This window comes from Fundulus heteroclitus, chromosome 13, assembly GCF_011125445.2.
Source record: "Fundulus heteroclitus isolate FHET01 chromosome 13, MU-UCD_Fhet_4.1, whole genome shotgun sequence".
NCBI classification, from domain to species: Eukaryota; Metazoa; Chordata; class Actinopteri; order Cyprinodontiformes; family Fundulidae; genus Fundulus; species Fundulus heteroclitus.
This window is the reverse complement of record NC_046373.1, coordinates 29212953-29284041: the sequence shown is the minus strand read 5'-3', so window position 1 is coordinate 29284041 and position 71089 is coordinate 29212953. Positions and strand designations below refer to the sequence as shown.

At 42.4% G+C, this 71089-nt stretch overlaps 5 protein-coding genes across 5 annotated transcripts in view; 1 reads left to right on the top strand and 4 right to left on the bottom strand.

The window, feature by feature from the left end:
* LOC110369230 overlaps positions 1 to 6002 on the bottom strand; it is a 7408-nt gene extending 1406 nt beyond the window's left edge. The window contains exons 1-2 of the mRNA XM_021322144.2: positions 5956 to 6002; positions 1 to 20 (exon numbers count right to left, since the gene is read on the bottom strand). The exon at positions 1 to 20 is cut by the window's left edge and continues 282 nt beyond it. The gene's annotated coding sequence lies outside the window, so the exon portion shown is untranslated. The remainder of the gene's footprint in view (positions 21 to 5955) is intronic.
* A 6056-nt stretch (positions 6003 to 12058) lies between these two features.
* Positions 12059 to 13434, bottom strand: LOC105933930. The gene is made up of 3 exons (XM_012873705.3): positions 13325 to 13434; positions 13187 to 13245; positions 12059 to 13105 (listed from the first exon to the last, which is right to left on the bottom strand). Exons 1-3 carry the CDS (start codon positions 13345 to 13347, stop codon positions 12258 to 12260), a joined length of 930 nt encoding a protein of 309 aa, XP_012729159.2. The 5' UTR covers positions 13348 to 13434; the 3' UTR covers positions 12059 to 12257.
* Positions 13435 to 31183: 17749 nt separating this feature from the next.
* On the bottom strand, positions 31184 to 36852 carry tpbga (trophoblast glycoprotein a). The gene is made up of 2 exons (XM_012873693.3): positions 36213 to 36852; positions 31184 to 35758 (listed from the first exon to the last, which is right to left on the bottom strand). The coding sequence occupies exons 1-2, from the start codon at positions 36464 to 36466 to the stop codon at positions 34909 to 34911; spliced, it is 1104 nt and encodes a 367-aa protein (XP_012729147.2). The 5' UTR covers positions 36467 to 36852; the 3' UTR covers positions 31184 to 34908.
* A 4096-nt stretch (positions 36853 to 40948) lies between these two features.
* On the bottom strand, positions 40949 to 50344 carry tmem222b (transmembrane protein 222b). The gene is made up of 6 exons (XM_012873694.3): positions 50175 to 50344; positions 48065 to 48149; positions 47780 to 47811; positions 47595 to 47691; positions 47374 to 47504; positions 40949 to 41949 (listed from the first exon to the last, which is right to left on the bottom strand). The coding sequence occupies exons 1-6, from the start codon at positions 50291 to 50293 to the stop codon at positions 41862 to 41864; spliced, it is 552 nt and encodes a 183-aa protein (XP_012729148.1). The 5' UTR covers positions 50294 to 50344; the 3' UTR covers positions 40949 to 41861.
* Positions 50345 to 64288: 13944 nt separating this feature from the next.
* On the top strand, positions 64289 to 70148 carry paqr7a (progestin and adipoQ receptor family member VII, a). The gene is made up of 2 exons (XM_012873668.3): positions 64289 to 64378; positions 66646 to 70148. The coding sequence occupies exon 2, from the start codon at positions 66682 to 66684 to the stop codon at positions 67738 to 67740; it is 1059 nt and encodes a 352-aa protein (XP_012729122.2). The 5' UTR covers positions 64289 to 64378; positions 66646 to 66681; the 3' UTR covers positions 67741 to 70148.
* The last annotated feature ends 941 nt before the right edge of the window (positions 70149 to 71089 follow it).

Sequence of the window (71089 nt, the reverse complement as noted above, 5' to 3'; positions counted from 1 at the left end):
ATCTAGGTGCAAACATAACTCTGTAGATGATAACAATTGTCACCTGGGGAGTTAATGTGCTTTAATTGTCACCCAGGTAAACCCTGGGGGTTGTTGTGCATGCGTCCATAGATAGACATTTCCTTGTGGTTTTTATTAACTGCTATAAATATAGTTGATTGTAACTTATTCTTCCTACACTATGTTCTGAAAGGCGACCTTTAACACAAGGTTGCACAATATCAGAAGATTTTGTAACTGATATCACTGAACATTGCGATGAAGATAGAAATTCTGATTTACCCACATTTCCATGACTCTTTCCTTTATTACAATTTCTGTGAGCTCCAATATCTCCACCAAAAAAAAAATATCCCTGTTTTCAGAAAGATCTACCCTGAGTAGAAAGCAGCTACTCTGAGTAATTCTACCTCACGCTGTCATACTCAGCGTTACGGTTAGTGGATGGATACTCAGAATAACTTCTGGGGTAAATTCCTGCATACCCTGGCTTCTCAGTTTCAGAAAGCTCGGAAGCCTTTACCCTGAGTCAAATTATGTCAACGAATTACTCCTTGAAACAACCTTGCTCAGTACAGGGGTTGTTTGGGCAAGCTGAGTTTTTCCTCCTCTTTAGTTGAGATCTGCACAAGGAAGTGTCGGTAAATGTCTGTCCTTTTCTGGCGGAGCCTGTTTGCTGGAGCACAAATACTCCACAGAAATGTGATCAGGGCTGATCAGACCACAATTATCATTTCTGGATTAACATATTTTCAAGCGTTACCGTTTTCCGCTGCTGCCATTGATTTTCTCAATATTCTCAGCCAGGCATTGCTTTTCTAACACCAGGGGACGCTCTCAGTTCTGAACAATTTATTTGTGCTGCTCTTCGTTTTATGCCAATGGCAGCTGTTTAATAATGCAGGAGATGCAGAAAATCTTTCAGAGGCAGCTGTTTGTCTCGCTGTCAGGAATGTTACTGTTGCTATAGAGTTATAGAGTTTAAAGGTGTTCCATAGTCAGAGACCCACAAGATTAATAAAAGAATGACACAGAATGAAAGCAATAATTTATTCTGTATCAAACTTTGAGACTTGCAGCTCTAATTTACCCTTCAGATATTTTCCCTCTAACAGGGTACAGCACAATTCTTCATTTAAATAGCGCCGCCTTACTTCAACTTAAAATATAAATTTAGCCTATATGATTAAGATAAGGTTAGGTTAGCACAAATTATACACCTGCAAGAAAATCAGTATAAATTTTTAGAAGGATGGTTGAAGCCAAATTCTGGCAAAAAGATGAATGAAGATATCAGTTATTTCAATAACTCACAACATCCCATCATTAATTAAATGTTGCTTATAGCCACTTATTACTTTAGTTGAGTACGGTTAAACATAAAAAAAAAACCTTACAACTTAACCTTACCTTATTATCAGTCAGGTAACTAAACTCAGTGTCCAATCAACCCTGAGTTGAGTGCGAACACGAAAGAAGCCCTCATCAATGGAACGCAGATAGTGTGATTCACCGTGGCAACAGCAGGAAATAAGAATCCTCGATATGTTTTAGGGAGTAATTTGTTGTCACAGTTTGACTCACAGTAAAGGCTTCTGAGCTTTCTGAAACAGGAAAGCCAGGGTAAACAGCAATTCACCCCAGAAATGACTCTGGGTTGCTTTCTGAAATGGGGCCCTGGTGTAGACATCAAGGACAGTTAGAGACCATCCATCCAGACAAATTTATAATTTTTATGCTGGGCAAAAGGGTTACTAAGGAAATATATCCTGCCGAACAATACAAGCAAGTAGTCCTTTGCGATTAAGATAAAGCAAAACCTGATCTGGCAGTGACAGTTGCAATTTCATATATTGCACAGCTCTACTTTCATGTTTGTAAGGCTATAAGGCCAAGCTCTACTCTACGTTAAAGGTCTTTAAATTATCCAACGCCACACCAAAAGCCTGCCGACACCCAGTTTGCATTTAAGCTGAAGCTTAAAACCTTTCCTTTTTTCCTGACAGCAATATATTTAAATGGATTTGTCTTATTTATTGCTCAATTTTATGTTATTTTCCATGAGTTGAAGATTTTTTATGTTTTACGGATGAAAGTTTTCACACAAATGCAAAACACCTGACACGGTAAGTGCATATAGAGAGCTGGTATATTATAGCTCTGAAAACTAGCAAAAATCAGAACGACCACAAGGGGGCACTGCAGACTTTCTAATATTATCTTTGACTTATCTATTCCTGTAAAACCAGAAAAATCATTGTTTATTTTTGCTTAAAGGCTTGTTTATACTTTAAGCTTTGGTACTGAGTAAAGGCTGGACTTTGAAATAAAGGCTGGACTGAGCATGGATGAAATCCCATCCAGCTGTTTTATATGTGGAGACACTTGCAAACTATTAATTGTGTGTGTGTATATATATATATATATATATATATATATATATATATATATATATATATATATATATATATATATATATATGACTGTTGTAGTCACCCTTTCAAGTGACTGTTCTCACAGCAGAGGGGCCACATTATTAAGCCCCTGGCCAAGCTACAGTCTCTCCCTTTTTGCCTGCTGCTTTAAGCAGCACAGGGGAGCCTCTCATCTTCCTCTGGAGAGAATCTGATTGGAGTTTCGTGAACTGCCACATATGCAGGCAGAATCAAAGCTAAATGCATCATTGCCCTTTTCCAACATTGTAACTTAAACAGCTGACTGCCATGGAAACAGGCTGTTTGTTACCTTTTCTCAGTTGTTGCAGGAAAGCTGAGTCGATATACCGCAGAGCGGACTCCTACGGCTAGGCCAAGCTAAGAGAAAGCTGATCTGAAGTTGCCCTTCAAACTGTGCAGACCCTCCAGGGAACCAGCACACCACACCAGGAAGGCGTGCTGAGGTCCCCTCTGCTTGACAGGCTGAGCGTAGCCCATTGGAGCCCATGTAAAGCGCATATCAGGCCAGGATTCACCAGGAGTTTCCCCCTTTTAAACCAGCTGTTCGCTCGCTGCTCAGGCAACCAGCTTTACCTTGGAGTGGAGGTTTGGCAGAGAAATAAACAGGGAAAGTTTAGAAAGGTTTACTTTTAGCAGTTTTTTTCTGTTTTGTTTAAAGTTTGACTGGGCCGCCCACTAGCATTGTTGAAACAAAGCTTTGTGGATGTGTTCGAGTGTGTTTCACAGTTATAACAAGCTTTGTTTCCATAAGGGTTTTATACATTTATGGGATGTTGTTTGTGTTTTCCGGCCCGCTCATTATGACCAAATAGAGCTTAAAAGTCTTTTCAAGTGAGTGCCAAGCTCCCGCTAGCATTAGCTGAAATTAGCCTCTCTAACTCACTAATTCTTTTTGACAAAGCTTATAGTTAGAGTGCCCTGAGCTATCTCTATAGTTATGCTGCTATGGCTTTGGCTCCTGGAGGACATCAGGGCCTATTTCTCTCACTCTGCTGAGTTCTCCTACTGTTCTCCAATTTGCATTGCTTGTCATCATTTCAGCTTTTAACTTATTGCTCTCTCTTTTTTTCTACATAGAAGGTACACCTGGTCTGGCGATCTGCTAGCTGTGACATCATCCAGAGAAGACGGCTCACCCGCTACTACCATCTAATGTAGAACAGATTACTAGATCAATGTGTGCTTCTGTGCTTTTTGTCTCTCTTGTTGTGTCTCTGCTCTGTCTTCTGTAACCCCCAGTCGGTCGAGGCAGATGACCGTTCATACTGAGCCCGGTTCTGCCGGAGGTTTTTCCTTCCCGTTAATGGGTGTTATTTCTTCCCACTGTCGCTTCATGCTTGCTCAGTATGAGGGATTGCAGCAAAGCCATGTACAATGCAGATGACTCTTCCTGTAGCTCTACGCTTCTCCAGGAGTGAATGCTGCTTGTCGGGACTTTGAAGCAATCAACTGGTTTCCTTATATAGGAACATTTTTGACCAATCTGTATAATCTGACCCAATCTGTATAATATGATTGAATTTGACTTTGGAAAAAGTCTTGAGATGACATGTTTCATGAATTGGTGAAACATAACTACGGGTTGTGTTAAACATTGTTCTCGTTAGCTCTGCCATCATTTCGATAGAGCTACGAGCGTTAGTACAGCATTAATTGGGAGCATTAATGTTAATTTCATGGTGTTTGGTGTAACTTTAAGATAAACTCAAGTTAATGTAAACAATGGCCACAGGAAGAACCCCTAGAGATAATTCTCAGTCGATCATCCCCTTACATCGCCCTCTAGCTTCTTAAGTTACCATTTTGAGACTTAATTATGTCCTGGAAAAATAATTACATTAATTGAAATCAAGGTTTCCTATACACATGTCGGTAATCACAGTAACTGTATTAGAGGCAAGGGGGCTGACTACAACGAAAGCTTTCCAACCCACCCAAGAAATATGGCTCCCCCTACCCCCACAGCTCTGTCAAACTGATGCTGTCATCACCCTGGACCGACATGTTGCCATAGTAACATGGACTTTGTTCAGGTGACAAAACAGTCAAACTGGTCTCTTATGAAAGTAGAAAATTATTAATGGACCCTGCCATTGTTTATTTGAATTGTAATCAGGTGCCCCCCCAGTTCTTAAAACAGAGACTGCTCAGAGCTTACATAACAATTTGGATTCAATACTCAAAATCTTTCCGGTATCCCCCCTATTGTTTTTACCATCCCTTCCAAAACTATTAATTAAAAAAAAAAAAGTAACAAACTGTAAAAACAGTCATATTTACAATTAATGTTTTCTCATTACATATCATTTTACCCATTATCTGTAGAATTTCTGTTTCATCAGACTTGCATTTCACTCTGTCAACAGAAAAATAAACATACCATCCAACGGTAAACTCGCCCGGCCTTTCCTGTTCTCCTGTCAACAGGAGTCTACATCAAATCAGTCAAGTGTAACAAAAGATATAAGCAGGAATATACTGTGCACTTTTCTAGCTGAGCAAAAACAGATCTTTGGTGGTCTGTGGATCGCTTTACCGAGACGCATGGAAAAATAAAATCAACGGGAAAAAAAGAGGTTCCAAATCTCCAAAAGTGTTAGTTTGTAACTATTCAAATTCAATTGGACTATTATTGTATTCGTATAGTCAATCTGAGCACATATAATCATAAGTATTATTTAATCAGCAACATTCCCCTTTATCCAACTTTTGACTTTTCAGCTAGGCTAATTTCATAAACGTTTGCTCCTTAGAAAAAAATAAAAGTTAAGAGTCAGCCTGTGTTGCTGGCCAGAGATACTCTATTGAAGTTCTGCATCCTTGCTGATATCAAACAGCAGGAACCCACTTAGAGACACAAAGACGTATCTCAGTAAATTACATGTTAAATACAGAAAACTGCCAGGTATGACCAGTGATAAAAGAGATTGGACTAGATTTTAAAAAGCTTTTTTTTTTATTAAATCAACATAAAACACAGCACACATTTACACAGTTAATGTACCAACCCAAAAACCTCCCTCACACACTCCCGCCCTCAGCCCCACTCATTCACATTCATCTACCCACATTAACCCACTAAGTAGCTTTGACATTTCTCTTACCCCCAATCCAGCCATAGAATGGTTCCTGTGCTGCAGACTGATGAGAAGCTGGCCTGACAGAGTAGCATCCACTAATAGGAAGTCTGATAATAATGACTGTACACTGGAGGGTAGAGTTGAAGCTGCTCCTCTGGATTGGATGTGAAGAAATGAAGCCCCTCCATCTGAATTTGTTCTAATAGGAAAGCTAGCATGTGTGTTTCTGTCCTGGGTTCACAAGACAAGAGACAAACGTCAGTCTAGTGAATGGGTAAACTAGGTTAATGTTATGCCCGGAGTGCTAGCCTTCTTTAGCCCTGAAACAACAACTGAGCTCTGCTCAAACCAAGCAAATCAGCGAGAAAACAATAAAATGAGCAGATAGAGCAACTGACCACCACAACAAACCCACTCACCCTAAACCAAGTCCATCAGTCATTTCTGTGGCCCCTCAGCCTGGTGGAAGCTGAGGTAGCCCACCTCCCCTGAAGCTTCATGCTCTGCAGGTCTGTGGCAGTGAGCTGCTATTTACTGCAGCCAATCACTGCTTGATGAATAAACTGTCTACAGGTGAAGCCGTTAGTTGGTCATAAGGCTCTTCTCATGGATCAGATGTTTCTATAGTATGATTGAACTTTGATGAGTTGTAATGTGTTTCATTTTATCTTGTGTGTTGTATTTTGATGCTGTCTTTAGTTGCATCAAATGAATGTTCTAAATTAGATTTTTTACTGACAACTTCTGCTTTCTTTAAAATAATATTCTTGTGTTTTGTCTTTTTGACACCCAAAAATGTATCTCCTCATCTGCAGCTTCAACGGGAAGAGGTAGTCATATCATATCCATCCGGGAATCCCCCCCAGATACAAACCTTGAGGGGCATCATAGTCCCACAGGGAGTTAATACATCTGTCAGAGATCAACTCAGTAACGGGTTTCTTTGCTTGCAGATGGCTCCAAATGTTCTTGCTTATAATTCAGTCTAGTGACATCCTGTTCTGCAAAGCTAACAAGGGTTCTGGGCCAATCTCCATTCTACATTAAAGGTGTTACAATGTTTTAACACCCCAGTAAAAGCCTCTGCTATCAGAGCGTGTGTGTTGGGGGTGGGGAAGGACACACACACTAAAGGCCACTTTGCTTTTAAGCTGGAGCCTAAAAACTCCCCCTTTTCTTCCATATATATATATATATATATATATATATATATATATATATATATATATATATATATATATATAAAGTATTTTTATGTGTGTGTGTGTGTGTATATACACTGCTTAAAAAAAATAAAGGAAACACCAAACTAACATCCTAGATCTGAATGAATTAAATGTTCTAATTGAATTGTTCTTTACATAGTTGAATGTGCTGACAATTTGGAGCTACGGTCAAAATTAAAGTGGTGAAACACACTACAGGCGGTCCAACTTTGATGTATTGTCCTTAAAACAAGTCAAAATGAGGCTCAGTAGCATGTGTGGCCTCCATGTGCCTGTGTGATCCCCCTACAACGCCTGGGCATGCTCCTGATGAGGTGGTGGATGGTCTCCTGAAGGATCTCCTCCCAGACCTGGACTAACGCATCCACCAACTCCTGGACAGTCTGTGGTGCAGAGGCGTTGGTGGATGGAGCGAGACATGATGTCCCAGATGTGCTCAATTGTATTCAGGTCTGAGGAACGGGTGGGCCGGTCCATAGCATCAATGCCTTGGTCTTGCAGGAACTGCTGACACACTCCAGCCACATGAAGTCTAGCATTGTTTTGCATTAGGAGGAACCCAGGGCCAACCGTACCAGCATATGGTCTCACAATGGGTCTGAGGATCTCATCACTGTACCTAATATCAGTCAGACTACCTCTGGTGAGCACATGGAGGGCTGTGCAGCCCCCCAAAGAATTGCCACCCCACACCATGACTGACCACTGCCAAACCGGTCATGCTGGAGGACGTTGCAGGCAGCAGAACGTTCTCCACCACGTCTCCACATTCTGTCACGTCTGTCACATGTGCTCAGTGTGAACACTACGCTGACAGACACAGCAAACCTTCTTGCCACAGCTCACATTGATGTGCCATCCTGGATGAGCTGCACTACCTGAGCCACTTGTGTGGGTTGTAGACTCCGTCTCATGCTACCACTAGAGTGAAAGCACCACCAGCATTCAGAAGTGACCATCAGCCAGAAAGCAGAGGAACTGAGAAGTGGTCTGTGGTCACCACCTGCAGAACCTCTCCTTTATTGGGGGGTCTTACTGATTGCCTCTAGTTTCCACCTGGTGTCTATTCTATTTGAACAACAGCAGGTGAAACTGATTATCAATCAGTGTTGCTTCTTAAGGTTTGATTTCACAGAAGTGGGATTGACTTGGAGTTACATTGTGTTGTTTAAGTGTCCCCTTTATTTTTAGCAATGTATAAATATGTATTTATATATATGACATACACATATATATATACATTTTTTTTGCATGTCAAAGCTTAGATTTTCTTTGTTTTTGTTCATTTATAATTGAACAAGGATGAATGTCTAACTTTCAAACCAGGCATAACAACAATATTGTCAGTGTAAACACTTGACAAGAGCAGAGGGAGGGTATTGTTATCACGTTTTTCCACTGCAAACCTGAACAAAAGATACGTACCCTTTAAGACCCCCCCCCCCTCCCCCAAATCAGACTGTCAGGTTAACCACAAGTGGGCAGCATTCTCTCTTATTGAAGGAAATTGCCTTTTATTTATCTATATAATTTCTGTCCTCTTTGAAATAAAAGATAGGGGAGTGTGAGGGTGAAACCCATCCAGCCATTTCACGTATGGAGATACTCTGATCCATTCCCTGGTCTGCTTCTCAGGACAGTGTTTATCTTTCCAAACTCTGACATGGTGAGACCAGCCTGTCAGCAGATGTCTGCTGCTCCTGACAAATCCGAAAACAGATTCAAAATCGGCTCATAACCTTGATGAACTGAATATAAAATAGAAAAATAGATCATTTGCAAACTCATCTCGGTACTGCTCTTTACTCCCCCTTTTGGTGGACAGTTTAGCCTTGCAGCACACAACCCCACCCATTGAACAAAGTCCCAGGCTTCTTGAAAAGTCCTACCCCCAGACCAGGGCCTTTTCCCCTGTGAAAGTAAAGCCTTGAAAAGTGAAGTCCCCCAAGTGAAAACGCTAGGTGGACTTTTGAAAGCTTTTAAAGTCTAATGGAAAAGGGCCTATTTATCTTCTTGGACTGAAAATGCTAAATAAAATAACCATAAATAAAAGCTATATAGAATACCAACAAATATTGTGCAAAACTATGTACAAATAATGCATTTTACTGACCTCTAGTGGTACTATTCATTACTGCATCACTGGAGTGCTAAACTTTGCCACCAGCTATTCAACCTCACCTCTCCTGCTACAGCTGGATGCCAGCGAAGTCCTCTATGACGTCATCACGTGACAACTCAAAGTAGTAATTTTAATCATTGTTTTATATTTAAATCTATATTAGCGTTTCCATTTTAAGAGTTAATAACCAGCTTTAATATAATTACATTGAAGGTGAATTTTCTTCTGATTTTGTAGCGCCCCCTAGAGACCACGGCACCCTTAGCATTGGTGTCTATTGCCCAGTGGGCCAGCCGCCTCTGCTCTGTGCCACATGAAGCAGTTCTTCTCAAAATGTTTCATTCTTTTCCTAGAAATAACTGTGCCAGTTTTTTATATTTTTAATAAAACACCATTTATGAACGAATTAGAGCATGAATTACACCTTGTATATTATCTACAGTAATATGTTCTGAAACTGTAAAAGAGCTATATTGCACTGCAGTGAACAAATAGAAAAATGGTGATTGGATAAAATAAACACCTTTTTAATTGGATCCTGTTTAATGATAGCAGGAGGAAAGGGAGCAGATGACGAGTGGGACAGCCAGATGGAACTCAGTAGGAACCAGAGAAGTGAAGAAGAGGTTATTGTATAAAGAAGGCATGGGGAGAACAGATTCTGACTTAATCATCTCTGTAAGACAGACTAATTTTATCACAAGAAAAAAAGCTCTGATACTTCGGCTACCTACTAAATTAAAAAGAGGATCAGAGTAGAAGTTCAGTGTTACTGTAGTGGGTGTTAAGGTTCTAATGTTCTCCTCCTGCTGGGAAAAAAATGTATTGTGTTGGACAGAATTAGTTCCCCCAGAAGTCTTGGGGATCATCAAACTGTTTTTTTTTTTTGTTTGTTTTTTTTTTTTTGATAAATGTGAGACGGGCCATTGCGTTTAATTTTTGTCACCAGTGGTTTGACCCTGGAACTCCCAGATGGAGGCCATTTTGGCACCGTTCCTCATTGTTGAATCATGAACACTGACCTTAACTGAGGCAAGTATGACCTGCTGTGCTTTAGACCTTTTGTGACCCAGATGAGATAGCAGAGCAATCTTGGTACTAGGTAGGCGAGTCCACTGTTTTTGCCATTGCTGGATTATTCTCTTTATGGTCCGTTAGGCACAAACACCTTTCCAGACAAGTAGATGTCACTGTTACCTGTTCTTGATTTTATTTTTCATATCAGGGCATGAAGTTTTGCTTTTCGATATCCCTTAGCCTACTTCATGCAGTTAAGGAGGTATGACAATATATGTATATATAAAAATGTTCTTTTTGGGAAAGAAAATATATTCCTATGAGGTTTTGCCCTTAGGTGTGAAAAGGGGCGCTGTTCACACCTAAGGGCAATTGTTTTTGGACTGTGGGTGCAGAGATGGGTAAAAATCCTGCATAGTTTTCCTTTTCTCTGTTCATTTAAGCAGGTGATTTTAAACATCAGTCCCTGCTCATGCTCTGGAGCTGGAACTGCAAATGCTTGGAAGTGATCTCTGTACAGGCTTTTTGCCAACTGAACCTGGTTTACCCATCTCTGTGTGAGAGGAAGCTGGAGTAGCTGGAGAGAACCCACAGGAAGTTAGAGGTTCAATTAAAGGCATTTCTTTTTTTTTTAATATCGTAACAAGCAGCAAATGTTTGGTGGTGAAAATGAACCAAACTTGATTAATCGGTTAATTTATTTAACAAGGTAAAGAAAAGTTAAACGGGCTATACTTGTATAGCGCTTCATCAAATCCTGAGGACCCCGAAGCACGTCACACTACATTAAGGCCCCTTCCCCATGGAGACGAGATTAGGTGCCTCTGAGAAGGCATTTTTTCGTTTAGGCTGTGTCCACATGGATGCAGCGTTTTGGGAGACCATATCCGATTATTTTTTTAAACCAGGTCCCAGAGTGAATAGATTTCAAAAGATCAGTTTTATTTTTCGGTGTGTACATTGGAGCCGCATCTTCAAATAATTCACATCTTTGCTTCGTCTCCCTCTAACCAGCATGTGTCTCGCTCACAAATAAAAGGGGCTGTCCAGTCACAAGTTTCACATTCCCAGTATATTTCTATAACTCATAAAAAAACAAAACCTTACAAAGGCAAGACAGTTATCTTGCAGTACCAAGTTGATTTGGACAGCCCTTTTCTCTGAAATGAAATAAACTGCTTGTCTTGATGCCAGTCATGTTTGTTCAATATTAATGTTAGTTTGATGATCCAAAACATTTAAGTGACAAAAACCTCAGGAAAAGGTATGATTGTCTACATTAAATTCATAGCAGGCATTTTGGGTGAGACCAAAATTCTAACTTAACCCATAAAGCCTGGGCATGTTCTCAATTATCCAAGTCATCAACAGCAAACAGGCTTAAATCGGAAGCAACCAACATTCACCAAGTTCTCTAAAAAAAAAAAGTTGACACCTAAAAAGTTTTCTGAAAGAACTGAGTGAAAAGTCCAGTAGCCTCTAATTTAAGCCTATTTGCTGCTAATCTGTAAGGGTTTTTCCATATTAGTTTGTCACTGAACATGTTCACTCGTTTCTCATTAAGGCAGGTGCATTTGTATAGGACTATTAATACACAGGGTAAATTAAACATCTTCAAAGAAACATGGGCAAAGTTGGTCAAATTTAAGCATTTAATTATGACATTTAAATCAGACAGCATTTTCTACTTTGAGAAAGTTTGTTCTGGAGCCATGGCAAGTAAATCTTGTCTCTTTTAACAATCCTGGTTTCGGGGAAGACTGAATGAAAAAGTCCAATGACCTCAAGGTGTGAAACTTTTCCCAAACAAGCAAATAAGTGTAGGCCCAAAACCAGTCAATACTTTGTAAGCCAAAAATAAGGATGGTAAAGTCTAATTTTACATAGAGCCAGTGTCAGGGTTAAAGGAAATACAATACATTTTCCTGGTCAGCAGATGCAATACAGCATGACAAGAGGGGGACATAAAGTGAGCCTAGAATAGATCGAGAAACCCCACATGGTTGCTTTAGTGCAAGCATGCAATTGCTGAGATCCAAGCCAACTGGATCATAGGAGATAATCCCACCCACTAGGGTGGTATCCAGAGGTTCATCCAGGACACCAATATTGTATTTGCAGGTTTCTTTCAAGGATGCAGATGCTTGGAGAAAGATCTTAAGACAAATATCTTTATTTTAATGTTGCAACTGATGCACCTGTTGGCAGAAAGCAGTAGGTTAAAGTCCATTAGACAACAACGAGTCACTTGCTAGAGTGAGTACTGCAGCTTGACCCTGTTCCAGTTGGCTCCTGGAGGAACACCGTCAGGGTTGTAGACAGACACCTGCAGCGGCGGGGAGGTATGCTGTGGTTTCTAGACCAGTGTCCTCTCAGGTCGCCTCAGCCGTCTGATCGCAGAACCGCCGAAGGGCTCGGGGAGCTCATACACAGTCACTGGGGCAAATCCTGGAACAGACACTCCCACTTTGCTTCTCCCGGGGACAGCCAGGCTACCAAGCTGCAGCAGACCCCCTGGCCTGTAACCGCTGACATTCAAAGCAAACTGTGGGCTTAGTTGTGGCTTCCCAGCTGTGGTCTTCGGTCTGAAACCTTTACCCAAACTGGATGCACGGCTTGAAGTTACTCTCCTTGCACGGGCTTGGGCATACGTTTGCATCTGCACAGAGCTTCTGCCTGGTCCAGGAGCAACTGGACCAAACAAGGTTGCGTGCCCTTTATCGGACGGTTGCTGTTCTGCAGCCTGATAAACTGGCCTGAAAGGGTAGCTTTTCCTGAGTCTCCTCGATGTACCCTGCTGAACCGACCTAGCGTCTTTTCTGTCAAGGTTTTCCTTCAGGGTTTTACGGCACCGGCTCACAGAGGTGCCTCCTATAGCACAAGGAGCATCAACTGACTCATTTGGCACCAACCGGACATTAACCCTTCGTGAATATGTTTGCCTGTTTGGGTTTGTGAACAAGCTGCTCTGCCTCCTTAAAGTCTGAGCCGGCTGTGGCAGAGGTTGCGTGAAGCTTCTCACAGAGAGTCTCTGACCATAAGCACTGCTCGCTGCAGGGTTATTGTTGAAGCTGCTGCTCTGCGCTGAACGTGGAGAAATGAAGCCTTGTCTGAGTTGGTCCTGGAGATTGTGGCCAGGGTTTCTTAAACTGCTGTTTGGTAGAGGGAAGCCAGCATTTGTGTTGCCTTTTTGAGGTCTCAGCACTGCAAAGTGATCAAACTTCAGTCCAGTGAGCTGTAAATTGTGTGCAATTTGCCATTCCCCCCCTTCCTTTTATTTCTTACCCTCTTTGGCCCGTGAACAACAAACAAGCTCTGCTTGAACTAAGCCAATCAGCAAGATCCTGTTTATTGGATAGAAAAAGAAAGACATTAGAAATGAGAAGCCAGAACACCTCAATAGATCCATCTACAAACACTCACCCCAAACCAAGTCCACAAGTCATTTCTCTGTTTCTTCAGCCTGGCTATAGCAAACGTAGCCCAACCCCCCTGAAGCTACTTGCTCTACATGACTGCAGCAGTGTGTTGGTATTTATTGCAGCCTGCAGCCAATCGCTGCTTGATGAACGGACTGTCTGCAGCTGCTGCTGGAGTGGAGTCCGGGTAATTGCTGACGCTAACGTCAGACACCTACAGGCAAAAAAAAAAAAGTGAGAAGTCAAAACAGAACAAGGATTTTTGTTTGTGCACACACCAGTTTGTCTGCTAAGATGTGGTCGAGACGCTTTTAAAAGGATCATCACGGTCCTGGCACCCTGACAAACATTGGTCATGTTGTAACGGCTTCCCCTGACCAGACCCAGCTGCTAATAACTGAAGTAAGAAGCATGATTTTATGTTGGCCTGTGAGTGTGACAATGACTTCCGGTGCTGGCGCCACTGCTCTGTGACCATGTGGTCCTCTCCACAGGCCGATGAACTGCTCCACCGATGGTGGAAGGAACACACGTGAGCTCCCTGGTTGTCTGACAGGTGTGAATTTCCTTCCCTGTAGTCGTGTTCTCAAAAGAAAGTCTCCTGCTGCCAGAGGAGGAACCACGCACGACCTGCGACATCCAAACCAACGCAGGCGCTTAATCCAGCTTTACAAAGAATGTCCCTTCATCGTTTGCTTCTCAAACCCTGGTTTATTCTCATTCCTGACCCTAGTCCCCCTTCTTCTGAAGTGGGTATTCTTTAAGTGATAGCAGAAGATATTCTCTCTGTTGAAGGAAGAGGTGGACGCTCTCACGAAATAACCAGATGAGGGTAACAGTTTAGATCAAAGACACAATTTCCTGTCAAAGGAAATATTAAATAAGATATTTTTATTTCCCTCTTAGAGCATTTATTCACCTTTTTAAATTATTTCCTTCCTTTTGGCATTCGTATGAGCCCCAACTGTAAGCTTCTCCACAGGACTCTGGCGGTATCTGAGACAGAAAACTGCTAATTTAAATGTTTCCCTTTGGGAGGGAAATAAATGTTTTGAATTCAAATTCTACGTGCATCATGTTTCCTTTATTAGCTTAGTTTTCTGCCTGTGTACTGATTTCAGCTGACCAGGGGAGCTTTTCCTGCAGCAGAAACAGATTGTTCCATATGCACGGACATGGGTGGAAAACAATTGAAGGATTCCTCCTAATTAAGGGTTACACGGAGCGATGCACCAGTGGAAGACAAGCTTGTGTCTGTGTCTGCTGGCCATAGATCCTACTGCACCAGCTGGAGCTCCCAAGGCTTTTTATCCTTAGCTTTTTTTTGTTTGTTTCTGTAGCGTGGGCATTCATTTGTTGAAGGATGGTGGTTTTGTGAGCAAAGTTACCCAGACAAATTTACTTTGGACATTTCTTACGAGATTAACGTTGTTGGGTAAAAAGCAACCCGATTTGGGTTATTTTGCCATCCCAGGCTTGGGTCTGAATTATGGGAGCACTTCAAGGAACTGTGCTGGCACCGTCTTCTGTTTACCCTATACAGTGCAGATTTCTTTATCAGCTCACCAAGTTGCCAACTTCACAAGTATTCTGATGACGCTGCCATAGTCTCATAGTCTCATCACAGATGAGAAAGAGTCAGAGTACAGAGAGTGGATCCAGAGCTTTGTAGACTGGAGCCAGCAGAACCATCTCAGGTTAAATGCAGCAAAAACAAAGGAACTGGTGGTGGACTTTCACAGACGCAGACCCACCTCACTGACACAGGTGAACATCCAGGGAACTGATGCTGAGATAGAGGACTCTTGTAAGTACCTTGGTGTTCCCCTGAACAATAAACTGGACTGGAGTCACAACACTGATGCTCTTTACAAGAAAGGTCAGAGCAGACTCTATGTTTAGTTATTTTAGTTCACATTGTTGTGTAAATCGGCTGCTGTATTTCCTCTGTTTAACTTGAATATTGCTTTGTTATCTGAATGTCATATTCAATAATTGCACAATCCCTTCTCTGTTTTTATTACTGTTTTTATTTGTGCCTCTCTGTTGACTTCATTTGTGTTGCTTTGGGAATGTCAGGCTTTTGAAAAGTGGGTTTATTTCCATGCAGTCAATACTTGGTTGGGGCTCCTTTTACATGAATGAATGCATCAATGCAGTGAGGCATGGAGGTGATCAGTCTGTGGTTCTTCTGAGATGTAAAACGAAGCCCAGGTTGCTTCGACAGCAGCCTTCAGATCTGCATTGATAGTTCTGCTGTCTCTCATCTTCCCCTAAAAGCACTCCAGAGATTTTATATGGAGTTCAGGTCAGGTCAGTTTTCTGGCCAATCAAGCACAGTACCACCATGGTCACTGACCCAGATTATGGTACCTTTGACAATGTGGGCCGTTACCAAGTATTGCTGGAAAATGAAATCAGCATCTCCATGAAGCTTGTCAGCAGATGGAAACATGAAGTGCTATAGAACTTCTTGGTAGATAGTTGCATTGACTGAGGACTTCAGAAAACCCGATGGACCAACACCAGCAGATGACATGGCACCCAAAACCATCACTGACTGTGGAAACTTCACTCTGGACTTCAAGCAATGTGGATTTTTCCTCTCCGCTCGTCCTCCAGACTGTAGGACTTTGATTTCCAAATTGAATGCAAACATTACCTTCATCTGAAAAGAGGACTACAAATCATTGAGCAACAGTCCTGTTCTTTTCCTTAGAGCAGGTAAAAATGCTTCTGCCATTGTCTTTGTCTTTAGGGGTGGTTTGACACAAGGAATGCAACATTTGGAGCTCATGTGTAGAATTTGTTTGTGAGCAGTGCCTCTTTATGCATTGATTCCAATCTCAGTTTACTCTTTGTGAAGCTCCCTCAAATTCTTAGACCAGATATTGCTGGTGCACCTTTTCCAACCACACGTTTTCCTTTCACTCAGCTTTCCATGAATACGCTCTGATACAGCACTCTGTGAACAACCAGCGTCTTTAACAATGACCTTGTTTGACTTACCCTCCCTGTATGTGTGTGTGTGTGTGTGTGTGTGTGTGTGGGGGGGGGGGTAAATTACTGTCTTCTGCACATTTTCCCAGTCAGAGGTCTTACCCATTATTGTGTAGCTTTCTGATCCAGACTGAGAGACTATTTAGAGGCTCAATAACAGCATTTAGATTAGATGAGACCCTAATCAGCTTATTTATTCAAATGATTGAGTAAATAACCTGAATATGGTATCATGCCATGAGTTTCCAATGCTAAACATCCATCCATCCATCCATCCATCCATCCATCCATTTTCTGACTCGCTTATCCCTCATGGGGTCACAAGGGGTGCTGGTGCCTATTTCCAGTGTTCCAATGCTAAAAAAATTCACAAAATTAAACATTTCTGAGGCAATACATTCTGGGTTTTCATATCTCTGAGCCATAATCATCAAAATTACAAGAAACGAAGGCTGGGCATTTTCCACTCTGTGTGTAATTAATCTATATAATGTTTGGGTTTCATGCTCTGAAATTACTGAAAAAATACTGCATTTTTTGTTTTGTTTTAGATTTTTACAGCACTAGTGGCTCGTTCTTTGTACAGAGGGCTGCCAGGAAAGGTGGTACGAGAGAGGGGGAGAGACATGTGTCAAAGGACCACAGGTCAGAGTCTAACCTGTGTCGGCCGCATCGAGAACTAAGGCCTCCGTACATGGGTCACGCGTGCTAACCACTGCGACACCGAAGCACGGCAATACTGACCTTTTTGATGTTATTAATTTTTTATAGGCTATAGGCTGCTCTCTGCAAAGTTGTTGGTGCCAATAATTAGAGGCAGGGTACACGGGGGTTAAGGGAACTAGTCCATCGCAGGACACCATTGAGTCACACTTACCCACACAGGCACAACTAAGGGCAATTGAGAGGACTTATGAAGAAGGACAAAGAAGCCAGAAACCTGGAGAAACTCTGTACATGCACAGGAAAAAAATTATATTGCACAAAACAAGTGCCCTGGACAGGGCTTTTTTTCTGCATGTCACCAGTGCTAACAACTGAATCAAGCAAAATGAAAGATTAGCAAAATGAGACAACAAAATAATGTACATACAATTAAGTGATTTAAAAAAAACTCTCAGTATATAATACCATTTTCAAACATTAGCTGTCTATATTAACTTTGTGATCAGTTCTTTAGTCAAATTATGAACACCGAACATAGCTAGCACTAGCTACTGCTAAACAACTTAGCGGGTAAAAAGTTAAGTTGCTGTTGTGAACAAACATTTTTAACACAACACACTATCAATAAGGTTGTCATACAACCTTATTTTACATCTTATTTATCATTTCATCCTGTAAAAAAGGTTCAGTGACAACTCATCTGGTTTTGTAAGATATGCTAAGATGATAAAATGATGCTGTTTAACAATGTTAATGTCATTGAGTTGGGTTAAAGACTTTAGTTCACACCAGGAACCCACCAAGAGATGGCATTAGCCTTTTCCCTGCACGTAGCTAGCCAAAAGTACTTCTAGGTTTAACATTCACACTTTGACCAAATTACTGCTTGGAAAGCATTAGCAAGACAGGCGGCATCTGCCTGCCCCAGCACTGCTCAGTTGAGAGACAGTGAGATGTTAGGTAGATGAGGGACGTAGTGCACAGTCGTGCAGAATTGGTGTACAGTCGTGTGCACTGAGGACTTTGCACAGCAAAGACGTTTTCACTTGTTGCGATCTATTGTATCACATTTCAATTTGGGCAGCGTGTCGTTAACCGCCCCAATTGCAATGCGATACAACGGAGTGCAACGAGTGTCCTGCAAGTAGAGAGGAGAGGTGCTGAAATATGTAAATAAAAGTTGACCTTCAGATCCTAAAGTTGTTATGAACAACCTCTGTGCTAAATTTGCATATATATTGTTGAAAATTTGGTGCAGGTCTGGAACATAAAAGTCATCTTGAAGTCCTATAATGAATGGCATTGAAGACTTAAATACTGTCTTATACTGGTAATCACAAATATGAAGACTTAAAAAAAAATCTATTTAAAGATGTAAAACATTATCTAAATTGGCTTTTGATCAAACTAAAACTCTCATAACAAACAAAAATTGCACATCAGTTGTTTTAATTTTGTCAAACTATAGACAATACTCAACCATAATTTTTATTACGCTGCAAAACATGGTTAAGAAAATACTGTTATTGAAAAGTAACTTCTTCAAAGTCCCTAAAATAATTCAAGTGATAGAATGAGAAGAAGAAAGCAGCAGATGGCATCTCCTCTCAGGACGAATCTTCCCTTTGGCCTCTGAACTTTTCTTCTCTCCCTGGCCAATCAGGAGTCTCAGATCCCAGTAGGGTCCGTCATGCCCCCTCCTGCTCCGGCATCTGGTCCAAAATTAGAAAAAAAATAAAGGTAATAATAATGAGCTTACGTCTCCTCTCTTCGTGGAGGGTACGAGGTCAAAGGGGCTGCTGAGGGTTTACACCCAACACATTCCTCAAACAGCTCGGTGAAATTCAGAAGCTGCACTCAGGATCTTATTTATGGCTATGTTGGTTCAGATGATGCCGGCACCCTGAAGTTCAGACCGCACCAACATGCAGAACAACAACAGCAGAAGCCACTCAGCAGATTAGGAAAGTAAAACGAAAAGGCTTTTCAGTACCCATTTGGATCCATTACTGACACTTGGGTAGGTTTTGTTCTAAATTAATTAACGGCCAAAAGGTTTGGCAGTGACACATGATGTGTTTTCTGACCTTAACACTAAGATATATTTATTGGACAAGTTTCTCTATTATATTTATAAATACATGGCAAGTTTCAAAGATTTAAAAAAATGCCCATAATGATTTTCTATAAAATGTGATGCAGGGCACACTGCAGGAAAAAAAAAAGTGGGATCCTCATGGGCACATAGACGCGTTGAGCAGCTTCACTTGTCTTCATATTCCTTTGAGATCCAGATAACACCCACATAGCATGGCCAACTGTTTTTGTTTATATGAGTTTATTTGGCAGACTCATTATGATTAATACCATATTGTTCTTGGATTGTTGGAAGAAGTCGCTCTGTGAGGACATTTTAATCCCTCTCTTTATGAATACCTGTGTTCTAGGGCTGAACAGGAAGGAAGTCCAATGCTTAGGTTGAAAAGCAGCCACATACCAGGACTGGGCCCTATGTTGTGATGATTTATTTTTACTTTCAAGGTTTTTGTTGGGGTTTGGCTGTCCTATGTATGTGCCACGTTTTCTGCTCTTTGGAGATCAACTTTAATATAATATGTAACATATGTTTGTCATAATCTGAAAGACTGTTTTCTGCATGAAAAAAACATGTTATTGTTGGTTTTTAATATATCCAGCAAAAATAATAAGGTAGTGATTAATGTGCCAAGATCAAATTTAAATAGTTTTTTATGTTGTCTGTTGACAGTAGACATAATACTGGTCTGTAATTTTGACGGATAAATCACAATGTGTAAATGAGGCATCAGTCAGCGATTGGTAGATTACCATCCATGCATCCATCTGTCGATTTGTCCATCCATCCATCCATCCATCCATCCATCCATCCATCCATCCGAAAGAAATGACTCAAGACACATCAATGGGGTACCGCGCGCGAGCTATTTTTAGAAACACAACGTCACGATGACGTCACATCACGTGGTACGCAGTGGGGCAAACTCCGGAAACCCGCCGCTGTTTTGCTGTAAAAGAGACGTGCGTTAGCCTAGGTTTTTGCTCGGTAAACGACTGCTTTTTCCAAATCTAAGACCATGGTTTTTAAACATTGTTGCTATGGAACGTGCAACAGCGACTCGAGTTACGCTGATCGGCCGCATATGAAGGATGTTTTCTTTAAGACTGCCAAGGAGAAATGTGTGCGCTGGGACCGGGGCGGTCAGCCTACACAACAGTTCAACCCGGAAAAAGTTACCAAATTCAAGTACATATGTAGCAAGCATTTTGTCGGAGGAAAGGGCACAACCGAAGAACATCCTGACCCAATTCCAGCGACATCAAGTCAAGGTAAGAGTATTTTGGTGGCCGACATGTTAATAAAGTAGCGCTTGCTACCATGACAGCATATAGGCTATCATGGTAGCAGGCGCTAACATGATAGCCTGCTACCAGGATAGCTTACTCAAAAACATTTCTAATGAGACAAACATTAAACATATACCCATTCCTGGACGGTGATTGCAAACAACAACAAAAAAAGAACGGCCGACACTGCCATGATCGCCGCGCAGGAAAAAAAAACAAAGCTTACCGTTCATCAACTCGGCCAGTTTTCCAGTCTTTTTAAGCCCTCGAACCTCAAGCCATCGTTTGAGCTGAAGGTTGGTGTGTTCTTCGACAGTGCAGCCAGTAATCCGTGCGCCTGGGACATCGTCTTGGGAAAGTTTAACGGCTGTAAAGTCGGTCATATCGCTGTTTCTGTTGCGCTTGTAATAGCTGGGTTATCCATGCGTTCTCTCCTGTGTGCCCTACCTAAGCGGCAAAAGGGGCGTTGCTCTTGAGACGGTGACGTCACGTGCGCGGTACCCCATTGAGTGTCCTTGCCAAAGCTTGCAGCTAAGTTAGCCAAAGATTAGCTTTCAGTGACAAAAGGGAACGTGTATTTTATGTGACTGAATCAGGTGGGAGTTCTTTGGATGGGACTGAAAGTTTGTCTGATTTTCATGCTGCTGTGGTCAAATCAGGCTCAACTTAAATTTGGACCGTGTTCATCCCCAGGATGTAAATGCAGCGAAGCTTAACAGAGCCAGCTGGTATGTTGGGCCGGAGACTTCTGTCCTTTTCTTTCTTTAAAAAAATAAAATAAAATTGTTTTAGTATAAAGCCAAAGGAAGAGAAATGTAAAACCTGTCAAAACTGTAATGTTGATGAAAATATTCTGTCATCACTTTCTACAAATAACTGCACCCTTCATTTTTGTGTGGCCGTGTAAATTTGTCCGACTGACTCTGAGAATGCACAGCTTGTATTTATTGTGCAGTTTGGTTTACAGGGCATTGTCTGTTTTGCCCGCTGTCTTTGATGAATTACAGTTTGATCTTTGCTCATGTGTAGTCTTCATGTTCATTCCAGCCACACGTTGTTTGGACTGGACTAGCTGAAAATGGATTGAGTGAAACCTCGAGGAAGATGACACGTTGTGGCTTTAACTTGTCTGGTAGGTGCATCAGTGCTGGTCTTTTCCTTTCCAACAGATGCCCTGCCAGTTAACGGCCCCGTTTTGTCTCAACATCATCCGCTGTACTCGGTACCCCAGATGGTGTCAGATCATGATGATGAGTAAAGCTACTCATCATCAGCATGAGCTTCATGGAGGTTTTAATGATGATTTGATTGATTTGATATTTTCTCCAGTAGGAATGTTTAGACAGCTTGCAACTTTAATCATTTATTTTAAAACATGAACTTGATGCACATCTTTGAATTCATTTCAGGTGATCTTTCTGGAAATTGTACCTGCTCTTCCGCTTCTAATGGGGGTTGAGTGAAAAGAAATCTGTAAAATCCACTCTGGTCTTATTTCTATCTACTGAGGCCTTCCCCTTCTGTTCATAAACTTGTATGCGGTATGCTTCTGGGAACTCTCAGCCCTGTTAGTATACAGGGAGAGCAACGGAGCTTGAATGAACGACTAACACGAAGCTAACCGCTAAGCTAACCTCTAAGCTAACCAGATACATAAACACTAGAAGTGTGCAAGCGCAGCCAGCAAGCAGAAACTAACAAGGAATGTGCGTTACATGAGCACGTCAGAATGATTGGCATGTGGGACAACCAATAGATGAGGTGATATACCCGGAACCTGTGGGACAGAGATGCCAGGGCGAGACATGAAGGCATCTGATTGGTTCTTTCCATTCGGACCAAATGTTCACATTTTGGACAGAGAAGGCAGATGGTTTGAAAGAGGGGTGAACAAAGCCATTTACGTAAAGAGAGAAAAAACAACTTTAAACAGAGGAAGAGGGCTCAGGTTTCAACTTTCAAAAACTTACAACACAGTAATAGGTTGGATTCCTGCCAGGTTTCACTCCAACGCACACTTCCATGCATGTGACCACTACATTTCTCCTGTCAGCCAGGCAAACAAAAGCCCCATTTTCACTACCCTTGTTAAACCGACAGTTAACCAAGCCGAGCTTGGTTCTGACAACCGTTTACACATCATGCTATCTCGGTTCCTTGGTTCCTCGCCTCCTAGTGACGATCTGTGGTACTACTGCTCTCTAGGATTGAAGGAGGAAATCAAGCAAATCAAAATGGCGGCGCCTGTAACATTCAGGAAGTTATGCTTGATTATTATTGTGATATGTCGTTGTTTGCGGAGAGTCAGGGGAAGACTGCAACTTTTGGTGAATTTACTTGACAGAGTTGGCTTTTGGGAAGTGGATAAGACAAACGAACGTCTAATAAGAATGTACAGATGCAATAAACAACAACAGACACTGAGGTTCATCACACTGCTAAGCAGAATCATCACTGGAAATCATGTGTCACGGTAGGGAAGCTAGTATTTTTATGAATGTCTGAAATGTCAGCTGACTGTAAGGAGATGACGCGGTCTGCTGATGCGATCTTTGTCGTCTGAGAACCGGGCTACTAAAAAACCGGGCCGGCCCACACATGGAACTGGTCTGCATTTAGCTCGGTCCGGTTGTGTCTGGCTCGGTTCAGTTCAGTTTGCGTTCCATTTACACTCGATAGTTATCTCAGTTACCGAGCTCGGACTGGTCTCGGCACGGTTAAAAAGGGGTAGTGTAAACGGGGTAAATGAGCCTAATGACTCTCCGTTGAGAGGGGCAATCAGTTCCAGGTGAATCTAAACTCTAAAAAGGCCTCGCTAGCAGGTCTATAAAGCTCTGACACTACTCCAGACATTTCGGACAGAGAAAGCTTCCTGGATGGGAAGCAAAACGTCTTCAGCTTCAGAATAGAAGTTCAGTTGTTTTATTTTTTTTAACCTTTTTTTGGATTAAACATTAGGGTTGTTGAACATACCCAACAGCCCTATGTATATTTGTATATTTGTTTGATCAGATAGATGCGGCAACATCGGCCATCTGGAAATTTTACCCAAGGATGAACCATGGTGGTCCACAAATCTCTTCTTGATATCTTGCCTGAATTCTTTTGATTTTCCATGATGTCGCATTGGGAAGCAGTCCTCGTTGAGACCTTGCCTCAACACACATCCCCAGATGCGCCTCCGTTTAACGCAGGCTGGGAAGTGACCAATCAGAGGCTTACAAAGCTATGACTTCATCAGCTGGGGTTTCTCCAGATTGTTCAAAGGTATAGTATTCTCGGTCAATGTAAATTTGGGAATTTGGAGAAAGTAATACAAATTCTCTAAAATATTCTCGCTTTCACTTTATCAAACAAATAATTTTGAAAACATCAACTGACATAAAGCAGGACACGGTCTGACTTGTGATCAAAAACAGGAAGAAAAGAGCTGTGTGTCTCTTATACTTATTTTGACTGTATGCGAGAAAACTGCTGAGAGGTTTCTGTCTCTTCTAGAGTCTTCATTTTCCCTCCAGTCTAGAGTTTTTACCCTGCTCTCTGCTCTGTTCGAGCTCTCATTGAGATCACCAGTGCATGAAATAAATGATGAAGTAGCAGTGGAGTGGTGAGTATCTCGTCCTTTCTATAAAATGGGTCAAGGCCATTTATAATCAACCAGTAACACAGGCCTTATTTGGCTTCTCAGGGAGGAGCGGAGCTTCCATGAATCATAGCAAAGCGTATTCCGGTGCTAAGCCTAATCAATTGAACGGATTGATTAAGTATGGGCCCCATAGAGACAATTCATCTTCATACTACGTTGTTTGTTGGGGGACGCTCGAGGATCTTTTCTAGACCGGAGAGCACTCTTGTCTTTTTCTCTAAACCTAGGCACATGAAATGAGCCTCAGCTGCAGAAGATCATTCAGACTTTGGGATAACGAGGCTGGATGGGACACAGAGGGAAATACATCTCTTTAATTGAAAAGCCCCTGACCTCATCCTCCTACAACAACCGCAGCAACAACAAAACAAAACTTCTTAACGGCCACAAGGATGGAGAGACTGATTTGTTGCCAGCTGGAAGACAACAGATCCCACAACAAGGCTGTGGGACTCCCTGCTCTCAGCTTAGCAGCCTGAAAGGAAGGAGTCTGAAGGGCTGAGCAGTGGGTGTAAGACCTTGAATATGCCCGTTTCAAGTTGGCATCGATTCACAACATGGTCATGAAGTCTTCTGGGCCAAGTTGCATTGTTGCGGCGTCGTGTTTTGCACGCCTTTTTGTCACACACGAGACGAAGCTTTGTCTACAGGCATTTGTTTCTCGTTTTCCACAATTCCGGGGACCCTCTGCGGTCGTGCGCCAAAAGGGTTTTGTGTAAATTTCAAGCCTGAAAAAAAAAAGAACCTCGTTATGACATTTAGACCGATGGGCCTACGTGTTATGCACATTCCTTGGTGGGTATATTGTGTGAGACAGCTCGTCTGGATTGTACAATTAAATGAAAATCAGATGTACTTGCGAGCGTTTGTAAAATATCAACTGACATTTAGGCTACACGCTGCCTCGAAAAAGTATTCGCACCCTTCCCACTATTTTTAATCTTGTCACAGTACAGTCAAAAACGGCAATGTTTTTATTAATGAAAAGTTTCAACAGGCTTTGAGTCATTGCTTTATAGAACCACCTTTTGTTCCACTTACATTTGCATCTAGAGACTGCAATTTGTACTTATTTTTTCTGCAACATAGCTCACTTTTAGTCAGCTTGGATAAGAGATAAGCTTTGCGTTTGAATATATGGATCTAAACCATTCCTTTCCAGCTCTGGTTGTATGTTTATGAGTTGTTGTCCTGTTTGCAGCTTCTAAAAGGTTTTCACCCAGGTTTGCTCTGTATTTAGCTCCATCAATCTGCTATCTACTCATTTACTGTCTCTGCTGGAGAAATGCAGACCTGCAGAATGATGCTGTCACCACTCTGCTTCTCGGTGCCGATTGGTGTGTTCGGTTTTAAGCACAATTCAACTTCTTCACCACATAAAGCACTTTGTTCATCTAATAAGCCCTGTCTTCTCCGTGTTTGCTGTGTACCCCTACACGGCTTGTAGCAAACTGCCAGCTAGACGTTGCTAACCAGATAGCTAACTAGACTAAATGGCTTTATTTCTGGACTTTTCCACAAAGACTTGTGGAGTACTTGACTTAACGTTTTTCTGTCAACAGAAAAGCACTGTAAAAAATCACTTTAAGAGAAGTTATGACAGACATTGAAAAGTTAAACATTAGAAACATCCAACGATAATATAAGCTTTACCTGCAAAGAGTCCTCTCAGAATTTGTGTGTTTTTTTAACTCACAATTGATAGGATTTATATAATGTTTTTGAAAATGTGTTATATAAAACATAATTATGCAAATGTAATGCAACTTAGGAGGCCGAAATGAAGGGTAAAAACAGAGTGAAACCATGATTTACCTGTTTGCTTTGGAGCCTGGCACACAGCTCATCCATTAAATCCTACAGCAACCTCCACGCTTTAGGGCCCCCCTGGGAAAGATGAGTGAAGTGCCTGAAAATCAATGAGTCTTTTGCTACCGTAGAACAATTTCACACTAATTTAAAAAAAAAAAAAAAAAACAGTTCACCCATTAATTTGAATGTTTGTTTTGTGGGCAAAATCCCACATTAATAAATGAGTATTTTACAAAAGAAAAATACTGGGACACGTTTATTGGCACTCATTACAAGTTGCAAATTAAATAACGATAATTGTGACACTTTTTGGGTTCTGCTTTAATCTTTTTCTTTGTTCACAAACGATTGAATAATAATTTGTTGCTTCCTGTTTCACTGGGATACAAATAGGATGATACCCGAAGCCCAGCTCTTCCAGCCCCTCTATACCATTCCAGTAGGACTGATGTCTCTTGAGCTTCATAAATCTGGAACTGGACAGAAAAAAAACACTAGATTACACCTGCCTATGTAAAATTTGAGAACTAATCAAAGAGTAAAAGAAAATTTGTACTTTGACAAATAATATATTTTGCCTGCCATTATGTACAGTGATTAGAATAATAAGAGGGGTAAAAAGATATCTATGAAGCTCGGTGTTGGAGAGATGCAGCAAAGAGCGTTACTAAGGGAGTGAAGCAAGTAATCATAGGAGCATAATTTAAATGTCATCTAGAACCCCTGTAGAAACCCTGTGGGCTGATCTAAAGAGGAGAGCGCATCAGAGCGGACCCAGGACTAGGACTAGAGCTAGACTCTGCAAAAACAATTGGTCAGAGATTCCTCTCTGTATCTTTGAAAACTATTGTTTCTCAACTGTGGGGTTTTTCACAACTGAATAAATGTCCTCAGATTAATGGCTGGATTTTTCTTAGGAAAAAAAAAGTGCAAGGACAGATTCTTTCCATTTAGAAGCATTTAATTGTCAACCAGAGGTGCCAAGAAATGTGGCTGACGACGTATTTTCCAAGTGCAACTCTGTCGATACAATTCTCTGATTTTAGCCAGTCTGAACAAGCAACACACCTCCTTGAGTGAAGATGACCGGGGATTTGCGATTAATTTATTTAAATCTGCTGGTAGACAAGTCTAACAAGAAAGATGAAATAGATTTTCATGTTCAAACGTTTGCAGTCCACAGTTGGAGATGGCAGGACCCTGATGTGCCCCTGTAGAGTGGCTTTTAGAGGGAAGTAGTGATAGAGGACATGATAGGATCATTTGTTGCTTAGATCTTTGTACACCCTTACAACACGTCCGCCATCATTTGTAGACATTTTGAGTTTTTGCCTGGGTGACTGAGAATCTTCACCAGCATTTTGAATCTTTGGTTTTTGAGTATTACATATTAAGCGAAGAGGTGTTGTTGTTGGCGCGGTATTCCGAAGTTCCTCAGCACTTAGTTGTGTTCTAGTTTTGTTTAGTGCTCCGGTGAAATCAGCCATAGAAGCAGCCAATTTATCAAAGGTTTTACCTGTAATTTCAGAGCTTGGCTTGCCGGTGACTATTTTACGCACTCCAGATTTCACCTGATTTCTTAGAAGTCAAAAGCTTTTGTTGTTTTAAGATCAGATAAGATAATACATTCCTTTATTGTCCCACAATGGGGCAATTCAGGTGTGACAGTGGCAAAAACACACAGAGTTATACACAATTAATAGTAATGAAAAAAAAAAACAAGAAAATGAAGAACAAGGTAGTGTAGTCTAAAGTTAGTTCTATAATGCCAAGAATAAAAAGTAAAAAGTAAGTACCAGGGTACATGTTGCACAATTATTGATAATATGGCATAATCAGGTAAAAATAGGTGACATTTTAACCAGAATAAACAAAGATTGCATGTATAGCGCTAACAATGGTGTGTGTAACCGTGCTCTGCAGGCTGGATGTGTGTTTAGGTGTTTAGCTTGGCTCCCACTGTTATGGAAGTGATAAATGAGAGGCCTGTTGGCTTTAATGGGCGGCTGGACCAGCTGGACCAACTCCTCCTTACTTGCATCCAGTGGCAAACACAATTGGCCACATTGATCAAGTGAGCAGCGGAACAATGGCTACTACCCCACTGGGGACACTTCTGTTGTTAAGCCTCCCCCCTTCACCGGCCAGACTTGTTAGAGATGATGGATAAAAGACGAGCGAAGTGGAGCCATTGAATCACAGTGGCTTGCAAAACTGTTCATACCCCTGGACTTCTTTTTGGCATATTACAACCATAAATCAGCGGATTTATGTGGGATTGGATATGATAGTCAAGCGAAAAGAGAGGAAGAAAAATTATAGCTGCTTTAAAACAACAAAAAATATTTAATATAAAAAGCTGAAATGGGTGGCATACATTTGTGTTCATTCCCCTTTACTCTGACACCTCTAAATAAAATCAGTCGGCATCCGTTTGGAAACAGAGTTCGCTTGTGTGGGCTCTCAGCACAAAAACAGCTGTTCGGTGAACTAACAGCGTCATGAGGGCCAAGGAACATGGCACATGGCTGTGAAGAAGCTGAACGCAGCATTAGCAAATCCATCTAAACCCACTAAGGAGAGTCTTAATCAGAGAGGCAACCAAGTGACCCATGGTAACTCTAGTGGGGCTGCAATCTGTCGATATGGCAACTATTAGTGGTGCGCCCCACAAATCTGGCCATTACAAAACAGCAGCAAGAAGAAACCGCTGTTGAAAGAGAACCAAAAGCGGTCGTGTTTGCAGTTTGCCACAAGCCGCATCTTCTTTGCCTTTCTTTAGAGGGCAAAGAGGACATGTGGAAGAGGATGCTTTGGTCAGATAGGAGGTAGAGATGGTGACACACCTCAGACAGATTGCCTGAGCTACGGGGAAGGGGCTTAGATCAGTGTTGTCGTTGTGGCACGTGGGTCAATATTGTCTAGTCAAAAGCATTTGAGGGCTAAGAAATTAATCAAAAAACAACCAAAAGAATTATGTTGTGAGTTTTTTTTACCCGTTGGACAAAGAACGATCCTTTTAAACTAAGAGATTAGTCAGACTATCTGTAGAAAGGGATGTGTAGATCATTGTAGATCCGAAAGGTAAAAAAAAAGGTGTTTAGCTCATTTGCCTTAATCAAAGTTTACAAATTAGTTAGAGTTTGACTGAAAAAAAAAAAAAGAATTATTTTCAGTCCAACTATCAGACACAGGATTTGCATCAGTATTTATTTAAAAACATTTGGTGCAATTAATCAACTTAAAGAAAAAGTAATTCAAATATTTTTTAATCTACCAAAGTCTCCATTAGAGTAAAAGTCATTGGATGGAGGTGGTCCTATTTCCTATGAAAATAAAGAGAACATAAAAAGTGGTGTTTTTAAAAGATGAATGCCTTGTGTTGCACCTATGATTTTCTATTGTAATATCTTGTCAGTTATAATTTAACCCTAGTTAAAAGTTTCCATCTGCACATGTGTTGGTTGGCCAAAACTTTCTAGAAAGGCAGTTGTGTGGGCGCACAAAATCAGTACAGTAACTAGCAAACTAGCAAACACCTGGCTTAGATCAAAGGATGTTCATGTTTTAAAATGGCTGAGTCAAACTCCAGAACTAACAAACTCTGCACATCACCCCGGAAAAAAAAGAAAAAAAACCTTCCCGGTGCGAAACGTGGCTGTGGCAGCATCATGCTGTAGGAATGGATTTCTTCAGTGGGGCCAGGGAAGCTGATCAGACGGGAAGGCGAAGGCAAGGCTGTTCATCCTCTAGCAGGAAAACAACCCTGAACATGCGGCCTGAGCTTCAATGGAATGATTTCCATCAAAGGACATACGGATTGCAATGGCATAGTCAATGTCCAAACTACTCTGGAGAGATGAAATGTCTTTTGATGTGCAAAGTTGGCGCCCTAAAATACTTGCAGCTGCAATTGCAGAGAAAGGTGATTCTACAAAGGATACATCTGGACACCCTACTTAGCAAATGTTTGTTGGAAAACCGTGTACGATTTTCCTTCCTGCGCTTAAGATAAGTAGCAAAAAATGTTCATCGTTCAGTCATTGGAGATTTGACTGAATGCTGAGTCATAAAGCGGTGGAGATATTGACTGAGGGTAGTGAATGTACACGCCCTTTATAGTTCTGAAAATTCTGTGGAAAATGGTGCATTATTGTCATTCCACTACTTTGTGTATCACACAAAATCTCAAGAAGTGACACTGAGCTTTGTTGTTGTTATGCTTAAGGCCCTCAAAGTATCTCACGTTACCTTTTAAGATCACCATGTAAATAAGGAGAGCTAACAGTAAAGAGTCCGCAACCAGTTCGGTTTGCTTTTAATCACTAAAGGAAGAACCATGTGAAGCAATAGCAGATGTGAATGATGACATGAGTCCCTAGCTGGAGGCAGAGACAGCTGTATTTGTCATCGAATGTCAGCGGAGGGGGCCTAGATGCCACTTTGTCTCTGTCGTCATGCCGCTGACTGTTGCGGTCTCTCTTTTTTTTTTACATGTTTCAATTCCTCACAGATGTGGTGCTGACTTTTAACTCATATTTCCTATCTTAGCCATCAAATCCATGTAATGGCGCCAAGATGTTCCCAGAGACGGCAGGGCACATAAAAATCCAAAAGCCTGCTGCGCTCGAGAGCCGGGCCGGAAAAGACACGTTCTCTCCAGTGTGTGTTTTTGCACAAACCACATGTTGCACACGAGCACGGCGGCATCAAGCTGTTGCGAGTTTTTTTAAAAACTGCTTCCTGGGAAGAAACCTTTAAGCTGAACAAATGGCCTGCAGCAAAATCGTGGAAAGAAAAGCTTAAGATTAAGTGGCAATCTTTTACAGGGATATGAGCAACAAGCAGCCTCATAGGGGTTATTCAATGAATCGCTTTGTTTTTAACAAGCATATCTTTTGCACAGGGAGCAATAGAGTGTCTGCATGTATTTCATTGCATCCCCACTGAGACAGCCATGCAAAGCCTGGAGCAAACAGGCCATATATCCATCCCCCCCCCAACACACTGCACTCATAAAAAGACGAGAAGAGGCATGGTTGTAATGCACACTTTAATGAGTAAAAAGGGAAGTAATGACATGCAGGGAACATTTTTCTTCTTTCTGGTGCGCAAATTGACACCAATGACCCACGGTTGGCTTAATGCTGTGGGTGTGGACCGGTCCTGTAACAGGCCAATGAAAGCTTCTCCCGGGATTTTCCTACCAAAACGCAATCATTAAGAATGATGCGAGTTTAACAATAGCTGGATCAGAGCACTTAACTTTGTCACCATGAATGAATCCTATTACATGCCGGCACAATGGCTGTCTGTGGATTTGGAGACAATGAGCATCATAAGGCATCTCTTTCCTTTTTTTTTTTTTTTTTTTTTTATGCTTGAAAACAAAGCCTATTTGTAGCGTCTCACCATCAGCCGGGCCCTTTGTGTCAGTCTGCAAGGCTCAATTGTTTTCTCCTTCAGCGACTAAATGTCCGGCTTAATGTGGCGCTGCGGCTCGGGGGAAATGATACCCCCGACCCTCGATCCAAACATTCAGATTACATTCATTTGTGTTGCGTTCAAAACACACAAGATTACATTTGGGCTAAACGAGTGTACAGACATCAAGAGTACCTCATGTTTCTTTTTGTCATTCCACATGCACTGAAAAGGCTCCATGGCATAAACACTTTGGGATCACGGCCCGAGAGGTTTGGACATATTGATAGAATGAAGATGCTGCTCTGGCTCTGAACAAAGGGAGGCTGTTTTGCTTAATTCCAGGCCTCCTCCATCAGCCTTTTCTAAATACCTTGATAGCTAGCAATTTGGGCAATAAACACATTGAGCGATGGCAGCGCGCCATTTCTTCTTTTGGTCTGATTCGAAAGCATCGGAAGGACACAGAGAATCGTTTGTAGGAAAAACAAGGACTGACACGGGTTGCTGTGACCAATTTGTCTCAGAGGTCAGATATCAGATCTCAAAGTGATGTCCCACCCAGATACGGCATGTTTCAATTGGAAGTCCAAACCGGTTGGATTTGCTACTAGTTGTGGTGCTGTTCTGTTATTGCACAGTTTCCTTTTATTTCAAAGCAAAAGGAAAATACGCCACCTCGCCTAAATAACGTTCCACCGTCACCTTCCTATGTTACACAGTTCAACCAGCAGCTAAGTTGCCTGCAAACCGATTTTTGGACATATCAATTTCCACACCATGAGTGCCCCATTACTGTTGTGCAAATGTTGCCACACATATGCGCCACTACTACAGCATTTACACAAATGCTTCCTAAATATTACTGGAAAGACCAAATGACTGCATTGTTAATCTGGCGCAACGTGACACAAGCACTATCTGTGCTGAGGCAGATTCCCTCCTTTGAGGGTGCCGGATGATTGCAACTAAAAGTGAAACTGATGGCATAACCAAGCATCTCATTCTGACACAGCTGACCACTGTGAAATCCATGCCCTTGATCCTAATTCACATTCACTATTCAAACCGGGGGCGCATCTAAAGCAAGACACAGACTTCAAAGACGTGACAGGGCTCGATTTCCCAGAAAATCCACATCATTTCCTAATTTAGACCTGTCTAATACAGGCTTTTCAATTTGGTAACTTGCATGAGGCAGGAACCAATGTGATTGCACCTTTAGAAACAGATAACTTATTTTGGTATATTCATGCATTCAAAAGGGCATGTTTATGACTAAGCAATGTACTAAACTATGAGTCCTGCACGTTTCATGAAATATAATAAGAACCGCTAATAAAACATTTATGCCTGCCACTTTTACAATAGCCGCCCTACAGAATAATGAGCCAGGATTTCTAGTCTGGATTTGGACTTCAGGGTGGGTTCTTCTTTTTTTTCCTACCAGAAAGCTGAAAAATCTGACTTCCAAGTACAAATACAACACACACAACATTGCTCCAACGGTACGAGGCCAAAGTAGCAGTGAAAATTCAAAAGGAGGGTTTAGATTTCTTATGTCTTTTATTTGTAGTTCCTGTAGTTACCTGTAGCAGACAGATGTCATATCGCAGTGAGTGGAAAAGAGAATAAATCCCCAGAAGGCTAACACTAGCTAACAGCTAGTAGCATCTGTAGAGCACAAAGCTATACTAGCTGACGTTAAAAGGGCCTAGTCGCTATGACTTTACACATTTCTACGCCAGTAGCTCTTTCTGGTGGCATACAACCCTAACCCTGTAGATCGAGGGTTAGCTGTCGCTTTACCACGAGGCATTACAGGATGGTCTGCTAGCTCTTACAGTTGCTGCGTCCATCTACGCCATCTTGCTTTCTGATAGTTCCACATTACAAAGTGTTTTTTTAGGCAGAAAAAGGACTTATTAAAAAACTATCAGGATGAACGTTTGGCGTACAGTTTTATCTGACAATGAACAGAAGTTTTTTGTGTGTTTTCTTTTTATGGTCAAAATACATGACTAGGCCCCCTTTACCTTTCACTAGAGATCTTTGGTGTCCTGTCAATTACAGGGCTGCACAATAAAGTAAATATAAGTAATCATCATTGCAATCAAAAAAGATGCAAGTTATTACATTTCAAGTGACATGCATTTAATTTCTGTTTGCCAATATGACAAGTCTGATGGACTGCCATTGATATACTGCAACCCTAGTTTCTGTGCTTATGCAGGTTAAATTAAAAATGATTCATACCATTGGCAGACTTACATTTACAGTAATCCTATCATTTTACTAATACATTTTTTTTGTCTGAGTAGTGATAAATAGGTTCTGGAGGTTTTCAGCCCGGACTTGAATCCGATAGGTAACCTGTGGAGGCAGCTAAAGATTTGGATGATGGCAAAGAGTCCATCCATACTTCTTCTAATAGTTTTGGCTTTAGCTGCAGTTTTCGCTTGGCTTTTTTAAGATGAGCCGTTGGCTTCACTCTCCCATGATACGTGGCCCCCAACTGTCCAAACAAAAGTACCCTTTGAGTGCTGTTTACCGCTGGTAAGACGCCCTCTACTTGTAACACAGCTACCTAACGGACCCACGTCGAAGCACATGAAGCACTGGTTCCGTTGATCCGTTTGACCACCGGCGCTCTGGCGAGTTCTGTTCTTCACTGCAAACTGACTGCGATGTGACACTGTCCTACCACAGCTAAGAAAGCCGTTGATGAAAGAACGCCCACTTCAGAAAATCTAAACTAACCCTTTAAAGCACATATTGTTCCTTCTTGTCCAAATTCTTAAAAACCTTGTGAATGAAACAATGTGGCTGGTATTTCAGAATCATCTGTATCTTATCATAGCAGGGAGGGGGAAAAAAAACCCCACTAAACAGAAAAACGTGGAGAGCCAGACCTTTTTTCTTTTTTTTCTTTCTTCAAAGAGCCTCCAGAGCGCGGGCTGTTGTCTTTAAGGAGCGAGGGAGGGGGGGGGGGGCTGCTTTCGGCGGCCTCAGCTCGGGGCTGGTTCTCATCATTTTGACAATAAAACCCAAGGAGTTGAAACAAAGCAAAGTTTTACGAAAATGAGAAAGGAGGGGGAAAAAAATGGTGGGGCAGGGAGATTTCCGCTGGCCTGTGCTGAATTGTCTCCTCTCTTTCTAATCCAACAGCCAAAGAGGGGCAGAGTGGTGATTTTAAGAGGAGCTTTGAGGGAAGGGGGGAAGAAAAAGCTTTTGGTGGCTTAATTCCTGCCTGGCACCCTGGGGCAGGAGGCCGGAGAGACCAAAGGGCTTGAAAGGGATCAAAGATGAATGAGCGATTGTGCTTTAAATTCCCAAAGGTTTGTTTTCATAGTGTCAGAATTTTATTGGAGGGCTGCTGTTTTTTTTTTTTTCTTTTTTCCTTTTTTATAAGATCTGTTTTATTCGTATATTGAGAAACAATACTGAGCTTACTTTAGGCACTTACTTTTGCTTCTTGAAAATGTCAAACATCTCCATTTGACGGAGGAGTGCATGCTTCGATCAAAGTATTGTTTTTTTTAATATATATATGTATATATTTACAGGCACGTCTGTACATTTCTTTTTACATTCTGCTGCTGATAAATGAATTAGGACAAAGAGTTTCCGATGGAAGAAGTGCAGAGAACGGCTTCTCATGCATCAGCGCTTGTGGAGACCTGCGATAACCTCGGGTCGGAGTCTATCTCAAAGCGGTAGTGGTAGCCCTCCCAGACCTCCCTGCAGGCGTCCCGCATGTCATAGACGCGCTTCTTGATTCCCTTGCGGTTCAGGTAAAGAACTAGGAGGAAAATGAGGCCTATGAAGCCCAGGACAATTCCCAAGAAGACGTAAGAAGTCTGCAAAGCCAGGTCTGCCCCCGTGTCCCTCTGGTGGCATTCCAGAGTCAGTGTGCCCACCGCGAGGATGGATGTGTTTCTCATGCTAGGAGGGAAGGCACACACGAGGTACTCGGCATCCTTGACGCGATCCTGGGAGCCGTTGAGCCACTGCGCGAAGGGCTCAATGCCGCAGTTGCATGTGAACGGGTTCTCCCCCAGGAGCAGGGAGGCTCGGGGCACGGAGTCCAACTCTCGCAAGCCTTCGTCGGCGAAGGTCTTCAGGGCGTTGAGTGTCAGATCGAGCTCCTCCAGGCTCTCCAGACCGGAGAGGGTGAGGTTGCGTATGGCCACCAGGGAATTGTTGGAGAGCTGGAGCCGTCGCAGGCCGCCGAGGCGCGAGAAGATGCGCGACGGCAGGTAGATGAGGCTGTTGTCGGACAGGTCCAGAACCTGCAGGTTCCGCATGGAGCTGAAATGAAGGGAGGTGGCCAGGTCCATCACCGACGAGTAGTTGTAGAGGGCTCGGCTGAGGTTGAGCTCCCGCAGGGACTGGCTGAGGACGCTGAAGGCTTGAGGGTGTATGACAGCCAGCTGGTTGTTGCTCAGATCCAGAGAGCGAAGACGGAGAAGTCTAGAAAAGGTGTCGCCCTCCACCTCTGAAATTCTGGGTCGGAAGAAAAGCATAGCACACAGGTCAGACTTCAAAAGACTACAGAAAGAGAGGCTAGAATGAACGAATGGATGCGTCTTTAATCAAAGTAGCCTGAATCATGGATTTTGTGAAGCCTCAGACCAACAGAGACAGAAACTGTGATCTACCACACTGGATCTTAGCTCGGGTCCATTATAATTTTTAAATAGATGTAATTCACAACAAAGGTAATTTTGAGGCACTTTACAAAGCAAGTCCATCACTGATAAGATCCAATCATATAGACAGATCAGATTAAATGGGACAGTGCCGTCTGATCCTAAGTACCATCCAACCCAGTCTGATTCAGCTCCTAATTAGTTAAAGTTGTCCATTTAAGAGAGCCCCGCCAGTTTTACAGAGGCATCGTTTATAGGGCATTAGTTTTGGTGGCAGTAATAATGGCCAAAGCCGGCGACAGTCTTACCTGTTGTTGCTGAGAGAGAGGTTCGTCACGTTATCCAGACCCCTGAAAGACTCCGGACCGATTCGACCGATCCGGTTCCCGGTCACGAACAGATTCCTGGTGTATCCGGGGATCCCGGTGGGGACACTCCTCAGGTCTTTGGAGACGCACTTGACGGTCTGAGCCGCTTCCGAGCACTCGCAGCGCGGAGGGCACGACGCGTAAACGGAGCCGAGGAGCGCGCAGAGGAGCAGGCGGCTCGTCGGATGCAGCATGGTGTAGTGAAATCAAACAAAAGGAAGGGAGCGAATAAGAGCAAATCAGGCTGGGAGGGGAGGGTGGGGGGTGCAGAAGAGATCAGGGGTTAGAATGAAACGATCAGCCTCTCCGAGGCGCCCACATAGCGAGTTGTCCCGGCTGGGAATGCGCCTTCAACTTCGCATGTCCGCGGAGAGTGCGGCCAGGAGGCTGGGTCTGATTTCCATCAGAACAGAACTGGGGGTCGTGCCGATCACAGGGGGCTGTTTGATCCTCAAAGCGGGGCGTCGCTTCTTCCCCCAACAATGCAGTTAAAAGGAGCATGGACTGGCGCGCTGATGATCTGCGGGGAGGGGCTTCTTTTCTTTCTGTCCCGCCTGAGCGGATCCACGGGGCCGTCTCCGCTCCGGCCGGCCTGAGGAGGGGACCTGGAGAAGCCTTCTCCCTACAACTTAAACAGCTGAGCCTAAAGCTGGGTTTTAAATGGTGCACTTCCCTCGTTAAATTTGCTGAAATGTGTAAAATCTATTATTATGTGGTGGATTTTGTTCCCCTAATAAAATAAAATAAAACACAGCTGGGTGATGGAGTAATGTCAGCCTACTTTTTTTACTTTTTTTTTAGACTAACTGGAGAAGTGAAGGGGAGCAAACTGCGTGCCTGGGTCAGTCCCATCAGACAGGAGCTGATCAGCAGCTTCCTGTCGGTCCTGGGTTCCTTCCCACAAGCTTCTGGCAGCAGTCTGCTGGGATTTGGTCCGATTCCTCCACTGACTGAACTGCTGCTGCTGCTGCTGGAGGCTTGTGGGCTGCCCCTTCCTGCTCTGCCCACAAATGGTCTGATGAGACTGACATCAGAAGTTTGAGATGTCCACTCTACAACATACATTAACTCATTTCACTGTATGATAGTAATCGCCAGTGTTTCCCGCATTATACCATCTATTTTGCAGGCACGACAATACACCATGGACATACATCTATTTAACCAGTTGGGATTTTAACACCTCTTAAAACAGTTGCTTAAAAAAAAGATAATTTGATGGTCAAAAAAATATACATAATAAAATAAAAGATGCCCCCATTGATGAAAATCTCCAACCATTTTAAAGAAAATTTCCGCTGTAGAATAATCCAGTTTAGGTTTGTCCAGCCTGTGTACCTACTGCAGATTTAACTGCTTACACTGTGAGCGGCCCAATAACTGGGCATGCAATAAAGCAACAGGAAAAACCTGGTGGAACTGCACAACACTTTAGTAAACTAATTTAAAGGAGGAACTTGATTAAAGCCTAAGAAGCAGAGCACCAGGGGGGAGAAAATCACTGCAAAGAACTCACAGGCTGCCTTTGCTTCTTACGATGTGACTGGAGGTGTGCGGGTGTGGGACTGGTTTCAGGCAGCAACTAAAAATAAATAAAAAAGTAATAGCATTAAGCTACAACCTTTATCTCACATGGGTTTAACTTGCTCGTAGCTTTAAAAATCCGTTTTCTAGTCGAGTTACAGACGAGGAACCACACTGCAAAAACTGATCTAAAAATAAGTAAAATGTTCTTAAAGTTAGTGTATTTGTCCTTGATTTGAGCAGGTAAATAAGATTATTTGCCAATGGAATGAGTATTTTGACCCCTAATATAAGATAATTAGACATCCTGCACTTGAAATAAGATGATGGAGAGGAGTTGTTCCTATTTTAAGTGCAAAAATCTTGTTCCTTTGGCAAATCATCTTATTTACCTGCTCAAATCAAGGACAAATACACAAATTTTAAGAACATTTTACTTATTTTAAGTTCCGTTTTTGCAGTGCATCTCAGCGGAAATGCTGTTCTCAGCACGTTTTGGAGGGACTGTGTGAAAAGCACCAATGCAGTGGGGGTCCTTCCTGGCATTCCCACCTCCCCAGGTGGCGTATAACACAGCCGGCGGGGGGGTGCCACAACCTTTGATTCCTTCCCTCTTGAATACCATAATGCTCCCTAGGATAATCTCTTGTGACTGGGGCTTTTAGCCACTTGACAGCGTTGTATCAAAGCTGCGGAGACTTCCTCGTGGCCGATGTGTATTCTGACAGCCTCTAACGATTTCCACGGGAATCACTCCTGCGTGTATAAATAGAAGCTAGAAGAGGAGGAAGAGGAGTTGTCATCCTTCAGGCTGACAGCCCTGATGGAACACAGCGCTCATAATTCAATGATGGAAAGCCGAAAGAGGCGGGGATGGGGGGAGAAAGAAGAAGGCCCACACATTGCTACAATAATAGAGATCTTTATTGGTGTTATGGTTGTAAGTCATGAACATATTCGGAGTCCACACAGTCACCTTCAGAATTTTGGGAGAATCCCCAGCAGCCATGTGATCTGCAGCATGAAGGAGGATTAGAACGATGAAAGCGTCTACGGACCCGTGTTAAGTGTATATGTGGATAGTGGCACTAATAATGCCGTCCCGACTGTCTTTTGTCCGCAGACTGAATCGGCGGGACCGCAGGTCTCCGCATTCCTGGACCTGGCTCCTGGATACGGAAAGGCACCACAGCAGGCAACACCTAAAACCGGTTCAATGGTCCCCACCAAGCACTGCATTCCTGTGCACCACTTCCCCAGAGAGAACTTCTCCTTTTCTTTTCTGCACAAGGAAGCTTATATACATTTATGAGAGAGGCAGTAATCATAAGGCGATCTGGATTTGTATTCCCTTTCATGGCCATGAGTGAGCATCTTCGCTAATGCAGCTGGTCGAAACTTTTTGATTGAAGCGTAAATAAAAGAATCGCGTATGTGAACTCAGACGTTTCTTTCAACGATTTCCCCCACACTCCCTGACCCTGAGCATGAAAGCAAAACATCACAGCACTTGGGGTGTAATGAAAATATCCGGAGATCTTTAACTGGTTTTCTAACAAGCCAGCAACCAACATGAAGCGACCGAACAATTGAGTGTTGGGGTGACATATTTCTATAGGTTGACATTGATTTCTTACTCGGATCCTACAACAGCGTGTGCAGCTGTAGAGGCCCTACAGATGATCCAGCATCACCACTGTTTCAGCTTCACCAGGGAGGATCGAGTCTAATTCGACATCGATAATTACACACAAGACATTAGGAGAAATATAAAGCACTAAATAAAGTGCCTGGCCAAAGCATTTACACACCTTGAACTTTCCCCACCTTTTGTGGCATGACAACAAACATCAGCGTATAGTGTCAGAGTGTTATGTGATGGAGCATAGCGGTGAGAAGGCTCCCCACAGCACAGTGCCGCCACCACTACTTTAACTTTATTTGCCAGTGTCTATACAATTATGTACAGCATTCTGTTCTCCACCACACACAAACCCAATAATATACATTGAAGGTCTTGGCTGGAACGTGAAAATGTTCGAGAGGTATGAATACTTCTTTACAAGGCACTGGATAGAAATCCATTATGTGGCAGGGCAGAAGCCAGAGCCAGGAAGTGACGGTGCACGGCTCTCCATTTCAATCCTTGTCCTGCGTGCGCGCAAACACACACCTGCAGACGTTAAATGCTAACGTAGGATAAAAAGCACAATGGTCCTGTAAATAGTTAAGAGTGAAAAGTTAAAGGAGCCATTTACTGTAAAATCACCCTAAATCATTCTCGTTTCTCAGTCAGGATGGAAGTAACATTCCCACGTAAACAATCAGTCCTCTCCATCGACAACGTTTTTTTCCTGTCAAACCTAGCGGTACGGTCCGGAGCTACTTCGGTTCGGTGTGTAGCCCGTGGAAACTTCCTGGTTCCTCTGCCAATCGTATGAGAGTTCCCAGGGTTCCCAACACAGAGCGTGACATTTGGCATTTTATTTTGGCAAAAGAGCAGCAGCCTGCAGACATGGAAGCCAGTAAGAGAAGGGACTAGAAATAAAACAGAATACATCATATACATATCCTGTGTGAGTAAAAATTCACAACAGCAATACACCGTTTAAAAACGGCATATTAGGTTGTTGTGATTGGCAAGCTGTTGTACCGATTTGAGCCACAAGGTGTCAGTACTACTTATAGCTCCTTTAAGCTCATGCATTACAACTACAAAAAAACAAACAAACAAACAAAAAAAAAAACGCCTGACTGCCAGATATTTACAGGGGATTTGCTCACTTGAATCAAAGCCCTATGAGCAAAATGATTCCTATTGTCTCAGAAATATCTTCTTTACTGTTGGTTGGGCTAAATTTAATCTTTAAAAAGGCAGAGTGGAAAAATTCCACAAAGACCTTCAAATCTGAACTGCAGAGGTGGAAATCAGCGGGAGCCGGGGACACTGAGCGATGGCTGGCGAGAGTGAAAAACCTGAGAATCCTGGCTACCTGCTGCTCCTGGAAGCGCCGCGCACACAAAGAGAGGGCTCCGTGCTCCTTTGTCTCGGCTCGCAAACAATGACAGGGATTTGAGTCTGCCCCTGACGGCCATGGCAACGGATTTGGACTGCAAACCATCAACGTGAGGACTGAACGACGTTTTGCAAGAAAAAAAAAAAAAAAAAAAAAAGAAGCTGTCGCTGCAAGCACAACGCTGAAAATGCAACATGGAGGAGATCTGTGATGGAGCTTCTATTCAGGCACTGACTCTTAGTGTTTTTTTGTGGAGGGCAAAAAAAAAAAAAAAAAAAAAGAAATCAGGAATAAGCAGAAAGAAAATATCCCAGCACATTTGGGTGAGCCTAACATCAGCCGGCACAGAGACATCTACCACGGCCACGTTCGCTGAGGTTACCACAATCATTGCCCTGATGAGCTGTTATTAACAGCACCAGAGGTTAGACATGTACATTAAATCTTTAGGAAAAAACATTTCTCTCAGCAGACAGACGGTGCAGCTAGGAAAATACCCTGGTGGTGCTGTTGGAAGAGCTACATTAGATCAAGTATGAAATGCTAGAAACTGGCTGTAAGGCATCTAACGACGTTTGTGCTCCACAGTATAGAAAAGGCTTTCTGGAAGCACCGACTCATAAGATAACACCCTGTCACAGTCTAAAAGCAAGGCGTGAGTGGATAACCTTTGAATAACCCAACTATGTTATTTCTTTACAAATGGAAGGCTGGAAGTGTTATTTTCCAGGTGGAGGCGACTCCCACCTGCTGTCTGACTTACGATAGCTGGAGTCCATCAAAATGTGTGTGTGGTGTTCATAAACGAAGATCAATCACTGAGGTATAACAGTTAGGGCACTGCAGTAAGTCCAGGGATGAAACACAATCCTGCGTGTGAATCCTCCCCCAGAGGTAAGCAGTCTTTACGTCCCGCGTTCCTTTTTTTTTTTTTGCTCGACACAGTGCGATGCCCCCGCTTACTGATGTTCCAAAGGTGGCTCGCCTCCTGCGGTGCCACGGCGGGGAGGGAGCACGGATGGTTCACTGCGTCCTTGCCTGGCCCCGGTCATCGGAGGTTGACGGCGAGAGCAACTGTGAGGACGGTGCCCACGAGCATCAGGAAAGGGAGCCAGGTCTTCAAAAAGCCTCCACAACTGCATGGGACACAGAGAACAGGTTGAGGAGGCAGGAAAACTCAACGGCGTTCCTGGAGCCGCACAAAGCAGGAAGAGTACATTCCATATTTCAGTATCAACCTTATCTGAGTGGATTCATTAGATCCAAAGCTGTTCAGCATCCAAAAAACCACAATAAAGAGCCAGTGCCTTCCACACCACCCAAACACAGTGGTGGTGGCTGTCTGTAGCAGGGACAGGGAGGCTGCAAACCTTCTTTGTGTTGGCCTGAAACAGAAAACTCCAACGCGCTGTGCTTTAATGTGAAAAAAGGACCGGAGCACAAATGGGGAAGGCGTGGCTCTTCCCTCTGTCCCCTGCGGCTCGCGGCGACTCCGCTGATCTGCCGAGCTTCTCGCTTTGACTGCAGTTTGTGGGATATTTTAATTTAAAAAATGACTTAGGCAGATGAGCGTTCATACTGAGCCTGGTTCTGCCGGAGGTTTTCCTTCCTGTTAAAGGGGAGTTTTTCTTTTCACTGTCGCTTCATGCTTGCTCAGTATGAGGGATTGCTGCAAAGCCATCAACAATGCAGACAACTCTCCCTGTGGCTCTACGCTCTTTCAGGAGGAGTGAATGCTGCTTGTCAGGACTTGATGCAATCAACTGGGTTCCCTTATATAGGAAATTTTTTGACCAATCTGTATAATCTGATTGAATTTGATTGTAGAAAGTGCCTTGAGATGACATGTTTCATGAATTGGCGCTATATAAATAAAATTTAATTGAATTGAACTTACTTAAAAAAAAAAAACTTCTGCCCGTGTTTGACTTCTTTATCAAGAAGAACATGCTTTACAGGACTGTCTCAGAAAATTAGAATATTGTGATATAGTTCTTTATTTTCTGTAATGCAATTAAAAAACATGAAATGTCATACATTCTGGATTCATTACAAATCAACTGAAATATCGCAAGCCTTTTATTGTTTTAATATCGCTGATTATGGCTTACAGCTTAAGAAACCCAAATATCCTATCTCAAAATATTAGAATATCGTGAAAAAGTATACTAGTAGGCTATTCAACTAATCACTTGAATCGTCTAATTAACTGGAAACACTGCAGGGTTTCCTGAGCCTTGAAAAATACTCAGCTTGGTTCAGTAAACTAAATCACAAGTATGGTAGTGGTTAAGAGACGACATCAGATTCTCACAGTAACTGGTATACTGACCATGGCATTACTGTCCTTGATTGGCCTGCCAATTCCCCTGACCTGAACCCCATAGAGAATTTGTGGGCTATTGTGAAGAAGAAGCTGAAAGACACCAGAGCCAACAATGCAAATGAGCTAAAGGCCGCTATTGAAGCATCCTGGGCATCCATAACACCTCAGCAATGCCACAGGCTGATTGCCTCCATGCCACGCCGTATTGATGCAGTAATCTGTGCAAAAGGATTCCCAACCAAGTACTGAGTGCATTAATGGACATTTTCAAATGTTTGATTTTGTTTTGCTGTTATACATTTTTTTTTTTACTTGGTCTGAGGAAATATTCTAATATTTTGAGATAGGATTTTTGAGTTTTCTTCAGCTGTACGCCATAATCAGCGATATTAAAACAATAAAAGGCTTGCGATATTTCAGTTGATTTGTAATGAATCCAGAATGTATGACATTTCATGTTTTTTAATTGCATTACAGAAAATAAAGAACTTTATCACAATATTCTAATTTTCTGAGACAGTCCTGTACACGCGTCTGCCGTTCGGCTACCTTTGTTGCAGATACTTCTATCCACTAGAGGGAGCCCAGGTTAACCATAAAGTTCCATCCTTGATAACAGAAGTCATTTTCATTTGTGGCCACAGCGCACATGTACAGCATAGCTGCACCCCTCCCGCGTCACATAGAGGAAAAAAGTAAGAAAAGCAGGAAGCCTCAACCACTCTTCTGCTTACTGAGGTCTACCTATCCATTAAACTAATTAACTGGTGTTTAAATGAGGCCCTCTCCTATGAGGGCATTTTGTGGTTTGGCCTGTTTTTGTTTTCAAGCAATCAGTTCAGGGAGCGATTGCCAAAGCTGGGGTTGGAGAGCCATTGGAAGGCCAATGCTTGGACCCTGCTGGCATAATGAACGGGTTCTTGACGGGCCTTTTTCTTTCCAAACTAACTTCCTTCTGAGCCGAAGACAACATGGCGAAGCGTTTCTTGCCCTTGGCTTCGCCTGCAGAACGGCGGGAAACGAGGACGGAGCAGTGGGGTAAAGTGCTAGCTTGAGACAGTTTGCAGCCAAACAAGCTCGGAGACTAAACATCCAGAGCCCAGGGACAAGTCGGGGGACGTTTTCAGACAAAACTCCTAAACTGCTGTACTTAACAGTGTCTCTTTGCTAAAGAGGCTTCTCTGCCAGCAAATGATCCGCTGCGCTCAGCTGAGAGCTGCCTGCCGAAAGGCAAAGAGTAAAGAGCCGCACTCAATGGCAGAGGAACGACTAGTTCCTTGGGCCCTGGACATGGTTTCATCTGTGATTGATCACATAGCAGCCAGCAAACTACAGGCTATTACTCTCTCCAATAATAACATCAGCAGGCACATTTACGGCATGTCACAGGACATGGAGGAGCAGCTTAATGATAAGCTGTGTGACAGCTGCTTTTCCCTGCAGACGGCCGAGGACACCGACAGTAACTACGGCCGCTTGCTGATAACTTGTGTCAGATTCAAAGATGGAGATGGGGGAGGAATTGCTTTTCGTTGAAGCCACCGCAGAAGAACCGTTTGAAATCATGAACTCTTACTTGAAAGAGGCCGGTCTCAAATGGGAGGACAGCGTGGGGATCCGCTTAGAAGGGCGCAGGCTAGGGACGGGAAACCAGGAGGAGTTTTCCCCCCCAATATGCAGCAGCGGATGTCCTGCATGATACACCACCAAGTACTGGTGCCTAAACAGCCGTGTCCTGAGCTGGGTGATGGTCAACTGCATCCAAACACAACCGCACAGCTGCTCTGTCTCACAGCGAGTCCTCATGGCCGTCACGTTTCAGGGTGCTGTCCAGGGTCGGTGAGATCGGCAGCTTTTTGAAGGAAGAGCGCAGGGATCCTGCCCGGAGTCTTTACCGTAACAAGCTCCTCATGAAACTTTCCTCTCTCAGGCTACGTTAACACTGCAAAAATCATATTAGAGCTGCTGTCAAATCGAGTTTTTTCCATTTGAGGCAGCTAGCTGGCAAAGTGAAAGCCTACTCTTTCCCAGCAGTGCTTTGCAACAGTAATCCACGTCTTTGTAACCGCTCGGCTGGATAACTATGATGCACTCAGTGATTCCTGCATCTCTCAGCTTCAGAGGATACAGAATGCTGCCACCCGTCTTTTAACAGGCACACAAAACTTTGACCTTATCCCCCTTTGTTAAGCCTCTCTGCCTGGATATTTCAGGAATCATTTTAAAGTCCTTTCATTTGCTTTTAAAGCTGAAGAAGGCCTTGCCCTGCGCTATCTATCCGAGCTGCTACCTACACAGCCTCCCTCTCCCTCAGGTCCGCTGATCAGCCGCTCCTGAGGCTGCCAAAGACGAAGCGCAGGCTTAGAGGACACCAGGCTTTAGCTGTAGCAGCTCCTAAGTTGTGGAATGAGCTTCCCCTGGTCATCAGGCAGGCCTCTTCATCTTCTGATTTCAAATCCTGTCTTAAAACCCATCTCTTCTCCTTGGCCTTTAGCCCCATCTGAGATGTTGGCTTTTAAAATTGTTCAGTTTGTTTTACTACTAATTTTATAGACTATTTCTATCTGTTTTACTTTGTTTTAGTGATTTAGTGCAGCTGCAAATGACAAGACCGGTGCAAATTAGGAGGCTGCATAGCTTTCATTTATTTAATAAGGCAACCATGAAAGACCAGTTTTACGTTTCACATCTACAATGATCTACAGGTCCACTTTCTGCTAAAATGACTCTACTCTGATCAAATATTGTCTTAAATGTATTTATATAGACACTTTTGCAACGCCGTGTCGCTCAACAAACCTATAACAGTGTGTTTTATGGGAAACGATTTCAGCTCTTAAGTTCTTGGGCAAAGTGTTGCAGCATCTTAAAACACGGGAGCCTTTTCCAGAGAACAAAGCCCAGAGTGTCCAGCTGCCTCCCTAAAAGCCAGCAGAAGAAAATAGGGCCTTTGAACGAGGTTCCTCAGAGGGATCCCAAGGGTCCAGACATGATTTCAAAGGTATGCCCTGAACCTGCTGTGTCCCAGGATGTGAGAATGAGAGGAGAGCGCCCTGATTCTAAGGAAATACTTGGACTTTATATATAGGGCGCACCTCCTACAGGCCTTTTAATGTTTCTACAACAAACTAAAACACCTTTTCACTCTGAATTCATTTTCAAAGTGCAGCTTTGATCGGTACTAAGACGTGATTGAGGCATCAGCAGAACCATCCGTCTCACATAGGTAGGACGTGGCAGGAGGACGCGGTACGGCCAGAGCTCTTACCCAGCAGTGGGTAACCGTTCTCCAGTCCAGTCCAAAATGCAGCCGCCGTCTTTGACTTAAACTGCAGCGTCATTGTTGAATCAGAGGTGACATCCGTGAAGCGGTCCTCCCCTGATGTGCTGAAGTCAGCAGGTGGTGTTGCACTGGAAGCGCCACGGATCCACTCACATTCTGCCTGCACCAGGAAATGTTTCTGAAGGGCAGACATGTGCGCCTTCATGCTTGACTGACTTTCAGTTCTGTCACTCGCCGAGGTTTTCTCATGATGTGACGATCTGCCAGAAAGTGGGCGGGGTGGACTTGTGCCATCTCCAAATTCAGTTCTTTGAGCTTCAAAAATCAGGTTTTTTAAATGTGTTCTTAAAGTTGGCCAAAAGGTTCAGTCCCGGTCTGACCAGGAGAAACTGTTCAGATATTTCTTTTAAAGGGTTTCTTAAATAGTATCATTTCTTTCTTCTTCACCATGGTCTGTCACTTATAGTCCATTGAAGCTTGTCATTACACCTAAATGGGAAAAGGTTTATGGGATTTGAATCATTCTGCTGGCACTGAACCGTTGATCTGACAGGATTACAGCATCACAGAGGCATAAGCAGGCTTTACACTGACCAGCATTCTGCTTAATGTGCAGCGATACTGGACTTTGCAGGTAAATAAAACCCTTCTCCCTTGTTCATAAATTTGAGAAATCTTACAGTTTGATGCATGAAACTAGGACTGCGTGATATCAAAAAACACATGCAGTTACGACTGGATTGCTGCACATTGCAACGACAATGAATAACCCACAAAATATACATCGAGTGAAGCCACTGAATGCAGTAAAAACATCACCGGCAGAAAGAAAGTGCCTGCACGACCCTTGAAACATCAATTCCAAGCAAATTGGGCCTCCAAATGCTCCTTTGCGACCGCATTATTGCACACAGCGGTGACGCGGAAGGGACATGCCGACCCGGGTCTTACCTGACATATTTTCCGCGGATGAACGACAGCAGGCAGAGGTTGACCATGTTCCACGAGGTGCTGTTCTCGTATCGCATCAGATTCAGAGCCATGGCCACGTGGGAGTGACAGTTGTCACAGCAAAGGTTGTGCTTAGCGCAGAGAAACAAATAAACGTCATTCGAGTCGTCTGCCAGTGCTGCGTAAAGTCAACCAGAACCGTAAAAGCAGCCTTCAGTTACCATCCTGTGCTTGTACTCTTCAGAGGCGTCGTGCACGGCTGTGTCCCAGGCGTTGGAGCCGCTGGCGTAGACTTTGCTCACGTCGAGCATCCAGTACCTGCCGAAAGAGCATTGGTCAAACGGATTTCAGCATTTCTAGTAAGCATTAAATACTGCTGGGAAAAAAAAAAAAAAAACAGGCTTACTTTGTGGGTCTCCCAAAAGCCATGTTGTCTTCCTGCCAAATAGAAATATTTGTTACTGCATCTTTTATCAGCCGCTCGATAAGCCCTGGGGCCTCGTGTATGAGAGAGTGCAGCGCTGTCACACTAAACGTTGGCGGTGGGGGAAAAATCCTGATTTTTTTTTTTTTAATAAACTCAAGAAATTGCAGGGGGGGGGGGGGGTTATGAAAGAAAAACATTACTGCGTATTAATATTACTGGGGGTATTAAAATGTATCTCCACCTTTGCCCTGAGTCATTACTCACCGAAACGAAGTACGGTCCGGCAAAGTCCCGGATGACTCCGGTGGAGGTGCAGATTCCCATGTGACCGATGAAGGGCAACAGCCATCTGGGTGAGGAACGGAAAACAAACAAATCCTCAGGAGATTCATTGGTAAACAGAGAGAGATTATCAGCACCTATATATACGACGGAGTATTAGGGCCACACATAAAGGGAATTTTTTTTTTTTGCCATGACGAGATTAAACTCGACATGTCGACTTTAAAGTCGCCATGTCGACATTAAACTCAACATTTCGAGAATCTCAAATTCAGAATTTCGAACCCGGGTAAGCATCACTAGGGAAAGACGTTACGTTATTGGTAGGCCACCGCTTCCAGTGATGATTGTACAGTTGCACCACGGCAGACTACCTTCACACTTAATTAAAACGCAGAGACTGCATCTGTGGAGCGCGGTTGCTCTTTTCTCCAAACTTTGGAATGTCGAGATTAAAGTCGCCACGATATATCAACTTTATTCTCGAAATGGCGAGTTTAATGTCGACATGGCGACTTTAAAGAAAACTTTAAAGTCGACACGTCGAGATTAAAGTTGACATGACATTTTAACTTTATTCTCGAAATGTTGAGTTTAAAAAATATTTTTGCCATGACGAGATTAAACTCGACATGTCGACTTTAAAGTCGCCATGTCGAGTTTAATCTCGTCATGGCAAAAATATTTTTTCTCTTCATGTGTGGCCCTAATACTCCGTCGTATATATAAGTTTAACCATCATAAAAACAGAGCAACACATTGAACAGAGCTATAAGGACAAGTCAGTGGTTTGGCTGGTTCCTAAATCAGATTTTACGTTTAGATGCACAGGTCAGGCGTTTTCAGGCTGCTTTTCTTAGGGTTCTACCAGCTAAGGTTCTAGTTGATCTAAGAACCCCCCTAACGTCCAAAACACAGGAGAGGACATGAATGTGTAAAGGTTTCTTTCATAGAGATAATAGTGTTGAATCTGTAAGAAAATTAAGGAACTGCACTATTTATATGTGAACTGTCTAGGTCAAATTCCTAGATTGTGCACACAATGGTGGCTCATAAAACTGTTTATATGGGTGTTTTTGGGGGAGGGCGGAGGGCAGAAACATAAAACATTTCTGATTGTGATCCAACTCTGAAAAAAGATGCAGATTTGCATCAAACATCCATTCATTTCTGATTCAAAATCTCAGAGTTCTCCCTTTAGCCAGTTTTAAAGTGTTTACACAACACTTGAGGATTGTCCCTGGTGAGCAACAACCTGCTGCCTCTGCATCTTGATTCATTTTGTTGGGAAAAATCAAGGCTTTAAATCCCCCTAGCCACCTCTCTGTGGTGCCACTGTCAACTACCTGGCAGAAGCACTTCAAAGAGCACATGACTCTCAGGAAAGGGTTAACATTTAATGACCAATACTTTTATTTTTAAATTGCTGAACATGAATCTTTTTAAAGAATTTCCACCAGATATGTCTACAGTGGTAAGGCTTTAATGATAGCTGCAAAAAACACTTCCTGGTTATGGAAGGAAGGAAGGGAGGGAGGGAAGGAAGAAAGGGCGGATGGATCCATCCACAGTTTCCTTTTCTATATATCCTGCCTAGGGATGATATACCACCCATCAGAAGTTAAAGAAGAAAAAAAACAAAACAATGTATTACTTTAACCAGCAGCACAGCAGCAATGCTGAAATTTGAAGTTAGGCTTTTTTTTCTTTCTAGATTTTTTTTCCGAGCTTAAACTTCAAAAATGTCTTCCATCAAAGCAGAAACAGGGCGCAACATAAAACCTGCTTTCGCCTTGTGGATCCCAGTCTCCACTTCCTGTATGTAGTCTTTCTGGTTTACTGTTTAATCATTTATGAACTGGAGGAAAAAAAAACATTTCAGTTCGCTAGGGAAGTCTGGACTGATTATCCGGGGCGAGCAAAGCCGCAACAACAGGAGTATGTGTAATAAAGCCAGGCCAGCAGCAACAGGATGGTGCTGTCTCTCTCTGTGTATGTGTGTCTGCTAGCAGGCTAAGCTAACGAAGCTGTCACTTTCCTCCAGAGCTCCCCTTCAGCTAAACACACTAAAACGCTGACGGCCGGAACTCACGACAGCACGGGGATGGGGGTCCACACTATGCAGTAGGGGAAGCGGCTGGCCTCCGGGTTCATCTTCTCTGACGCTATGTGATAATTCTTCATGCTGTCATTTTCCACCAGCTCCGCCATAGCCAGCTGCGGAGCACCAACTTCGTTTGTCCCACACGGCTGCTGCGCCTGCGTCAAGCCGCCCCGAGTCCTGCTCACACACCGGAAAGCAACCTGGGATTTCACAATAAAATGTCTCCAGCGGCCCTACAAAGGAAACAGGAACCATTCAGCAGGTTGATTTGTCAGCTGTTTAAATTGTTCAAATAATACTTATTTTAACTGCATCTGCCAACATCTCCATAGTTTTCTGAGCCTATGACTGCAAATAATAATAATAATAAAAATGTTTTATTTTGAAAGGTCCAATCAGGTGATTCAATGAGTGATTTTCTACTAAACAAAACTTGATGCACACGATACCGGCATCCATCCACCAGACAACTACAGAATAAAATTTCATGACACTTTTTTTTACAGAACAATTAAAAGAAAATAAATACAGTGAAATAATTACACTTAAGTGTAGGTGACGTATTTAAAAAAGTTACCTTAAATACATATTTAAATTTCATGGCTGAGAGCTGAATATAATAGGAGCCTTTATTGTCCAACAGTGGGGAAATGTTGATGTACCTGCAGTAAAGCACCCATTTACAACATGAAAAAAATACTGTATAATTACTATTTATTAATTAAAGTAGTCATCATCTGATATTATGATATGAAATCAATTAAAAAAAACCTGTAAATCAGCATATGCATATGTATCCACTCCCTTTGATATGAAGCCCCTAAAAGGTTCTGGTGCTGTCAATTACCTTCAAAAGTCCCACACTCAGTGAAGAGAAGTCCACCAGTGTGCAATCTAAGTTAACTGTACTAACTCATTTCCCATAAACAAAAATATTAGCGTCACTACCACTAAACCGATGATAAATAAGGAAATTAGAGGAAGCTAACACTAACCACTAATCAGCGCCTGCCACTCACAGGTCTTCAGACCTGTGTCACAGGTCTTCAGATAAAAAATTGCTGCACACACACACGGGATATGACAGAAGTGTACAGCACTGTACGTTCGAGAGAATAGCTGTTTTTGTTCAGGACAAATTACTTTTACATTTCTACTTTTTCCACCTCCTGCAGTGCTGGTAACAAACCCAGAAAGCTCGGTTTCCCCACTAATTTAAGGCGACCGGCATCAAACCTCTGTCTGAATGGCTCAATACCCCAAAGCGACCATCATGCACATATAGGGTATCAATAAATTACTACTGTGTACATAGTACTGTGGTATACTCTCATTTATAGTACAATTTTGAGTGGTTTAAAGATGTTCGTGTAGCTGAATAGGAAAAAATATTAATGAAAAGTGAAAAATTGTTTGTTCACGGTTTTTGTATTTATTCAATACATTGTGGTGTTCAAAAGTGACCACTGAGATGAATCTTTTTAAGTGCAGAGTGCCACAAAGCATAACATGTGGGGACTTAAATGTGGAAAAACAAATAAACAGATTACATACATAATAAAAAATGCTTTAAAAAGTCTAAACAACCTGTTATGTAAACAACAAAAGAGATTGTAAAAAAAAATAAAAAATAAACATGAAATAACATTCAACTGCTCAAAGTATCGCATTTCTAGAGTGCTTCAGCCTTTTAGGGACTTATCTTCAGTGTGTGTGTGTGCAACAGACCTGTCTTTAAAGAAAACTCCACGTTAAGCCTCTGTAGCAGCTACATCACTTTACGTGCCACACGTTTATTTCTTTTAAGTGTATCCGTACCCGCATACCGTTCAGTTGCAGCTTTCCACTGGTTGCTTACGTCAACATTGCATCGACAGTGTGAAGAAGCCATGGAATGAGTCTTGACTACTTTTCGTTATAAATTCATGCTCTTTTGTCCATTCAGAGTTAAGCAAGGTTATGCATTTTGGCATGATGCTAACTTTCTGTCAATGTTGTATGACGTAGCAGCACTTGGACCCTTGTTTACTTTTTTTAACCAATGGCAAGAAGATATTCATCTGACACCAGCACCTCTCTTAGCCAGTCATTCGTTAGACCAGATATGTTACTGCGTTGGATGCATTTTTTATAGTCTATGATTGGATATTGTGCTGCAGCCCAATGCAGATGAAAAAGAATCCGCTCTTCAACCCTAGTGCCTCAAAAAGGAGGACAAATATGCGTCTGGCTTGATGCTGCACCGGACACTGGACAGGGCATTGAAAATCTGGACTGTCTGGCCCAAATGGTCACCCTATGCAGATACAACAGAAGAAGACGTCACACAGGACCTTACTGTTTACAGGGGGGAAAAAAGCATGTGGATGCCGGTATCTCTGTGTTTTTGAGCAATGGGAGCAGACAACATTAAGATCAGGAAGGCCACTTCTGTCCTGGGCTGCACTCTGGACTCTGTGGAGGAAGTAGCTGAGAGGAAAGTGTTGTCCAAGTTCACATCCATCATGGACAACACCTTCCACCCCCTGCACCAGACTGTAGAGGAGCTGAGCAGCTCCTTTAGTGCCAGACTTAGACATCCTGTCTGTAAAAAGGAGCGTTACCACAGGTCATTCATTCCTACTGCTACCAGATTTTACAATGCTGCACTATAACTGTAACCATAACTGTAATAACTAATGTGCAATAACTAATGTGCAATAATCTATTTAATACACTGTGCTATAACCCGTGCAATAATCCTGAAAGAAGTGACTTCTGCTGCTATCACCAAGTGAATATATGTCAATACATATGTATATATATATATATGTATATAACCGTGAATGTACATATGACATCTGCCTACTCAGATTTCTTTTGTATTTTTATTCTTATTTTTTTTTCTTATTTTTTTTTTTGATCCACTGTATATATGAAGATACACTGTATATAACTGACGCACCATTTCCTACTTTTGGCACCTTCTTCTGACTATTGACTATTGAGCCGAAGGGACAAGTGAATTTATCCAACGTGAGATCAATAAAGCCTATCTTATCTTATCTTATCTTATCTTATCTTATCTTGCGATGACTGCTACTGCTGTAGAGAAATCTGTGTGGATGTGTAGCGAGAGCCAGGACAGTGACGTAAACGGCGGGTGAATATATTGTGAACGTTGTTACCGTACTTACAGGTATTGAAACCCAACATACTGGAAGCTAACCGGTCCGCAAATAGTTTCTAAACTATGTAAGAATGATAATGTGCTGAACAAAAAGTTAGTTCTGCAATTATCTGTTCGTGGTAAATTGAGATTTACTTTAAAAATCATTCTAACACCTATAGAACAACATGTCACAGTCAGTGTTTGGGTTTATTTATTTTTACAAAACCTTATATTACCAAAATAAAATCTACCCTTCAAATAACAAAATTCCATGCGTCCATGCCTCTGAAGACAACATATAAGGCATAAAGCAACTCACCAGATTTCTTTTGCATACATTTATTTGTATTTTTCTTGCATTTTCCCTCTCTTTATTCACATTCTAAGCCCAATATTCCCGTCAAGGTGTTTTCTTGTATTCTGCACAGCTGCAGCATAACATTCGAGTCGTACCGGAGAACACTCTCTGAAACATTTAGTAGCAATACAGGAAACAGAAGAGAGTTGCAAAGAGGACCAGAGCAGACTGGAATGGAACTCGGCTGCTTCAAAATCTACACGTCAACATTCGTCACAAGTTGCTCATCCGCTGTGATGTTTATATGTGGCTGTCCATTACCTTGATTATTGTGTCTCTCACGATATCATCTACCCAAAGCAGAATTAACAAACAGTTGATTTTCTTTTTGTGTGCCTTTAGATAAGTTGTATTTTTGTGAAGTCGGTAGCACTGTTGTCTTGCAGCAAAGAAGGTTCCTTTCTATCTGCATGGAGTTTGCATCTCCTCCCTATGTTCTCTGCATGCACAGGAATCTCTCTGGGTTCTCCAGCTTCCTCCCAGTCGAAAAACATGACCGTTCGGTTAATTGGAGACACTAAATTGCCCCAAGGTGAGAGTGTGTGCATGCATCATTATACTGCCCTGTGATTGACCGGCAACCTTTCCAACTTCTACCACTAGAGACAGTGGGTTTAGACAATGGATGGATGGATTTGAGTTTTTGTGACATCCTGCAGCAAAAATCCACACTTTTACCGACCAGCTCTGCCTTTTTTTGTTAACCTACACTTGATAGTGAAATAAAAGACACAAGTGGATAGTATCTTTAAACAGAGCCAACTTTAGAATCTGATCAGTCTTTAACTTGATCTTTTTAAAATCTTTACATTCAGTTAGCTAGTGGGTCATTTTTGGATATTGTATAATACAGAACTTTAGTACAATTACTGACCGTCATTGGTAATTTAAATAAAAAAAATAGACAAAGATCACCATAATCTGTTTAGGAATATTTAAAGCAACTGACAAAGAAAACATCCATCTATCCACCCAAAAGGCATTATTAGATACAAAACTATTAGCTAAATATTCAAAAGCAATTTACAGATGCTTTTCTAAAGTACCTTGTTTAAAATAAAAGTTTTATGGTTTATAAGTTGTCTGCACATAAAAGAGCCAGATTGGCGTAAACGGTGAATTATAATAGTTCATTTAGTCCTTGTTCTTATTTATACTCATTTGCTGGCCAACGTTTTAGACTCTGTTAGCACAGGTTTATTTTTACCATCCAAACTCAATGCGGAGAGCTTTAATAGAATGTCCTTCCAGTTAACAACAAAAGTTTGTTTTCATGCCAGCACAGTGAGCAGTCTACAGCGGAGGCTCTGCAGCTATTGAGCTATCTGTGGCAAATGGAAACTGGAAACAAAGATGAACCCAGGGGATCTGCTGTGGCCCAGTGTACTCCACAGTGGGCCCCATTAGATGTGACAGGTGATAAAGTGTGCGAAGGGCAAAAACAAACTACTCAGCAAAAGTTGGAAGACATTGATAAACGAAGGCGGGCCGGGCTCATCGGGCAGAAACCTGAGGGAATTCTCCGGCAAAATGCCACCTCGATATCTTGCAGAGCCATCCAACCCAATTAGGCCAGAGGATGAGCTGCTTTGTGGATTCTAACTTGGATACATCTTCTTTTCAGTCAAAGTTTTGAAAAGTAAAATGTCAAGTGTCTGCAAGACCCCGTTTTGGCTCATGGCTAGTTGTTACTGAGCCAAAGAATGTAATGAGGCTAGAATTCTAGACATTCACAAACATATCTGGAAGAGGGAATTGTTAGAAAGTAAAACATATTTGAGATAAGAATTCCACTATTGTCCCACAATGGGGACATTGTGGCAAGGTCACAGAGAGTTACACACTGTTTATAGTGATGGGGGAACATATATATATATATATATATATATATATATATATATATATATATATATATATATATATATATATATATATATAGACCACCAACAGAACTCTTGTTTTAACGCTAAGCAGTGCTATCTCTACATTAAAAATTTCTTCCTGGTATACAGAGCAATTTCGAAAGAAAATGCTGATTTAGTTTCACAATTTACAATTTATAATTCTTTGTAATAATGCCCATTTTGTAACACTTTGTTACCAGCTCAAAAATATGCACAACTTTTTCCACAATTCCCAAAAGCATAATTTATCACCTTTATCTATTTATGTACTGAGATCTTTCTGTTAATGTTTTCCTCTTGATATCAACGCAACATACAGTTTTACAGAATTGGTGGTAAGGGTAGAGTTCTGAGAACCCGATATTCTAGCCAGACAACAGAGTTACGTTTAAAAAGTTTATTGTAAAGATGAGTAGTGGCTGACGACACAGGCAAGCAGAACCAGACTGACCATGGGCTGCAGGCGGTGACAGGACAACCATTGATGACGGTAGAGGCTGACCAGAGCAGGCGATGCGGACCAAGGAACCACCAGAATGGGCAAAGCAAGCAGCTGGAGCTCCCAGGGAAACAGGCAGACTTCTACAGGAAGGGCTGAAAACACAAAACGAAACAGAAGAGTCCAGCTGGCTGAGCACAAAGGAACTGGTCAAGGCAGAGCACATCAGACAAGACGAGACGATCTGGCCGTGAGTGGATGACTGAGGTAGGTTTAAGTAGGCAGAGGAAAAGTGAGCAGAGTGGACACTAGCTGACTGCAACATCTGGAGCTGATCTGGTGGCTGAGCTGATTGGAGGATGAATGGTGGCTGGTGGCTGAGGGGAGTGGAGCAGATTCCACAAAAGTCCACAAACAGAAACCCAGATCATGACAAAAGGTGATTCGGCATAATTTTTGTGGGGGCTTTTTAAATGGTATGTTATACGTGTATGCCCAGACAGTATGGGTTATAATGAAGGGGATCCTGTTGCATCTTGATTTAAAATATTTTTTTTAATCAACCTGGAATTGCATGAGGAAATTACTGGCAGTCAATATCTCCACAGGGAAAGCATTGTTGCCACATTACCACAGATATTCAGCTAAATAATTACCGTTTGTCCTTGTAAATTTATATAAAACCATGTGCACACATACCAGCAAGCAATTTCCATTTATAAATCACAGCTTCATCTGAAAATTTGCGTACCAGGTTCTGCCTGGTATGCAAACGCCATCTTATTGGCTTAGACCCACTATAGTCAACCATAAATGGCCAATGCAAAGCACCTCTTAAATGTTAATGTGTATTTAAGTGAGACAGTTCATTATTGATATTTCATGGTTACCAGTGCCAACCAAGGAGAAAAGAGCAAATAAACTGTTAAAAATTTCAGACTAATAAACAATACTAAAGAAGTGAAAAACTGAACAAAATGCACATGACCAGAAATGCCGATATTAAATGTGTAAATGTGAGATAAAAGCACATATGTTGCCCATGGTAAAACAACTTGTTAAAAAGAGAACCTTAAGATAGTGTTAAATGTCAGCTGACATTTCAGCACACGCTCTGTTTTGAAGTTCTGTATTGGAGGAGGCTGTGTGCACCTGGATTGTCTAGTAGGAGTCAGGCCAGGAGGGGGGAGGTCTTCCCCCTAGATGATGAAGAGTACCCCCCCTTGTCACAATGTGATGGTGGTACACATCACATCTGCCTGGAGATCATCAAATGGAGGGCAATGTGACAGCAGAAAAGCCTACTGAAATGTCATGTGGACTTCAGTTAAAGATTTAAGAGGAACCTTGATGCAGCATGGCTGCAATTCACCACTTTACCGCCTGCATCGCCAATTTCCCCGCTCACTCATGGGTTAGAGGTGTCATGATGACAAGTTTGTTTCTATCTGTTGTGGGCATGTCAGTGCATGTCTGGGCGTGTTTGCATTAGACCCACTATCGGCTTAGGCCTACTATGAGGTCTCTGTGGGCCAGCTGATGTGTTCAGGTTTTCATCAGTTATGGAAGGAAAAAACTAAAGTTTTGTTTGGCCTGGGGATGAATGGCCACGGGTGTTTTAGGATTTTTTGGGGGGCTTTTAAGAGCCTGTGGAGAAGTGTTGTTAATTTTGACAAAAACTATTTCAATTTAATTAATTGAATTTATTGATTTATTTGACAGGGATCGTGTACACTAATGAACATTGCTGAAAATGCACCAGAACTAGCCAAAAGGCTATTTTTCATCTGTTGTCCCTGGACAGATCTTAAAATTTTATCCCTAAATGCAAACTGACAGGCATTTTTAATGTAGAATGGTGATAAATATGCACAAGATAATCTGTATTTTTGCCATAGTTTGTTGTAAGTACTGACTAAAGAATGGTGAATAAAATTGCTAATGTGTTAATTATGTGCTAATTTGCATTGTACTAAATTAAGTCTAAATAAAACACATCGAGGTTTGCAGTTGGGATACAAAACAAATGTGAATGGGTTCCAGGAACATGAAAACTGTGGTAAACCGCTATAAATAAAGATATGCATCAGCTTGAATGCCTGAGTTTGTTTCTGCTTGGACTCAAAGATTATGAAAAATGTATGTAAATTTATTTTAAACGGCGGTTCAGTTTGACTGAAGGATTTCACTGGTGCAGAGCACAAACTGATTAGTATTTAGACTAATTGCTCATAATATCTTTTTAATCTACATAATTCCAACCGTGTTTCTTTTTTTGTCACACATTTCATGTTTAAGAGTCACAAAGTGGTTCATGCACTTCTACTTAGCCAACAATGGACTCTGGTCGTATTTATTTATTCTTTTTACTTGAGTCTTTGATGATAGAGAAAAGAAAATCCACAACAGAAGTAACATGTCTACTAAAGACACGTGACTAATTCAGACGAGATGTGAGGATTTACCCAGGTGCAACGAACAGACCCACAACAAAATACTCTGACCTGAGTGGTCACAAGCAAATTTAAATACGCATTTAACCTGCATTTATTACAAAAGCTATTTGCTGTGGAACAATGAGGGGAGTGCCAGCGTGAAGACAGGAACAGCATGAATACATCTGCAACAAAGACACCAGAAAAATGTTTCCCCAAAAGACGACGATCTGCTCCCCTTTTGCATGAGAGAGAAACTAAACATTGCTACCTACCAGTAGACCTATTACAATGTAATAAATGGTGTCCAAGCGTTTTGCATGAGGAGACACTGCCCCTGTGTGGATGTGCTGAAGAAGACCCCAGGAAGAAGCTACAAGGTGAATGGAAAGAAAGAAGAATGAGTGGAGCTGAAACAGGTTTAACAAGTTTAGGACCTGTAGGCGTTCTGTTAAAGCATGCAGTTCTGTGTTCTGGCAGCACCCATCGTGTCCACCTTGCTGTTCTACTTGTTCTCAGCATCTCAAATGAATGTATGTGTTTGTTTCAGGGTGGGGCTTTTCTTGTTCAAGTTGTAAATGTGCTTCCATTTCAACAACACTAAAGATTTCCTCACTTTACGTGTTTTTGTCTGTTCTGGGGAGGCTGTTCTGCTGCTCTATGATGAAACAATACACCACAGAGATAGTTAATGTTTCTATGTGTATGTCCTGTGCAGACGACTGTTCCTAAATCTTTTTCTCCTTTTTTTCCCTTTTTCATGCTCCTCTCTTTAGAAGCCGTCATAGTGTATCAGCAGCTGTCATCTCTTCCTGTCTCTAGCATCGTTCTCACAGGAGATGCACAGGCAATGCTGTCCCTCACATCAACCCTTTGCAAACACGCCTTCACTGCATCCATGAATCTTCTCTGTGGTCTTAGGGTTAGGGTTAGGGTCCCCCCGCCCCTTCCTCCCTTCAACTTCCTTGATCCAAAGCAGCTTTGACTCAACCTGAGCTGTCCCTCTGACATACTCATGTCCTCTCCTGTCCATTTTGCTCACTTTGAGTGGAAACCTGGGGGACTCAGGCACGTGTACTCCACCAATCTGGCTTTCACAGAGTGGGAAGAAGAAAGTAATTGTTTAGAGACTTTTAAAAGAATTGTTCACAGACGCTCTCCATCCAATCTGACCGAAATTGAACTGTTTTGCAAAGCAGGATGGACAAAATAATTCAGTTTCTGGATCTGCAGAGTTTAAACCTTAAAAGACTGCAAGTGCAAGACAAAATGTGTAAATATTCAAGCCGTACTAATACTTAAATACTCAAACAAAATATGCTCACTATTGTGCCTCCAACGCCCCTCTCCCTCTACCGGTTTCTCTCTCACATATATCTATTTTCCGTAAATGTTAAGTTTAACGTCAGTTTATCTCAAAAAGCAGCACAATACTCTGTGCAATCTTACTGAGCAACTGTGGTTAGCAACAGGAAGTGTGTTTAAATGTGTAAGTGAGATAAACGGGAGGAGTGATGGACTGAAACACTTTAGCTCAGTGCATGAGTCTTTGACAGAGGCTGTGTGACTCACAGGCTAAAGGTTTTTACAGTGAATTAATTTTTTATGCAGTTGCCTTCGTTATGTGAAACAGAACATCAATGTTTGGCTCTAATTTTAAGAATAGAAACACCTCAAATGATTTTCATGTCAACTATGACATAAGTAATTTGTCTGGTGTGAAAATCATTTAGGGCTCGATTTGGACATTTGACTATTTGGATATTAATACATGTGAAATACAGGTAGTATCAATCAACATGAAAATCTGGAAAAAATGGAAAAAAATTGCTCTTAAATAAATAAATTAAATTTGAACAGAATGTTAATAAAATTGTTTTGGTAAGGAATAAATTGGGACACTTGATTTGTATTCTCAGTCAAAATGACTAAACTCAACCACGGGCAGTGCACATGGTTAGAACTTGGTTACTCAGCATTCTCCTCTTCTCTTGCACAAACACTTTATAAATACATATCTACTGTCAGGTTTAATGCATGACTGAAGCGCAGACTGAGCTTGGGAGTTGCATGTTGAAAATTTATTGAAGAAAGCAAACTTACAGGTTGACAGGAGACCGGGTACACAACAGGAAAAGCAACCAGAACAGGGCAGAATCTGGAATCAAGACCTGGAGGACCTGACCATGTGTCTTAAATGGGAAGAGACAGAGGGAAACAATGGGTGGATAATTAGGCACAGGTGAACTGAGTCAAACAATCAGCTGCAGGGAAAGAAAGGACAATGAACTGGCAGGAGCAAAGGGAGGACTGAATCCAAAGCAGAATAATAGTACATTCCATTTGTCCTCAGTAGTCGGAATTCAGAAAATTTAACTAGAACGACCCTTAAAGTTGGTATTACGAGTTGAAAAATCGGTGTAACAGTATGGTACCCGACCAGCATTCATGATGGCTGTTACTCGGTGCAACTTTGAGTAAAACTTCATCCTTTGGTTGTTTGTAGCAGCTCTCTATTATTCATGTAACATTTAGTCAGTCGTACAGGTGCTACCATTCAGTGGTCATCAGACGGGACGTCTCAGCTCTCTTTATCTGCACAAAATACCGTCTAGAACAGCGTTATTGTCATTGTTAATGTTTTAACAACACTGCAAGCGTCCATGTTTTTTCCTTCTGTCTGACAAGAAGGAAACTGCAACGTAAAAAGGTAGAGATGACATAATAGGCGTCTTGTTAGTTCCGACCTCTGAGGCAAAAGGTACGCATAGTAAGATAATGAGTCAGACATGGGGGAAAGAATTTAACTAAGAAGGAACAGATAACAGAACTACAGAAATAAAGACCATAAGCTAACTAAAATCTGTCGTAACAAGAATACACTTATAATATAAATAACAGAAACCAAACTAAAGAAAGGCAAGCCTAAAATACGGATCTAACAGAACTACTAAAATAATAAAAAAAAAATAACTAAACAGGAACTAATCTAACAAATACCAGAATGTATAATAAACATAAATGCTGACAGAAGACTAAACAGGGATGAACTGAATTGGGGTGTGATAAACAGAAGCAGGATCCCCAGGGAGCAAACATAAATTATCACACCCCAGGGGATACTGACAATTTACATAAAAAACTCATTTTATTTATTCACATTGAAATTGTCAGTGCAATAAGAGCAAAGTGAAACCATAGTCAGGTTCCTTGTTTTTGTGCACAGACTTGGCCCACAAGATGGTTATGATTCTGATTTTGAAGGAAGTTTGCCCTATTTCAACCTAAGACATTTAGTTTGGTGCGCTCCTGACTTCATAAAAGAAAGTGAGTGCCATGGTAAGAGTGAAAGAGGTCTACAGGAAGAATACTTACGAGTCGGGTAAGGAGTGTAAAGTGGTGCCAAAACATCTTTATATCAGCGATTCGGTGGTTCTCAAAGGGATATAAACAACTGACAACAAGCCAAAGTCTGGCCTTCCAAGCAAGTTCGCCCTAAACAAGCTGCAATATGTCAAAAATGTGTGCAAAAAAATTTAAATATCTGCACGGGACATGCAATGGTCTCTTGCTCATGCTCATATTTTGTACATTCATACTTTTCAGTTGGCCAACATTTCTGGAAATCCTTAAGTAATATTCCAAAATTCTGAAATATTGAACTGGGGGTTTTCATTAGTTCTCAGTTGTATCAGAAGCAAAAGAAATAAGCGCTTGAAGTATAGCAGTCTATGTGTAATAAGTATATAATTTGATATATATATATATATATATATATATATATATATATATATATATATATATATATATATATATATATATATATATATTCACTCCTCATGACAGAGCCACCTTAACAATAAGCTTTGTCAAAAAGGAAATTTTTAAATTGTCATTTTCCCACATCAGCCTGACTGGGACCGGTGTGGGTCCTCTAGAACGTTGCCGCTTTGTTGAACACTGATGCCCTTTTCCACCAGTTTTGGGAAAGTTTTAATCATAGTCTTAAAAGTAGACATGGTGTCTGCCTCACAGACCAAAACTGGGAGTTGGTTCCACAGGAGAGGAGCCTGATAGCTAAAGGATCTGCCTCCCATTCTACTTTTAGAGACTCTAGGAACCACCAGCAGACCTGCAGTCTCAGAGCGAAGTGCTCTGTTAGGAACATACGGGGTAATTACAGCTCATATATATTAAGAAAGCTTAATTATTAAGGTTCTTTGTACGTGAGAAGGAGAATTTTAAATTCTATTCTTGTTTTAACAGGAAGCCAATGAAGGGAAGCTAAAATTGGTGAAATATGATCCCTCTTGTTGATTTTCATCAGAACTCTTGCTGCAGCATTTTGAATCAGCTGAAGACTTTGAACTGTATTTTGTGGACTTCCTGATAGTAAAGAATTACAATAGTCCAGCCTTGAAGTAACAAATGCATGGACTAGTTTTTCAGCATCACCCCTGGACAGAATATTTGTACTTTTGGCGATATTCCTGAGGTGAAAAAAGGAAGCCCTGGAAACCTGTTTAATATGAGATTAATAAAGATATATATATATGTATGTGTATATATATATATATATATATATATATATATATATATATATATATATATATATATATATATATATATATAAATGCTTTCGAGGTGATTTAGATTTTATGCCATGAGGCCCAAAATTTCTGGAGGTTCCCCTGCTGACATTTGTTTTGTTTCAGGAGAGCTTCATTTTACAATTGCTTCAGGCAGAAATCTTTACACAACGGGTCAAGCCCTGTTGGCATCTCTCCAGACTACAGCAATGTTGGACGTTGGAGAGGAAACTGGACTTAGCATGCCAGGATGAAAAAATATCACATGGAATTCGCAAAATTCTCAACAGTTTCCTGACTTGATAAACATATACTTCACGATCATGTTCTGTTTATGTAATATGGTCTTACAGGTTTGTGTGTGTGGGTGCCTGTATGACGTAGTATCTTTCATGGATGTGTAAACTGTAGACAGAACATCAGAGCACACACTCACTGACAAAGAATGTTCCAGCACTCCACACCCACACAGACTGGATGTTGTTCTTGCCATTGCAGAAATGCCCTGAACCCCATTTAGCAGCTGGAACTTTGTAATCAGGAAAGACTGGATATCTAAAAAAACGTGTATTTTCCGTCTGTGGCTCCACAAAGTAGTGTAGTTGTCTTGCAACCGGAAGGTTGTGGGTCTGACCTTCCAGCTTCCCTTTGTCATATATCAACGTGCCCCTGGAGAAGGCACTTAACTCCAAGTTGCATATAGGTGCAATCAGATCTGCGTGGGATCTGTGGGCTGTGAAGGTAGTGTAAAACGCTTTGACTGGACAAGACAAGAAACGCGACATATAAATCCAGTCCACTTTTATTTATTTATTATTAAAATGCAGACTTGATTCTTTTACAGTAGTTCGTTTTTATGTCTTTTTTATGAATGGAAGGGGTAAGGCTTCTTAGTTTTTTTTATGAATTTACTTCGCAGACTCCTTCCTGCTTCTCCTGCTGCTCAAGTAGATCAACTTTTCCCGTATGCTTTTCAAAGCAAAATACTCTTCTTGTTTGACAAAAAATTTAAAAAAGACTTTACAGTTTATTCACTCCCCTTTGAAATAGTTTTGAATAATTTCGTACGGCACAAAAGCTGAAAAAGATTGCATTTATTTTACAAATAGGTCTAAAATTGATGAGGGAAAAAAAACGAGCGATGACTGTGTGCTTTTATTGTTGTACAAAGAAAACGTCGCGCTTCCGGAAGTCTGCTGCCCGCAACTTGACGTCCCAATCTCCCATTAACGAGCCAATCTGTTGAATGTCTCCTCCTGTATAGGGCAGAGCGAAGGCGAAAAAGACGGGTCTGCAGGGGAAAGAAGCACAACGAGGTAAAAACATCGTCTTTAAACGAGTTATACTAACCGTTTCCTGCCGCTTTAGTAGCTTTTGTAATGCTCCATGGCTGAACTTCACAGCTTTTCCCCGTCTGGCATTTTAAAAATGGCAATAATGTCCCGCCGTGCTCGGGTTAATCGTGTCTACGCCCGGTCTGTTTGATTACACGTGAGCATGCTGTGACTGACAAATAAGAACACAAACCAATTAAAAGCCACAAGGAGCGGCTGAGCTGCAGTTATTTTTTTTTATTTATCTTGCCCGCCTTTTAACGGAGATTCATTTAATTTCAATTTAAAAAAAGTCACAATTATCTGCCGAGGAGATTTGATTCGTTTTTTTTCGTTCTATAGTCAAAAGTTAGAGTCTGTGTCAGAGCTGTACAATTCAACATGGTTCCGACCCAAGTTGAGGGACATATATTCCGCTACAGCTAAATGTTTGCATGAGAACAGCGGTCCTGCTCTGGCAACCCCTAAAACCCTCGTTACAAAAGACGTTTTCATCACAGCCCGTCTTACCAAACCAAGTTGAGCAGACTGAGGGGAAGTCAGATTTAAGCGAAGTGGTAACCATGGAGACCAGTGATGGGGATGTAAATGACCCGAGTTACATCAGCTGCAAAGATCAAGTGGTGACGTCAGAGCTAACGAGGTTATCATCAGGCAGTTTCAGCCTGTGAGTGACGTCAGCAGATACCTGCCACATGCCTTACAGCGCTGCAGATAGCAGTTACACAGTCGTGCACTCAGGCTGGACAGTTGCAGTGGCCCGCAAAAGTCTTCACATTTTCATCATGTGACAAACACAACTGTGAATGTGTTTTATCGGGATTTATTGTGATCGACAGCTTGCTTACATTTTTTTAAGTGGAAGAAAAATCACACGTTTAGCTTCACAAATAAGAATTTGAAAAGGTTTGGTGTGCATTTTCACTCAGCCCCCTTTACTCTGACACCCCTGGATGCCTTTTAGTCTGGGTATAAACGGCTGCTCTGTGAAGGCCTCAGACCGTTGTTGGAGAGCACCAGAGAACGAACAGCATCGTGATGTCCAAGGAGCGCACCGCTGGGAGTCGGCGGTGGTCAGAGGGCCCGGTGGCTCCGATTGTGTGGCAGCATGGCTTCTGTCAGTCTGCCGCAGGGCAGCGGTGGGTACGATGCAGCTCACCACCGTCAGCGTGTGAATGAATGGGGGAATGACTGAATGTAGAGTAAAGCGTTGTGTGGTCCTCAATGCTTTATAAAGCGCTATGCAGGTTCAGGCCATTTACTGTCACTAAATAGGTCAGATTGTAGTCAAATTTATGGCTACAAAAAAAAGTTTAGCCTGAGGGCGGAGTTTCACCCGCCAACGGTAAAACGACCCTAAATATACAGTGAGAGGCGCAACTGAGAATCTGTCCAGTCAAACAAGCCTTAATTTGTTTATTTAGCAAACAAAAAAATGTCCGCTTCTGGACGTGCAGACTTGGTAAGGTCACGTCACAAGACTTGCATCTGTATCTGCAGAGGAAGGTGGGGCTATAAAGTATTGACTCAGGACCGAATACAAATGCATGCAACACTTTTCACATTTTACTACGTAATGTTTCATTTTCCTTCCACTTGCACACTATGCACTACTTTTGTGGAGAGCTTTCAGAAGAGACCGATAAAGTACATTAAACAGATTGTGGTTGTAATTAGAGTTGCACCGATACCAGTATCGGCCGGGGCGCCGATACCGCGCTAAAATGGTGGTATCGGTATCGGTGAGTACCAACAAATAGGTCACAGATACCATTTTGATGTTTGTATGTCACTTGAACGCAGCCTTCTCTCTCCCGACACGCACTAGTTCTACTGGATTCACTTTGTGTTGGTCTTTTTCCTGCTTTAATAAGGTAGCAGCTTGACAAAGCCATGATAGCAATTATTTTACATCCAAGTAGTATGCAGGTCTTCATATATACACACACACATAAATTTCAAAGTAATGGTATCGGTATGGTATTGGTATCGGCCGATACTGCACAGCCAGGTATCGGGTATCGGTATCGGGGCCAAAAAATGGCATCACCGCAACACTAGTTGTAATATAAATTAAGTTGAAAGGGTCTAATTTGTTTTCAGATGGAATGTCTGGTGTAAATCATTGCCTTCATAAATGGTATTAGTTTTATTTACCGTGCGTGGCAGGGCAGAAACTCCAGGGCCGCTCATTTTTGTGGACTTTGACTCATGTGAATGACTTTGACTTCCTTTTTTTTCCCCCTCAGAATCCACCTCCTTTGATCAGTCAGCCACCGACAGCCATGGCGACCATGGTGATGGAAAGTATCGGACGAGTGTTCATCAGCCTGCAGCAGATCCGCCAGGTCCCCCAACTGCTGACCGAGGCGGCGCCCTCCATGCCCGGCACCGTCACGGACTCGGAGGTTCCCGCCTACTTCAGGGAGCGCCACGTCGCCACCGGCTACAGACCGCTCGAGCAGAGCTGGCGCTACTACTTCCTGTCCTTGTTCCAGCGCCACAACGAGACCATCAACGTCTGGACTCACCTGCTGGCCTTTTTGTTGCTCCTGGTTAAGCTCCGGCAGCTTGCCGATACGGTGGACTTTGTCAGCGACCGTCACTCGTGGCCCCTGTTGATCCTCGTGTTGTCTTCCCTGACCTACTCGGCATTCAGCGTGACCGCCCACCTATTGGGTGGCAAGTCGGAGCTGTGCCACTACCTGTTCTACTTTCTGGACTATGTGGGAGTGGCGCAGTACCAGTACGGCAGCGCTGTGGTTCACTTTTACTATGCAGTAGATGAGACCATGCACCGAAACACGCAGGGGATCTTTATGCCCGCTGCCACTATCCTCAGCTGCCTGTCTTGCCTGGGATGCTGCTACGGGAAGTACTGCAACCACACGCGGCCATGCTGGGTGCGCAAGGTGTGCCAGGTGGTGCCCTCCACCCTGGCCTATCTGTGGGACAACAGCCCTGTGGCTAAGAGACTCTTCCTTTGGGCCGCCGATGACCCGGCCGTCGCCTACCACTTGGGTCAGGTGGGGTTCTTTGTCAGCTGCGCCTTGTTCTTCACCTTCCCCCTGCTCGAGCGCTGCCTCCCCGGACGGTGCGATTTCGTGGGCCAAAGTCATCAGGTGTTCCACGTTTTGCTGTCCTGCTGCACCTTCTGTCAGATTCACGCCTCCTACCTGGACTACGTGCATCGCAGGCAGCTGTACACGCGCCTGCACGAGAGCGGCGACGCGGCGCTCTTCGTGGGCTTCTACGCGGTCACTTTGGCCGTATGCGCCCTGATCACTGCCTTCATGCTGAGGAAAGTTAAGCACGTGCTCGACTCCAAATCGAAGTCTAAATAATGAAGTAGCCAGCGTGGGATCATAGTGCCTTTTCCTGACAGATGCTTCCAAGCAGAAAACAACAAATCAGGAGTTGTTTCCTCGTATTAATAAGCAGGAATGGGAGTTTTTCTTTGTGTATTAATCTTGAGATTCCTGCAATTTACTACTAAAACTCTGATATCACTGCCTCCTTACACGGCTACTTGCCCTGGCATTACTGTACTGCTATTACCTAAACATAGGACACATGTAGCGGCCATTACTGAGAGTTCAGCTTGTTTGGATATAAACCCACTAACATGAGTTTAAGGCTACAAAGGAAGCGTCACGTTTGCACGTAATGCGGTGCACATGCAGAAAAGCGACGGGTGACATCACTGGGGGAGCGACGTGTGACGCCTGGTGACCAGAGGGTCAGCTCAAAACAGCAGTTGACGGTCACCAGACTCTGAGCATGCGCCATAATGAGATCAGAGAGCATTGCCAGCACGAAATGGAGTCCAACATAGGGTTGGATTATGCCACTGGCCCAGGGTCAGTTCGTCGCATGGTGCAAACTCCCGGCATGCGCCGCGCAAGAATGTACAAGTGGTAGTTGCACGAACACAAAGCCCCGTGAAAACCCGACACGTGACCCCTGTAAGCCACGTTAAAGTTCGGGTATGGCTTTTTAAATGTGTCTCCAAGGCGACCTCTATTTCTAGTGACCTTGGCTTGCTGCTTTAATTGACGGATGCTTTTAAACTGCCTGATTAGATTGTGGCCCCAATCTTGATGCCACCAACTGTGCCCTTTGGAGCCTATTCTAGACCCACCGGCGTTTTGGAACCTAAATCACCAGTCTCTACGTGTGCCAAATTAAGTCCTCATTAGACCGATCTGTTTGGGTCCTTAACTATTTTTGTGGGAGTTTATTTTGACCCTACTAGCATCTTCAGTGTAACATTATTTATTTTTCTAATAGGAGTGACACTATGTTGTAGTTCTTAGGACCATAATAGAATTAATTGGAATATAAAGTCTTATCGTCATTAATCTCAACATTCCTCTCGATAAAGGTCAAGCTAAAAATGTGTAATTTTACTTTGTTATATTACTGGGTCTTAATGTTGTGCTCTATGAATGTTTTTTGTGAGTCTTACTGAGGTAGCACTGATTGAATGTTAGGGTTAGGCATTTCACCTGTCCCCGGCCACTAGGCGTCATCAGATGATGGGCCGTGTGCAGTCACTTGAAGCTAAAGGTTTAGGGTTTCAAAATTCTGCTTTCATTGCTTCGTAGATGTATGTTTTAAACCTTTCGAAAGGGCACTTTAAAATGTTTTCCACTGTCAATCTAGGGTTTAAATCCTGTTTTTGTGAATGTCTGTGTGTTGTTTCATGAAGACTACGACTCTATGTAATTAAGATGGGATTTTTCTGCCGATATTGGATGTATTTGTCAATGAAGGGATGGTTCAGGAATCTACAAGTGAGATCTGCCCTGAGGTTAAAAACGGTTAATAGCTACACTGCATTAAAGAGCTCTCTAGGTGTCTTAATTTAGTATAAATCCAGATTAGTTGATCTTGGAGGTTGAAGCTAGCAGCTAGTCTGAGTGAAGCCGAGAACAAGCCATCCTCCAAGAACGCTAGTCTCCAAACATGTTACAGTATTTTATGTGCTGTAAGTAGTTATTTATATCAAAAGATGCCTCTCCTTTGGTTATCTGCCTTGACCGGAGCCGGCCGCCAGGATGTGTGTCATCAGATGGTTCCAACAATCATCGAGTGTTTGGACCCTTAACCATAACACTCTCCTGATGGTGGGTTCAGCAGTGGTAGCCAACCACTACCCAGTCCCTCCTGGCTGCCAGCTCATCTCCTCCCTCCTGTTCCGTAGTCATCATGGGTCTCTCTCTGCTACCTCACCCAATCTTTAACACTATTTTGAGAACTGTTAAGTAATGTCACATTTGTATTGGGGGTGGGTAATTGCGCGGAAGAAACCTAATAGCATGTTAAACTGAGGTAGGAAGTAGGAGGCGGTGCTCCTTGTGATCTTAGTGATAGTGATCTTCCTGTGTGAAATGGTACACTGCTTTTCAGGTCAGAGGGACTTCCTAAAGAATGAGATAGAATTGTGAGAACACAGACATAATGCCTCTGGATCTGGATCATACATCAGCGTAAACATTCACTTTAACTTTTTTATTAGTATTTTTTATATTTCAAATCAGACGGGTACTCTAACCAGCAACGTTTCACACGTTCCGTTCTCAGTTCCTGTTCTACAAACCATTGGTGGAACGCCATCATCAGTGTTTCTGTGCTTCTGTCTTCTCAAACCCTCAGTGGTTGTGGCAGATGTGCCGTTCACACTGAGCCTGGTTCTGGTTCTGCTGGAGGTTTGCTCCTGTTAAAGGGGAGTTTTCCTCTCCACTGTCGCTACGTGCATGCTCGGTGTGGGGGATTGCTGCAAAGTCAACAACGCAATGCCAGCGACTGTCCACTGTGGCTCCGTGTTCATCCAGGAGGAGTGAATGCTGCAAGTCAATGACTCAATGCAATCTGCTGAGTTTTCTTAGATAGAAAACTTTAAACCAATCTGTCCGGAGGATTTGACTTGACTTTGTAAAGTGCCTTGAGAAGACTGCTGTAGGTTTGAAAACGTCATTGATTTGAAACACCGCCTCCCGCTTCCATTTCCTGCGGGTATAATCGCTGGCCTCTGCCAAAGCAAACGGTGTGACAGAGTAGGGGATTAGAAAATAGAGGTCGCATGAACCATTATGATGTTTTTGAGATTGCAGTTGTTTTAAGATGATAGGAGTTTGCTTTGCTTTTGGCCCCTCTCTGACTAGCTGTCAGCTTCACCCACCAGGAACAACCTTTAGGTGAACCTCACTTTTAAAATCCTGAACTCTCTCTTGTCAATGTGATTTATATGTGGGATTTATTGCATTACAAATTATGTATCTACATAGACGTGCCTTTTTTGTAAACATACATTTACAAATAGTCTAGTGTCTAAAGAGCTGTACAGTGCCTTTTGTATCCTGAAAAACTGAGTGTGCCTGTTACCCTTGATTACTGAGTAAAACCTAGGTCCACTGTGATTTTTGTCTGTTCCTTGTTCATCTGTTTTTTTTTTAAAGTGAGGTTTCAGCTGACTGTTAAAGGCTCACTTCTTCTCATCCAGCTTCTCTCTCTCAATCAGTATTCACTCCTTTCTCCTCTGAGATCGCAGACGTGTCTGGACTAGTCCCCAGACGGCCTCATGGGTTCCCTGTTTGCTCTTGCAGCCTGTGGTTTAGAATGGCTAAGCCAAGAAGAAAGTGCTGTTACAATGAATACAGAAAACTTTTTTTTGCTTTTTTTTTAATCCAT

What these genes read in the sequence shown, in the direction of transcription:
- paqr7a (XM_012873668.3), top strand. Translation starts at nt 66,682, where the DNA reads ATGGCGACCATGGTGATGGAAAGTATCGGACGAGTGTTCATCAGCCTG.
- LOC105933930 (XM_012873705.3), bottom strand. Translation starts at nt 13,347, where the DNA reads ATGACTTGTGGACTTGGTTTGGG. An exon ending in ACTTGTGGACTTGGTTTGGG is followed by an intron (nt 13,246 to 13,324) that starts GTGAGTGTTTGT and finishes TCCAATAAACAG; the next exon opens with GATCTTGCTGATTGGCTTAG. An exon ending in TTGTTCACGGGCCAAAGAGG is followed by an intron (nt 13,106 to 13,186) that starts GTAAGAAATAAA and finishes ATCACTTTGCAG; the next exon opens with TGCTGAGACCTCAAAAAGGC.
- tpbga (XM_012873693.3), bottom strand. Translation starts at nt 36,466, where the DNA reads ATGCTGCATCCGACGAGCCGCCTGCTCCTCTGCGCGCTCCTCGGCTCC. An exon ending in CTCTCTCTCAGCAACAACAG is followed by an intron (nt 35,759 to 36,212) that starts GTAAGACTGTCG and finishes CTTCCGACCCAG; the next exon opens with AATTTCAGAGGTGGAGGGCG.
- tmem222b (XM_012873694.3), bottom strand. Translation starts at nt 50,293, where the DNA reads ATGGCGGAGCTGGTGGAAAATGACAGCATGAAGAATTATCACATAGCG. An exon ending in CCGGACCGTACTTCGTTTCG is followed by an intron (nt 47,812 to 48,064) that starts GTGAGTAATGAC and finishes TCTATTTGGCAG; the next exon opens with GAAGACAACATGGCTTTTGG. An exon ending in AAGAGTACAAGCACAGGATG is followed by an intron (nt 47,505 to 47,594) that starts GTAACTGAAGGC and finishes CTCTGCGCTAAG; the next exon opens with CACAACCTTTGCTGTGACAA.